Source organism: Triticum aestivum, chromosome 6A, assembly GCF_018294505.1.
Source record: "Triticum aestivum cultivar Chinese Spring chromosome 6A, IWGSC CS RefSeq v2.1, whole genome shotgun sequence".
Taxonomy (NCBI): Eukaryota; Viridiplantae; Streptophyta; class Magnoliopsida; order Poales; family Poaceae; genus Triticum; species Triticum aestivum.
Genome location: NC_057809.1, coordinates 561,024,693 through 561,096,781, shown reverse-complemented (window position 1 = coordinate 561,096,781; position 72,089 = coordinate 561,024,693). Strand labels below are relative to the sequence as shown.

The following is a 72,089-nucleotide window of genomic DNA, read 5'->3' as shown; positions in this document are numbered from 1 at the left end:
TACCTACGCATCAAAACCACAACGATAGTTTGTAAAGTTGGTGCTGTTTTAACCTTCGCAAGGACCGGGCATAGCCACACTTGGTTCAACTAAAGTTGGAGAAACTGACACCCGCCAGCCACCTGTGTGCAAAGCACGTCGGTAGAACCAGTCTCGCGTAAGCGTACGCGTAATGTCGGTCCGGGCCGCTTCATCCAACAATACCGCCGAACCAAAGTATGACATGCTGGTAAGCAGTATGACTTATATCGCCCACAACTCACTTGTGTTCTACTCGTGCATATAACATCAACATATAAAACCTAGGCTCGGATGCCACTATTGGGGAACGTAGTAATTTCAAAAAAAATCCTACCCACACGCAAGATCATGATGATGCATAGCAACGAGAGAGGAGAGTGTTTGTCTACGTACCCTCGTAGACCGGCAACGGAAGTGTTGACACAACGTAGAGGAAGTAGTCGTACGTCTTCCCGATCCGACCGATCCAAGTACCGAACGTACGGCACCTCCGAGTTCTGCACACGTTCAACTCGGTGACGTCCCTCGAGCTCCGATCCAGCAAAGTGTTGAGGGAGAGTTTCATCAGCACGATGGCGTGATGACGGTGATGATGTTCTACCGATGCAGGGCTTCGCCTAAGCACCGCTACGATATGACCGAGGTGGAATATGGTGGAAGGGGGCACCGCACACGACTAAGGAACGATCACGAAGATCAACTTGTGTGTCATGGGGTGCCTCCTTGACCCCGTATATAAAGTAGGGAGAGGGGGAGGTGCGGCCGGCCCAAGGGGTGCGCCTGGAGGAGTCCTACTCCCACCCCCTCTTGCCTTGTTGGAAAAGGAAGGGGGGAGGGAGAAAGAGGAAAGGGCCCCCCCTTCCTTGTCCTATTCTAACTAGGGGGAGGGTGCGCGCGGCCTGCCCTCCTATTCTCCCTTAGGGCCCATGTAGGCCCAATAACCCCCGGGGGGTTCCGGTAACCCCCCGGTACTCCGGTAAAATCCCGATTTCACCCGGAACATTTCTGATATCCAAATATAGGCTTCCAATATATCAATATTTATGTCTCGGCCATTTCGAGACTCCTCGTCATGTCCGTGATCACATCCGGGACACCGAACAACCTTTGGTACATCAAAACACAAAAACCCTAATTACGATCGTCACAGAACTTTAAGCGTGCGGACCCTACAGGTTCGAGAACTATGTAGACATGACCGAGACACGTCTCCTGTCAATAACCAATAGCGGAACCTGGATGCTCATATTGGCTCCTACATATTCTACGAAGATCTTTATCGGTCAGATCGCATAACAATATACGTTGTTCCCTTTGTCATCGGTATGTTACTTGCCCGAGATTTGATCGTCAGTATCTCAATACCTAGTTCAATATCGTTACCGGCAAGTCTCTTTACTCGTTTCGTAATACATCATCCTGCAACTAACTTATTAATTGCAATGCTTGCAAGGCTTGAGTGATGTGCATTACCGAGAGGGCCCAGAGATACCTCTCCGACAATTGGAATGACAAATCCTAATCTCGAAATACACCAACCCAACAAATACCTTCGGAGACACTTGTAGAGCACCTTTATAATCACCCAATTACATTGTGACATTTGGTAGCACACAAAGTGTTCCTCCGGTAAACGGGAGTTGCATAATCTCATAGTCATAGGAACATATATAAGTTATGAAGAAAGCAATAGCAACAAACTAAACGATCAAGTGCTAAGCTAATGGAATGTGTCAAGTCAATCACATCATTCTCCTAATGATGTGATCCCGTTAACCAAATAACAACTCATGTCTATGGTTAGGAAACATAACCATCTTTGATCAACGAGCTAGTCAAGTAGAGGCATACTAGTGACACTCTGTTTGTCTATGTATTCACACATGTATTATGTTTCCGGTTAATACAATTTTAGCATGAATAATAAACATTTATCATGATACAAGGAAATAAATAATAACTTTATTATTGCCTCTAGGGCATATTTCCTTCAAATGCTGCCTTGCTGAATCTTGTCATGAAAGATCCGTTTTCCGGCCTTCCTAGTGAAGATGCCGCTACCCATCTAAATAGCTTCGTTGATTTGTGTGATATGCAAAAGAAGAAAGATGTGGAGAATGATATTGTTAAATTGAAGCTATTTCCTTTTTCGCTTAGAGATCGTGCTAAAGCTTGGTTTTCGCCTTTGCCTAAAAATAGTATTGATTCTTGGAATAAGTGCAAAGATGCTTTTATCTCTAAGTATTTTCCTCCCGCTAAGATCATCTCTCTTAGAAACGATATTATGAATTTTAAGCAACTTGATCATGAACATGTTGCACAAGCTTCAGAGAGGATGAAATTAATGATACGTAATTGCCCAACACATGGTTTGAATTTGTGGATGATTATACAAAATTGTTATGCCGGATTGAATTTTGCTTCTAGAAATCTTTTAGATTCGGCAGTGAGAGGCACTTTTATGGAAATTACTTTAGGAGAAGCTACTAAACTCCTCGATAATATTATGGTTAATTATTCTCAATGGCACACTGAAAGATCTACTAATAAAAAAAGTGCATGCGATAGAAGAAATTAATGTTTTGAGTGGAAAGTTGGATGAACTTATGAAATTATTTGCTACTAAGAGTGTTTCTTCTGATCCTAATGATATGCCTTTGTCTACTTTGATTGAGAATAATAATGAATCTATGGATGTGAATTTTGTTGGTAGGAATAATTTTGGTAACAACGCGTATGGATGAAACTTTAACCCTAGGCCTTATCCTAGTAATTCCTCTAATAATTATGGTAATTCCTACAACAATTCTTATGGAAATTTTAATAAGATGCCCTCTGAATTTGAGACCAGTGTTAAGGAATTTATGAATTCACAAAAGAATTTCAATGCTTTGCTTGAAGAGAAATTGCTTAAAGTTGATGACTTGGCTAGGAACGTTGATAGAATTTCTCTTGAAGTTGATTCTTTAAAACTTAGATCTATTCCTCCTAAACATGATATCAATGAGTATCTCAAAGCCATGAGAATTTCCATTGATGAGTGCAAAGAATGAACCGCTAGGATGCGTGCTAAGAAAGATTCCTTTATAAGAGCGTGTTCTTCTAGTTTCCATGAAAATAAAGATGAAGATCTAAAAGTTATTGATGTGTCCCCCATTAAATATTTGTTTTACAATACGAATCTTTATAATGATGGGACTGAATATGATCCACCTTTACCTAGAAGGCGTTCCAAAAATTCGGAGTTTTTAGATCTTGATGCTAAAATTGATAAAGGTGGGATTGAGGAGATCAAAACTCTAGATGTCAATGAACCTACTATTTTGGATTTCAAGGAATTTAATTATGATAGCTGCCCTTTGATAGATTGTATTTCCTTGTTGCAATCCGTGCTAAATTCTCCTCATGCTTATAGCCAAAATAAAGCTTTTACCAAACATATCGTTGATGCTTTGATGCAATCTTATGAAGAAAAACTTGAGTTGGAAGTTTCTATCCCTAGAAAACTTTATGATGAGTGGGAACCAAATATTAAAATTAAAATTAAAGATCATTAATGCTATGCTTTGTGTGATTTGGGTGCTAGTGTTTCCACGATTCCAAAGACTTTGTGTGATTTGTTAGGTTTCCGTGATTTTGATGATTGCTCTTTAAACTTGCACCTTGCGGATTCCACTATTAGGAAACCTATGGGAAGAATTAATGATGTTCTTATTGTTGCAAATAGGAACTATGTTCCCGTAGGTTTTATTGTTCTTGACATAGATTGCAATCCTTCATGTCCTATTATTCTTGGTAGACCTTTTCTTAGAACGATTGATGCAATTATTGATATGAAGGAAGGAAATATTAGATTCCAATTTACGTTAAGGAAAGGCATGCAACACTTTCCTAGAAATAAAATTAAATTAACTTATAAATCTATTATGAGAGCCACTTATGGATTGCCTACCGAAGATGGCAATACCTAGATCTATCCTTGTTTTTATGCCTAGCTAGGGGCGTTAAACGATAGCGCTTGTTGGGAGGCAACCCAATTTTATTTTTATTCCTTGATTTTTGCTCCTGTTTAGTAATAAATAATTTATCTAGCCTCTGTTTTGGTTGTGTTTTTTGTGTTTAATTAGTGTTTGTGCCAAGTAGAACCGTTGGGAAGACATGGGGGAAGTCTTGTTAATCTTGCTGTAAAAAACAGAAACTTTAGCGCTCACGAGAACTGCTTACATTTTTATTTGGAAAGTGCTATTTAGTTAATTATTTTTGAAGATTATTAATATATAAATTACTCACGTCCAGCAATTTAGTTTATAATTTTTGGGGTTCCAGATCTTGCGATAGCTACAGATTACTACAGACAGTTATGTTTTTGACAGATTCTGTTTTTCGTGTGTTGTTTGCTTATTTTGATGAATCTATGGCTAGTAAAATAGTTTATAAACCATAGAGAAGTTGTAATACAGTAGGTTTAAAACCAATATAAATAGAGAATGAGTTCATTACAGTACCTTGAAGTGGTCTTTTGTTTTCTTTCGCTAACGGAGCTCACGAGATTTTCTACTTTAAGTTTTGTGTTATGAAGTTTTCAAGTTTTGGGTAAGGATTTGATGGATTATGGAATAAGGAGTGGTAAGAGCCTAAGCTTGGGGATGCCCATGGCACCCCCAAGATAATCTAAGGACACCAAAAATCCAAAGCTTGGGGATGCCCCGGAAGGCATCCCCTCTTTCGTCTACTTCCATCGGTAACTTTACTTGGAGCTATATTTTTATTCACCACATGATATGTGTTTTGCTTGGAGTGTCTTGTATGATTTGAGTCTTTGATTTTTAGTTTACCACAATAATCTTTGCTGTACACAACTTTTGAGAGAGACACTCATGATTCAAAAATTATTAGAAATACTCTATGTGCTTCACTTATATCTTTTGAGTTATATAGCTTTGCTCTAGTACTTCACTTATATCTTTTAGAGCACGATGGTGGATTTGTTTTATAGAAACTATTTATCTCTCATGCTTCACTTAGATTATTTTGAGAGTCTTAAATAGCATGGTAATTTGCTTAAATAATCCTAATATCCTAGGTATTCAAGATTAGTAAAAACTTTCTTATGAGTGTTTTGAATACTAAGAGAAGTTTGATGCTTGATGATTGTTTTGAGATATGGAGGTAGTGATATTAAAGTTGTGCTAGTTGAGTAGTTGTGAATTTGAGAAATACTTGTGTTGAAGTTTGCAAGTCCCGTAGCATGCACATATGGTAAACGTTATGTAACAAATTTGAAACATGAGGTGTTCTTTGATTGTCCTCCTTATGAGTGGCGGTCGGGGACGAGCGGTAGTCTTTTCCTACCAATCTATCCCCCTAGGAGCATGCGTGTAGTGCTTGGTTTTTGATGACTTGTAGATTTTTGCAATAAGTATGTGAGTTCTTTATGACTAATGTTAAGTCCATGGATTATACCACTCTCACCTTTCCATCATTGCTAGCCTCTTCGGTATCGTGCATTGCCCTTTCTCACATTGAGAGTTGGTGCAAACTTCGCCAGTGCATCCAAACCCCGTGATATGATACGCTCTTTCACACATAAACCTCCTTATATCTTCCTCAAAACATCCATCATACCTACCTATTATGGCATTTCCATAGCCATTCCGAGATATATTGCCATGCAACTTTCCACCATCCCGTTTATCATGACACGTTCATCATTGTCATATTGTTTAGCATGATCATGTAGTTGACATAGTATTTGTGGCAAAGCCACCATTCATAATTCTTTCATACATGTCACTCTTGGTTCATTGCATATCCCGGTACACCGCCGGAGGCATTCATATAGAGTCATACCTTGTTTTAGTATCGAGTTGTAATCATTGAGTTGTAAATAAATAGAAGTGTGAGGATCATCATTTAATAGAGCATTGTCCCAAAAAAGTCCAAATAAAAAAAGGGAAGGCCCAAAAAAATAGAAAAAAGAGAAAATTAAAGGGACATTGCTACTATTTTTTCCACACTTGTGCTTCAAAGTAGCACCATGATATTCATGATAGAGAGTCTCTTGTTTTGTCGCTTTCATATACTAGTGGGAATTTTTCATTATAGAACTTGGCTTGTATGTTCCAACAATGGGCCTCCTCAAGTGCCCTAGGTCTTCGTGAGCAAGCAAGTTGGATGCACACCCACTAGTTTCTTTTGTTGAGCTTTCATACATTTATAGCTCTAGTGCATCCGTTGCATGGCAATCCCTACTCCTTGCATTAACATCAATCGATGGGCATCTCCATAGCTCATTGATTAGCCTCGTTGATGTGAGACCTTCTCCTTTTTTGTCTTCTCCACATAACCCCCATCATTATACTCTATTCCACCCATAGTGCTATATACATGGCTCGCGCTCATGTATTGCGTGAAGGTTTATGAAGTTTGAGATTACTAAAGTATGAAACAATTGCTTGGCTTGTCATCGGGGTTGTGCATGATGAGAGAATTCTTGTGTGATGAAAATGGAGCATGACTAAACTATATGATTTTGTAGGGATGAACTTTCTTTGGCCATGTTATTTTGAGAAGACATAATTGCTTAGTTAGTATGCTTGAAGTATTATTATTTCTATGTCAATATTAAACTTTTATCTTGAATCTTTCGGGTCTAAATATTCATGCCACAATTAAGAAGAATTACATTGAAATTATGCCTATTAGCATTCCACATCAAAAATTTTGTTTTTATCATTTACCTACTCGAGGATGAGCAGGAATTAAGCTTGGGGATGCTTGATACGTCTCCAACGTATCTATAATTTTTGATTGCTCCATGCTATATTATCTTCTGCTTTGGACATTATTGGGCTTTATTATTCACTTTTATATTATTTTTGGGACTAACCTATTAATCGGAGGCCCAGCCCAGAATTGCAGTTTTTTGCCTATTTTAGAGTTCCACAGAAAAAGAATATCAAACGGAGTCCAAATGGAATGAAACCTTCGGGAACGTGATTTTCGGAACGAACATGATCCAGGAGACTTGGACCCTACATCAAGCAACCAACAGGGAAGCCACGAGGTAGGGGGCGCGCCTCCCCCCAGGCGCGCCCTCCACCCTCGTGGGCCCCATGTTGCTCCACCGACGTACTCCTTCCTCCTATATATACCTACATACCCCCAAACGATCAGATACAGAGCCAAAACCCTAATTACACCGCCGTAACTTTCTGTATCCACGAGATACCATCTTGGGGCCTGTTCCGGAGCTCCGTCGGAGGGGGCATCGATCACGGAGGGCTTCTACATCAACACCATAGCCTCTCCGATGATGTGTGAGTAGTTTACTTCAGACCTTCGGGTCCATAGTTATTAGCTAGATGGCTTCTTCTCTCTTTTTTGATCTCAATACAAAGTTCTCCCCCTCTCTCGTGGAGATCCATTCCATGTAATCTTCTTTTGCAGTGTGTTTGTTGAGACCGATGAATTGTGGGTTTATGATCAAGCTTATCTATGAGCAATATTTGAATCTTCTCTGAATTCTTTTATGTATGATTGGTTATCTTTGCAAGTCTCTTCGAATTATCAGTTTGGTTTGGCCTACTAGATTGATCTTTCTTGCAATAGGAGAAATTCTTAGCTTTGGGTTCAATCTTGCGGTGTGCTTTCCCAGTGATAGTAGGGGCAGCAAGGCACGTATTGTATTGTTGCCATCGAGGGTAACAAGATGGGGTTTTTATCATATTGAATGAATTTATCCCTCTACATCATGTCATCTTGCTTGAAGTGTTACTCTGTTCTTATGAACTTAATACTCTAGATGCATGCTGGATAGCGGTCGATGTGTGGAGTAATAGTAGTAGATGCAGGCAGGAGTCGGTCTACTTGTCTCAGACGTGATGCCTATATACATGATCATACCTAGATATTCTCATAACTATGCTCAATTCTGTCAATTGCTCAACAGTAATTTGTTCACCCACCGTAAAATACTTATGCTCTTGAGAGAAGCCACTAGTGAAACCTATGGCCCCGGGTCTATCTTCATCATATTAATCTTCCAATACTTAGTTATTTTCATTGCCTTTTATTTTACTTTGCATCTTTATCATAAAAATACCAAAAATATTATCTTATCATATCTATCAGATCTCACTCTCGTAAGTGACCGTGTAGGGATTGACAACCCCTTATCACGTTGGTTGCGAGGATTTATTTGTTTCGTGCAGGTGCGAGGGACTCGCGCGTAGCCTCCTACTGGATTGATACCTTGGTTCTAAAAAACCGAGGGAAATACTTATGCTACTTTGCTGCATCACCCTTTCCTCTTCAAGGGAAAATCAACGCAATGCTCAAGAGGTAGCAGGGAGTCCAACTCCCACCAAGAGTAGGATTCCCCCCTTTCCAAGTAGTAGGAGTAGGAGAGAAGGAAGGGGAAGAGAGAAGATAAGGAAGGAGGGGGCGCCGCCTCTCCCCTTAGTCCAATTCGAACTAGGCCTTGGGGGGGCGGCCTGCACTAGGCAGCCCCTATCTCTCTCTCCCCTAAAGCCTAATAAGGCCCATATACTCCCTGGCGAATTCCCGTAACTCTTCGATACTCCGATAAATTCCCAAACCACTCAGAACCTTTCTGATGTACGAATATAGCCTTCCAATATATAGGTCTTTACGTCTCGAACATTTCGAGACTCCTCATCATGTCCCTGATCTCATCCGGGACTCCGAACAACCTTCGATACATCAAAACACATAAACTCATAATACCGATTGTCACCGAACCTTAAGCGTGCGGACCCTACAGGTACGAGAACTATGTAGACATGACCGAGACTCATCTCCGGTCAATAACCAACAACAGAACTTGGATGCTCATATTGGCTCCTACATATTCTACGAAGATCTTTATCGGTCAAACCGCATAACAACATGCATGGTTCCCTTTGTCATCGGTATGTTACTTGCCCGAGATTCGATCGTCGGTATCTCAATACCTAGTTCAATCTCGTTACCGGCAAGTCTCTTTACTCGTTCGGTAATGCATCATCCCGCAACTAACTCATTAGTTTCATTGCCTGCAAGGCTTATAGTGATGTGCATTACCGAGAGGACCCAAAGATACCTCTCCAACAATCAGAGTGACAAATCCAAATCTTGATCTATGCCAACTCAACAAGTACCATTGGAGACACCTGTAGAGCACCTTTATAATCACCCAGTTACGTTGTGACGTTTGGTAGCAAACAAAGTGTTCCTCCGGTATTCGGGAGTTGCATAATCTCATAGTCAAAGGAACATGTATAAGTCATGGAAAAAACAATAGCAATATACTAAACAATCAAATGCTAAGCTAACAGAATGGGTCAAGTCAATCACATCATTCTCTAATGATGTGATCCCGTTATTCAAATGAAAACTCATGTCTATGGCTAGGAAACTTAACCATCTTTGATTCAACGAGCTATTCAAGTGGGGGCATACTAGCGACACTCTGTTTGTCTATGTATCCACACATGTACTAAGTTTCCGGTTAATACAATTCTAGCATGAATAATAAACATTTATCATGATATAAGGAAATATAAATAACAACTTTATTATTGCCTCTAGGGCATATTTCCTTCAGTCTCCCACTTGCACTAGAGTCAATAATATAGTTCACATCGCCATGTGATTTAACATGAATAGTTCACATCACCATGTGATTAACACCCATGCTACCTCTTGAGCACTACGTTGGTTTTCCCTTGAAGAGGAAAGGGTGATGCAGCAAAGTAGCGTAAGTATTTCCCTCAGTTTTTGAGAACCAAGGTATCAATCCAGTAGGAGACTACACGCAAGTCCCTCGTACCTGCACAAACAAATAAGAACCTCGCAGCCAACACAATAAAGGGGTTGTCAATCCCTTCACGGTCACTTACGAGAGTGAGATATGATAGAGATAATAAGATAAATAAACATTTTTGGTATTTTTATGATATAGATTGACAGTAAAGATTGCAAAGTAAAATAGATTGGAAACTTATATGATAAAAGATAGACCCGGGGGCCATAGGTTTCACTAGTGGCTTCTCTCAAGATAGCATAAGTATTGCGGTGGGTGAATGAATTACTGCCGAGCAATTGATAGAAAAGTGCATAGTTATGAGAATATCTAGGCATGATCATGTATATAGGCATCACGTCCGCGACAAGTAGACTGAAACGATTATGCATCTACTACTATTACTCCACACATCGACCGCTATCCAGCATGCATCTAGAGTATTAAGTTCATAAGAACAGAGTAACACATTAGGTAAGATGACATGATGTAGAGGGATAAACTCAAGCAATATGATATAAACCCCATCTTTTTATCCTCGATGGCAACAATACAATACGTGCCTTGCTGCCCCTGCTGTCACTGGGAAAGGACACCGTAAGATTGAACCCAAAGCTAAGCACTTCTCCCATTGCAAAGAAAGATCAATCTAGTAGTCCAAACCAAACTGATAATTCGAAGAGACTTGCATAGATAACCAACCATACATAAAAAAATTCAAAGAAGAATCAAATATTGTTCATAGATAAACTTGATCATAAACCCACAATTCATCGGATCTCGACAAACACGCCGCAAAAAGAGTTACATCAAATAGATCTCCAAGAAGATCGAGGAGAATTTGTATTGAGATCTAAAGAGATAGAAGAAGCCATAATAACTATGGACCCAAAGGTCTGTGGTAAACTACTCACACATCATCGGAGAGGCTATGATGTTGATGTAGAAGCCCTCCATGATCAATTCCCCCTCCGGCGGAGCTCCGGAAAAGGCCCCAAGATGGGATCTCTTGGGTACATATGGTTGCGGCTGTGGAAATAGGGTTTCGTGGTGCTCCTGGATGTTTTTGGGGTATAGGGATATATATGGGAGGAATAAGTAGGTCGGTGGAGCCACGAGGGACCCACGAGGGTGGGGCGCACCCAAAGGGGCAGGTGCGCCTCCCTGCCTCGTGGCCTCCTCGTTGATTTCTTGACATCCACTCCAAGTCCTCTGGATCACGTTTGTTTCAAAAATAACTCTCCCGAAGGTTTCATTCCGTTTGGATTCCGTTTGATATTCCTTTTCTGCGAAACACTGAAATAGGCAAAAAAACAGCAATTTTCACTGGGCCTTGGGTTAGTAGGTTAGTCCCAAAAATAATATAAAAGTGTAAAAATAATCCCATTAACATCCAAAACAGATAATATAATAGCATGGAACAATCAGAAATTATAGATACGTTGGAGACGTATCAACCCATAGTTCACATCGCCATGTGACTAACACTCAAAGGGTTTACTAGAGTCAGTAATCTAGTTCACATTGCCATGCGATTAACACTCAAAGAGTACTACGGTGTGATCATGTTTTGCTTGTGAGAGAAGTTTAGTCAACGGGCCTGTCAAATTCAGATCCGTATGTATTTTGCAAATTTCTATGTCTACAATGCTCTGCACGGAGCTACTTTAGCTAATCGCTCCCACTTTCAATATGCATCTAGATTGTGACTTAGAGTCATCTAGATCGATGTCAAAGCTTGCATCGACGTAACTCTTTACGACGAACTCCTTATCACCTCCATAACCGAGAAATATTTCCTTAGTCCTCTAAGGATAATTTTTGACCGTTGTCCAGTGATCTACTCCTAGATCAAAATTGTACTTCCTTGCCAAACTCAGGGCAGGGTATACAATAGGTCTGGTACATAGCATGTCATACTTTATAGAACCTATGGCTGAGGCATAGGGAATGACTTTCATTCTCTTTCTATTTTCTGTCGTGGTCGGGCTTTGAGTCTTAATCAACTTCACACCTTGCAACACAGGCAAGAACTCTTTCTTTGACTGTTCCATTTTGAACTACTTCAAAAACTTGTCAAGGTATGTACTCATTGAAAAAACTTATCAAGCATCTTGATCTATCTCTATAGATCTTGATGCTCAATATGTAAGCAGCTTCACCGAGGTATTCCTTTGAAAAACTCCTTTCAAACACTCCTTTATGCTTTCTAGAAAATTCTACATCATTTCCGATTGACAATATGTCATTTACATATACTTATAAGAAAGGCTGCAGTGCTCCCACTCACTTTCTTGTAAATACAGACTTCTCCAAAAGTCTGTATAAAACCATATGCTTTGATCACACTATCCAAGCGTATATTCCAACTCTGAGAGGCTTGCGCCAGTCCATAAATGGATTGCTGGAGCTTGCACACTTTGTTAGCACCTTTTGGATCGACAAAACCTTCTTGTTGTATCATATACAATTCTTCTTTAAGATATCCGTTAAGGAATGTAGTTTTGACATCCATTTGCTAGATTTCATAAAATGTGGCAATTGCTAACATGATTCGGACACACTTAAGCATCGCTACGAGTGAGAAAATCTTATCGTAGTCAACACCTTGAACTTGTCGAAAACCTTTTTCGACAATTCGAGCTTTGTAGATAGTAACACTACTATTAGCGTCTGTCTTCATCTTGAAAATCCATTTATTCTAATTGGTGTAGGAATCACTGGAACTGATTTCTATGATTAACTACTTTCTAATTCGGGAGAAGGTACAATTACCTCATCAAGTTCTACTTTCCTCCCACTCACTTCTTTCGAGAGAAACTCCTTCTCTAGAAAGGATCCATTCTTAGCAACGAATATCTTGCCTTCGGATCTGTGATAGAAGGTATACCCAATAGTCTCCTTTCGATATCCTATGAAGACACATCTCTCCGATTTGGGTTCGAGCTTATCAGGTTGAAGCTTTTTCACATAAGCATCGCATCCCCAAACTTTAAGAAATGGCAACTTTGGTTTCTTGCCAAACCACAGTTCATATGGTGTCGTCTCAACGGATTTAGATGGTGCCCTATTTAACGTGAATGCAGTTGTCTCTAATGCATAACCCCAAAACGATAGTGGTAAGTCGGTAACAGACACCATAGATCGCACCATATCTAATAAAGTATGGTTATGACGTTCGGACACACCATTACACTATGGTGTTCCAGGTGGCGTGAGTTACGAAACTATTCCGCATTGTTCCAAATGAAGACCAAACTTGTCACTCAAATATTCGTCTCCGCGATCAGATTGTAGAAACTTTATTTTCTTGTTACGATAATTTTCCACTTCACTCTGAAATTCTTTGAACTTTTCAAATGTTTTAGACTTATGTTTCATCAAGTAGATATACCCATATCTGCTCAAATCATCTGTGAAGGTCAGAAAATAATGATACCCGCCGCGAGCCTCAACACTCATCGAACCGTATACATCTATGTATTATTTCCAATAAGTTAGTTGCTCGCTCCATTGTTCCAGAGAACGGAGTCTTAGTCATCTTGCCCACGAGGCATGGTTCGCAAGCATCAAGTGATTCATAATCAAGTGATTCCAAAAACCCATCAGTATGGAGTTTCTTCATGCGCTTTACACCAATATGACCTAAACGACAGTGCCACAAATAAGTTGCACTATCATTATTAACTTTGCATCTTTTGGCATCAATATTATGAATATGTGTATCACTACGATCGAGATTCAATAAACCATGCACCTTGGGAGTATGACCACAGATGGTTTTATTCACGTAAACAGAATAATAATTATTCTTTGACTTAAATGAATAACCATATTGCAATAAACATGATCAAATCTTATTTATGCTCAATGCAAATACCAAATAACATTTATTTAGGTTCAACACTAATCCCGAAAGTATAGGGAGTGTGCGATGATGATCATATAAATCTTGGAACCACTTCCAACACACATCGTCACTTCACCCTTAACTAGTCTATGTTCATTCTGCAACTCCTGTTTCGAGTTACTAATCTTAGCAACTAAACTAGTATCAAATACTGAGGGGTTGCTATAAACACTAGTAGAGTACACATCAATAAGAAGTATATCAAATATACCTTTGTTCACTTTGCCATCCTTCTTATCCGCCAAATACTTGGGGCAGTTCCGCTTCCAGTGACCAGTCCCTTTGCAGTAGAAGAACTTACTCTCAGGCTTAGGTCCAGACTTGGGCTTCATCACTTGAGCAGCAACTTGCTTGTCGTTCTTTTTGAAGTTCCCCTTCTTCCTTTTGCCTTTTTTCTTGAAACTAGTGGTCTTTTCAACCATCAACACTTGATGCTTTTCTTGATTTCTACCTTCGTCGATTTCAGCATCACGAAGAGCTTGGGAATCGTTTCCGTTATCCCTTGCATATTATAGTTCATCACGAAGTTCTAGTAACTTGGTGATAGTGACTAGAGAACTCTGTCAATCAATATCTTATCTAGAAGATTAACTCCCACTTGATTCAAGTGATTGTAGTACTCAGACATTCTGAGCACATGCTCACTTGCTGAGCTATTCTCCTCCATTTTGTAGGAAAAGTACTTGTCAAAGGTCTCATACCTTTCGACATGGGCATGAGTCTGAAATACTAATGTCAACTCTTGGAACATCTCATATGCTCCGTGGAGTTTCAAAAAACGTCTTTGAAGCCCCAATTCTAAGCCATAAAGCATGGTGCACTAAACTATCAAGTAGTGATCATATCGAGCTTGCCAAACGTTCATAACGTCTGCATCTGCTCCTGCAATCGGTCTGTCACCTAGCGGTGCATCAAGGACATAATTCTTCTATGCAGCAATGAGGATAATCCTCAGATCATGGATCCAATCCGCATCATTGCTACTAACATCTTTCAACTTAGTTTTCTCTAGGAACATATCAAAAATAAAACATGGGAGCTAAACGCGAGCTATTGATCTACAACATAGATATGCTAATACTACCAGGACTAAGTTCATGATAAATTAAAGTTCAATTAATCATATTACTTAAGAACTCCCACTTAGGTAGACATCTCTCCAGTCATCTAAGTGATCATGTGATCCATATCAACTAAACCATGCCCGATCATCACGTGAGATGGAGTAGTTTTCGATGGTGAACATCACTATGTTGATCATATCTTTTATATGATTCACGCTCGACCTTTCGATCTCCAGTGTTCCAAGGCCATATCTGCATATGCTAGGCACGTCAAGTTTAACCCGAGTATTCAACGTGTGCAAAATTGGCTTGCACCCATTGTATGTGAACGTAGAGCTTATCACACCCGATCATCACGTGGTGTCTTGGCACGACGGACTTTCACAACGGTGCATACTCAGGGAGAACACTTGTACCTTGAAATTTAGTGAGAGATCATCTTATAATGCTACCGCCGAACTAAGCAAAATAAGATGCATAAAGGATAAACATCACATACAATCAATATAAGTGATATGATATGGCCATCATCATCTTGTGCCTTTGATCTCCATCTCCAAAGCACCGTCATCATCACCATTGTCACCGGCGCGACACCTTGATCTCCATCGTAGCATCGTTGTCGTCTCGCCAACTATTGCTTCTGAAGGAAATATGCCCTAGAGGCAATAATAAAGTTATTATTTATTTCCTTACATCATGATAAATGTTTATTATTCATGCTAGAATTGTATTAACCGGAAACATAATACATGTGTGAATACATAGACAAATAGAGTGTCACTAGTATGCCTCTACTTGACTAGCTCGTTGATCAAAGATGGTTATGTTTCCTAACCATAGACATGAGTTGTCATTTGATTAGCGGGATCACATCATTAGGAGAATGATGTGATTGACATGACCCATTCCGTTAGCTTAGCACCCGATCGTTTAATATGTTGCTATTGCTTTCTTCATGACTTATACATGTTCCTATGACTATGAGATTATGCAACTCCCGTTTACTGGAGGAACACTTTGTGTGCTACCAAATGTCACAACGTAACTGGGTGATTATAAAGGTGCTCTACAGGTGTCTCTGAAGGTACATGTTGGGTTGGCATATTTCGAGATTAGGATTTGTCACTCCGATTGTCGAAGAGGTATCTCTGGGCCCTCTCGGTAATACACATCACTTAAACCTTGCAAGCATTGCAACTAATGAGTTAGTTGTGGGATGATGTATTACGGAACGAGTAAAGAGACTTGCCGGTAACGAGATTGAACTAGGTATTGAGATACCGATGATCGAATCTCGGGCAAGTAACATACCGATGACAAAGGGAACAACGTATGTTGTTATGCGGTCTGACCGATAAAGATCTTCATAGAATATGTGGGAGCCAATATGAGCATCCAGGTTCCGCTATTGGTTATTGACCGGAGACGTGTCTTGGTCATGTCTACATAGTTCTCGAACCCGTAGGGTCCGCACGCTTAAAGTTTCGATGAGAGTTATATTGTGAGTTTATGAGTTTTGATGTAACGAAGGAGTTTGGAGTCCCGGATGAGATCGGGGACATGACGAGGAGTCTCAAAATGGTTGAGACGTAAAGATCGATATATTGGACGACTATATTCGGACATCGGAAAGGTTCCGAGTGATTCGGGTATTTTTCGGAGTACCAGAGAGTTACGGGAATACGTATTGGGCCTTATTGGGCCATACGGGAAAGAAGGAAAAGGGCCTCAAGGGTGGCCGCACCCCTCCCCTTGGTCTGGTCCGAATTGGACTACGGAAGGGGGGCGCCCCCTTCCTTCCTTCTCCTTTTCCCTTCCTCTTTTCCTATTCCATATGGGAGGTGGAATCCTACTAGGACTAGGGACTCCTAGTAGGACTCCACACTTGCGCGCCCCCTCCTAGGGTCGGCCTCCTCCTCCCTTGCTCCTTTATATACGGGTGCAGGGGGCACCCCAAAGAGACAACAATTGATCATTGATCTCTTAGCCGTGTGCGGTGCCCCCCTCCACCATAATCCACCTCGATAATACTGTAGCGGTGCTTAGACGAAGCCCTGCGTCGGTAGAACATCAACATCGTCACCATGCCGTCGTGCTGACGAAACTCTCCCTCAACACTCGGCTGGATCGGAGTTCGAGGGATGCCATCGGGCTGAACGTGTGCTGAACTCGGAGGTGCCGTGCGTACGGTACTTGATCAGTCGGATCGTGAAGACGTACGACTACATCAACCGCGTTGTGCTAACTCTTCCGCTTTTGGTCTACGAGGGTACGTGGACAACACTCTCCCCTCTCGTTGCTATGCATCACCATGATCTTGTTGGGGAACGTAGTAATTTCAAAAAATTTCCTACGCACACGCAAGATCATGGTGATGCATAGCAATGAGAGGGGAAGAGTGTGATCTACGTACCCTTGTAGATCGACAACGGAAGCGTTAACTTGGTTGATGTAGTCGTACGTCTCCACGGCCCGACCGATTAAGCACCGAAACTACGGCACCTCCGAGTTCTAGCACACGTTCAGCTCGATGACGATCCTCGGACTCCGATCCAGCAAAGTGTCGGGGAAGAGTTCCATCAGCACGATGGCGTGGTGACGATATTGATGTTCTACTGTCGCAGGGCTTCGCCTAAGTACCGCTACAATATTATCGAGGACTATGGTGGAAGGGGGCACGCACACGGCTAAGAATATGATCACGTGGATCAACTTGTGTCTATGGGGTGCCTCTCGCCTCCGTATATAAAGGATCCAAGGGGGGGTGCGGCCGGCCCTAGTAGGAGGCGCGCAGGAGGAGTCCTACTCCTACCGGGAGTAGGACTCCCCTCCTTTTCCTTGTCCAAGTAGGAGAGGGGGAAGGAAGGGAGAGAGGAGAGGGGGGCGCCACCCCTCCCTCCTTGTCCAATTCGAACTAGGGGGAGAGGGGGGGCGCGGCCTGCCCTGGCAGCCCCTCCTCTTCTCCACTTTAGGCCCATGAGGCCCATTAACCCCCTGGGGGGTTCCGGTAACCCCCCGGTGCTTCGGTTTTATCCGAAACTTCCCCGGAACACTTCCGGTGTCCGAATATAGCCGTCCAATATATCAATCTTTATGTCTCGACCATTTCGAGACTCCTCGTCATGTCCGTGATCACATCCGGGACTCCGAACTAACTTCAGTACATCAAAACTCATAAACTCATAATATAACTGTCATCGAAACCTTAAGCGTGCGGACCCTACGGGTTTGAGAACAATGTAGACATGACCGAGACACGTCTCCGGTCAATAACCAATAGCGGAACCTGGATGCTCATATTGGCTCCTACATATTCTATGAAGATCTTTATCGGTCAGACCGCATAACAACATACGTTGTTCCCTTTGTCATCGGTATGTTACTTGCCCGAGATTCGATCGTCGGTATCTCAATACCTAGTTCAATCTCGTTACCAGCAAGTCTCTTTACTCGTTCCGTAATACATCATCTCGCAACTAACTCATTAGTTGCAATGCTTGCAAGGCTTATGTGATGTGTATTACCGAGAGGGCCCAGAGATACCTCTCCGACAATCGGAGTGACAAATCCTAATCTCGAAATACGCCAACCCAACATGTACCTTTGGAGACACCTGTAGAGTACCTTTATAATCACCCATTTACGTTGTGACGTTTGGCAGCACACAAAGTGTTCCTCCGGCAAACGGGAGTTGCATAATCTCATAGTCATAGGAACATGTATAAGTCATGAAGAAAGCAATATCAACATACTAAACGATCGGGTGCTAAGCTAATGGAATGGGTCATGTCAATCAGATCATTCACCTAATGATGTGATCCTGTTAATCAAATAACAACTCTTTGTTCATGGTTAGGAAACATAACCATCTTTGATTAACGAGCTAGTCAAGTAGAGGCATACTAGTGACACTCTGTTTGTCTATGTATCCACACATGTATTATGTTTCCGGTTAATACAATTCTAGCATGAATAATAAACATTTATCATGATATAAGGAAATAAATAATAACTTTATTATTGCCTCTAGGGCATATTTCCTTCAGATCTTGCGTGTGCGTAGGAAATTTTTTGAAATTACTACGTTCCCCAACAGTGGCATCCGAGCCTGGTTTTATGCGTTGATGTAATATGCACGAGTAGAACACAAGTGAGTTGTGGGCGATATGTCATACTGCTTACCAGCATGTCACACTTTGGTTCGGCGGTATTGTTGGATGAAGCGACCCGGACCGACATTACGCGTACGCTTACGCGAGACTGGTTTTACCGCCGTGCTATGCACACAGGTGACTAGCGGGTGTCAGTTTCTCCAACTTTAGTTGAATCGAGTGTGGCTATGCCCGGTCCTTGAGAAGGTTAAAACAACACTAACTTGACAAATTGTAACACCCTCGATGCGACTATATCTCCCACGTGTCGAGGCACGACTTAGAGGCATAATTGCATTGAAGGCATATGTCGCAAGTTAGGCAATCTTCACAACATCCCATGTAATATAAATCATAAAGGGGAGATAACATAGTTGGCTTACACTCGCCACGTCAATCAAGTACATAAACATTACATCATCCAAACACTCATGGCCCAACTACGGCGCCAAAATAAAAGAGAACCCAACAAGCGACACGGTCCCAATCACCCCCAACTGGGCACCACTACTGATCATCAGGAATGGAAACATAGTAACATTGAGAGTCTTCGTCGAACTCCCACTTGAGCTCATACGCGTCTGCTGGAGCGGAGTCATCGGGCCCTGCATCTGGTGTAATAGTAATCTGTGAGCCACAGGGACTCAGCAATCTCGCACCCTCGCATCAAGACTATTTAAGCTTATAGGTAAGGCAAGGTAAAAATAAGTGGAACGGCAGCAAGCGACTAGCATATATGGTGGCTAACTTATTCGCAAAAGAGAGCGAGAAGAGGAGGCAAAGTGCGAGCAAGAAACTAGAGAGCAACCTGCACAAACATTACTTCAACACCGTGTCCACTTCCCGGACTCCGCTGAGAAGAGGCCATCACGGTAACACACTCAGTTGATTCATTTTAATTAAGTTAAGGTTCAAGTTATCTACAACCGGACATTAACAAATTCCCATCTGCCCATAACCGCGGGCACGGCTTTTGAAAGTTCAAATCCCTGCAGGGGAGTCCCAACTTAGCCCATGACAAGCTCTCACGGTCAACGAAGGAATAGACCTCCTCCCAAGACATTCCGATCAGACTCGGTATCTCGGTTCTTCAAGACACTTCGACAGGTTAAAACAAGACCAACAACACCGCCCGAATGTGCCGACAAATCTCGATAGGAGCTGCACATATCTCGTTCTCAGGGCACACTCAGATGAGACTAGCTACGAGTAAAACCAACCCTCAAGTTTCCTCGAGGTGGCCCAGCAGGCAGCTCAGTTCGGACCAACACTCAGAGGAGCACTGGCCCAGGGGGGGAGGGTTAAATAAGATGACCCTCGGGCTCCGGAAACCCAAGGGAAAAATAGGCTAGGTGGCAAATGGTAAAACCAAGGTTGGGCATTGCTGGAAAAGCTTTAATCAAGGCGAACTATCAAGGGGTTCCCATTATAACCCAACCGCGTAAGGAACGCAAAATCCGGGAACATAACATCGATATGACGGGAACTAGGGCGGCAAGAGTGGAACAGAACACTAGGCGTGAGGCCGAGCCTTCCACCCTTTACCAAGTGTATAGATGCATTAAGATAACATAGCAATATAATGATATCCCAACAAGTAAATAAATGTTCCAACAAGGAACGGCCTCCAATCTTCACCTGCAACTAGCAACGCTATAAGAGGGGTTGAGCAAAGCGGTAACATGGCCAATCAACGGTTTGCTAGGACATGGTGGGTTAGAGGTTTGACATGGCAATTTGGGAGGCTTGAAAGCAAGTGGTAGGCATCGTAGCATTGGCATAGCAAAAGAGCGAGCAAACTAGCATAGCAAAGATAGTAGTGATTTCGAGGGTATGATCATCTTGCCTGCACAGTTGTCAGAGTTGACTGGATCCTCAAAAGCAAACTCAACGGGCTCCTCGTTAGCGAACTCGTCTCCCGGCTCTACCCAAACAAGACAAACAAGCAACAAGGACACAATCAACCACGTGCAAGGATCAAGCAAGAAGATGCAAAGATGATATGCTATGCGGGATGCGATGCGGGATGCAAAAATGCAAGATATGACGGGAGATGCAAGAATCTGGCCTCAACTTGGAAATCCAAGTGTGCCACTGGAAAGATGAGATGAAATCGCTTGAAAACGATATAAAGATCATCGGAATCGGAGTTACGGTTTGGAAATGGCAAGTGTTTCAAAAATGATACCGGTCGGCGATTTACAGCAAGTAGGCATCTAAATGCAATGAGATGAACATGCTACAGCACCCAAACATGACAACAAAATACATGGCAGGGATGCATTCAAGAAGCTTAACAAAAGTCTAGCACTGAGCTACGGCCAATTCATCCATTAACAGGTTCAAACAAGCATCGCAAAAATGCATATGACAAACAGATCTCGGACTTAGTGAAATTAACACTTGTCTGGAATTTTCAGATCAGGTAGCACTCTTCGGAGCAACAAAACTACATGCAACAGGACCTGAACATGGCAAAGTAAAGCATGGCATGGAGCTACTCAAAGAGCTTAACAAAAGTCCCTTAGTGACCTTGAGCCAAAAGGGATCAGAAAATACAATTGCAAGCATGTGAACATAGCAAAAACATAATCAGTTTTCAGACTTAGTGAAAACTGGCACATGCTGAAACATAACTCAAGTAGGCATGTTTACGAGCTCGATGCACTCACTATGGTGCAAGTCATGGCAAGACAAGCATACACCCACCACGAAGGCACAAAATGCAAGCTAGACATGGCAAGAACAATAGCATAGCATGCACGGATCAACTACAACATCATCGGCAAAATTGCAAACAAGTTGACAATCTGCCCAGATTCACAAAGTAGCAAAAGTAGAGCTCGATTGTCTCAAGCTAGGGTGCTCCATAAATGCAAACAAAGACATGGATGGATAGATCACTACAAGATTAACAAAACATCCTTACTGATCATCCTCAAAAGAGGCACGGAACATTAGGAAACAACATGAACATATGGCCATATGAGATAAACAGATCAAGGACTTAGTGGAATTGCTAAGTCTCTGAAAACAGAATTAGCAAGTCACCACACACATCACAAAAATACATGGGTTGCACCTCTGGAAAGATGACAAAACCCTTAACAAAACATATGTAGAGCATCAGGGCATAGCATGCACACATTAATCATGGCAAAAAATGACAAAAGCTAAACGGAGTAGCAGATCTGACAATTATCTCAAGTAGCCCTCTTCTAACAGCATTTCGGGCATGAAGATGAACTCAAATGAAAATGATGCAATGTAATGAAATGATGTACTCTCTGAGATGAACATTTTGATATGCTATATGCATGAATCGGAGCTACGGATGCAAAGTTACGGGGCTAGGAAGAAAGGCACATGGATCTGAGAATTTCGGGACTTAGAGAAAATTCAACCTCCAGATTAGGGTTCACTGTTCATCCCGATCTAGATCTCGCGCACACACTGTTCACGGCGGCGGATCCGAGGTCGGCGAGGACGGAGGAGGCGGCGGCCGGCGCGGCCTGGCGGGAGGAGGCCGGAGCGGCGCGGCCTGGGGCCGGCGATGGCCGGGGCGGCTCGCGGCGAGCGGAGGAGGCGTGCGGCCCGTGGCGGCCGAGGCGGCGGCGGCGGCTCGTCGGCGGGCGGAGGCGAGCTCGGCCGCTGGAGTTGGAGCGGGGCGGCGGCGGTGGAGGACCTCGCCGGCGCGGGCGGCGCGGTGCGGAGGCGAGGGAGAGGCGCGGGCAGCGCTGGGTCTGGGCCTCGGGGGCCGGGGACGGGCCTCCCGGGCCGCGGCGGCGGGGTGGAATGGCAGCGCCACGTGGCAGGACGTGGTTGGCGTGGACGGCGGCGGCGGCTTTGTCCGCCCAAGACGGACGCGTCCGGCGGCGGCGCGAGGGAATTTTAGGGTTTCGGAGAGGGAGATCTGGATTTCGGGGAAGGGGTCTAGTTTTATAGGTAGAGGGAGCTAGGAGAGTCCAAATGAGGTGCAGTTTTCGGCCACGCGATCGTGATCGAACGATCTAGATGATGGAGAAGGCTTAGGTGGGTTTTGGGCCAAATTGGAGGGGTGTTGGGCTGCAACACACACGAGGCCTTTTCGGTCCCTCGGTTAACCGTTGGAGTATCAAACGAAGTCCAAATGATACGAAACTTGACAGGCGGTCTATCGGTAGTAAACCAAGGCCGCTTGGCAAGTCTCGGTCCAATCCGGAAATGTTTAATCCCCACACACGAAAGAAAGCTAGAAATGACCACCGGAGGAGAACGAAGCACCGGAATGCAAAACGGACAACGGGGAAAATGCCCGAATGCATGAGATGAACACGTATGCAAATGCAATGCACATGATGACATGATATGAGATGCATGACAACGACAACAACACACGGAGACAAAGACCCGAACCCGAGAAAATAAATAACTTAACGCCGGAAATGGCAAGAGTTGGAGTACAAATTGGGAAAGTTACATCTGGGGTGTTACACAAACTATCGTTGTGGTTTTGATGTGTAGGTAAGAACGGTTCTTGCTCAGCCCGTAGCAGCCACGTAAAACTTGCAACAACAAAGTAGAGGACGTCTAACTTATTTTTGCAGGGCATGTTGTGATGTGATATGGTCAAGACGTGATGAGATATAAGTTGTTGTATAAGATGATCATGTTTTGTTGAAGTTATCGGCAACTGGCAGAAGCCTTATGGTTGTTTCTTTATTGCATAAGATGCAAGAGCCAAATAATTGCTTTACTTTATCGCTATGCGATAGCAATAGTTGCAAGAGCAATAGTTGGCGAGACGACCATGTGATGACACATTAATATAGATCAAGATGATGGAGATCATGGTGTCATGCCGGTGACGATGGAAATCATGACGATGCTTTGGAGATGGAGATCAAAGGCACAAGATGATGATGGCCATATCATGTCACATATTTTGATTGCATGTGATGTTTATCTTTTATACATCTTATTTTGATTAGTTCGGCGGTAGCATTATAAGATGATCTCTCACTATATTTCAAGATAAAAGTGTTCTCCCTGAGTATGCACCGTTGCCAAAGTTCGTCGTGCCCAGACACCACGTGATGATCGGGTGTGATAAGCTCTACGTCCATCTACAACGGGTGCAAGCCTGTTTTGCACACGCAGAATACTCAGGTTAAACTTGACGAGCCTAGCATATGCAGATATGGCCTCGGAACACTGGAAACCGAAAGGTCGAGCGTGAATCATATAGTAGATATGATCAACATAATGATCTTCACCATTGAAAACTACTCCATTTCACGTGGTGATCGGTTATGGTTTAGTTGATATGGATCACGTGATCACTTAGATGATTAGAGGGATGTCTATCTAAGTGGGAGTTCTTAAGTAATATGATTAATTGAACTTTAATTTATCATGAACTTAGTCCTGATAGTATTAGCATATCTATGTTGTAGATCAATAGCTCGCGTTTGGCTCCTCTATTTTATTTTTGATATGTTCCTAGAGAAAACTAAGTTGAAAGATGTTAGTAGCAATGATGCGGATTGGATCCGCGATCTGAGGATTTTCCTCATTGCTGCACAGAAGAATTATGTCTTTGATGCACCACTAGGTGACAGACCTATTGCAGGAGTAGAGGCAGACGTTATGAACGTTTGTCTAGTTCAATATGATGACTACTTGATAGTTTAGTGCACCATGCTTAACGGCTTAGAATCAGGACTTCAAAGACGTTTTGAATGTCATGGACCATATGAGATGTTCCAGGAGTTGAAGTTAATATTTCAAGCAAATACCCGAGTTGAGAGATATGAAGTCTCCAACAAGTTCTATAGCTAAAAAGATGGAGGGGAATAGCTCAAGCAGTGAGCATGTGCTCAGATTGTCTGGGTACTATAATCGCTTGAATCAAGTGGGAGTTAATCTTCCAGATAAAATAGTGATTGACAAAATTCTCTAGTCACCATCACCAAGTTAGTAGAACTTCGTGATGAACTATAATATGCAAGGGATAACGGAAACGATTCCCAAGCTCTTTGTGATGCTGAAATCGATGAAGGTAGAAATCAAGAAAAGCATCAAGTGTTGATGGTAAACAAAACCAGTAGTTTCAAGTAAAGGGACAAAGGGAAGAAAGGGGAACTTCAAGAAGAACGGCAAGCAAGTTGCTGCTCAAGTGAAAAACCCAAGTCTGGACCTAAGCCTGAAACTGAGTGCTTCTACTGCAAAGGGACTGGTCACTGGAAGAGGAACTACCCCAAGTAATTGGCGGATAAGAAGGATGGCAAAGTAAACAATGGTATATTTGATATACAGATTATTGATGTGTATTTTACTAGTGTTCGTAGCAACCCCTCGGTATTTGATATTGGTTCAGTTGCTAAGAGTAGTAACTCGAAACGGGAGTTGCAGAATGAACAAAAACTAGTTAAGGGTGAAGTGACGATGTGTGTTGGAAGTGGTTCCAAGATTGATATGATCATCATCGCACACTCCCTATACTTTCGGGATTAGTGTTGAAACTAAATAAGTGTTATTTGGTATTTGCGTTGAGCATGAATATGATTTGATCATGTTTGTTGCAATACGGTTATTCATTTAAATTAGAGAATAATTGTTGTTCTGTTTACATGAATAAAACCTTCTATGGTCATACACCCAATAAAATGGTTTGTTGGATCTCGATCGTAGTGATACACATATTCATAATAATGAAGCCAAAAGATGCAAAGTTGATAATGATAGTGCAACTTATTTGTGGCACTGCCGTTTAGGTCATATTGGTGTAAAGCGCATGAAGAAACTCCATGCTGATGGGATTTTGGAATCACTTGATTATGAATCACTTGATGCTTGCGAACCATGCCTTATGGGCAAGATGACTAAAGACTCCGTTCTTCGGAACAATGGAGTGAGCAACTGACTTATCGGAAATTATACATATTGATGTATGCAATCCGATGAGTGTTGAGACTCGCGGCGGGTATCGTTATTTTCTGATCTTCACAGATGATTTGAGCAGATATGGGTATATCTACTTGATGAAACATAAGTCTGAAACACTTGAAAAGTTCAAAGAATTTTAGAGTGAAGTGGAAAATCATCGTGACAAGAAAATAAGGTTTCTACGATCTGATCGCGGAGACAAATATTTGAGTTACGAGTTTGGTCTTCAATTAAAACAATGTGGAATAGTTTCACAAATTCGTGCCACCTGGAACACCACAGCATAATGGTGTGTCCGAACGTCATAACCGTACTTTATTGGATATTGTACAATCTATGATGTTTCTTACCGATTTACCACTATCGTTTTGGGGTTATGAATTAGAGACAGCTGCATTCACGTTAAAAAGGGGCACCATCAAAGTCCGTTGAGACGACACAATATGAATTGTGGTTTGGCAAGAAACCAAAGTTGTCGTTTCTTAAAGTTTGGGGTTGCGATGCTTATGTGAAAAAGTTTCATCCTGATAAGCACAAACCCAAATCGGAGAAATGTGTCTTCATAGGATACCCAAAGGAGAAAGTTGGGTACACCTTCTATCACAGATCCGAAGGCAAGACATTCGTTGCTAAGAATGGATCCTTTCTAGAGAAGGAGTTTCTCTCGAAAGAAGTGAGTGGGAGGAAAGTAGAACTTGATAAGGTAATTGTACCTTCTCCCTTATTGGAAAGTAGTTCATCACAGAAATCTATTCCTGTGACTACTACACCAATTAGTGAGGAAGCTAATGATGATGATCATGTAACTTCAAATCAAGTTACTACCGAATATCATAGGTAAACCAGAGTGAGATCCGCACCAGAATGGTACGGTAATCCTGTTCTGGAAGTCATGTTACTAGACCATGATGAACTTGCGAACTATGAGGAAGCGATGATGAGCCCAGATTCCGCAAAATGGTTTGAGGCCATGAAATCTGAGATGGGATCCATGTATGAGAACAAAGTGTAGACTTTGGTTGACTTGCCGATGATCGGCAAGCCATAGAAAATAAATGGATCTTCAAGAGGAAGACGGACGCTGATAGTAGTGTTACTATCTACAAAGCTAGACTTGTCGAAAAAGGTTTTTTACAAAGTTCAAGGTGTTGACTATGATGAAATTTTCTCACTCGTAGCGATGCTTAAGTCTGTCCAAATCATGTTAGCAATTGCCGCATTTTATGAAATCTGACAAATGGATAAACAAAACTACATTCCTTAATGGATTTAAAGAAGAGTTGTATATGATACAACCAGAAGGTTTTGTCAATCCTAAAGGTGCTAACAAAATATGCAAGCATCTCGGAGTTGGAATATACGCTTTGATAAGTTGATCAAAGCATATAGTTTTGTACAGACTTGCGATGAAGCATGTATTTACAAGAAAGTGAGTGGGAGCACTATAGCATTTTTGATAAGTATATGTGAATGACATATTGTTGATCAGAAATAATGTAAAATTATTCTGCAAAGCATAAAGGAGTGTTTGAAAGGAGTTTTTCAAAGAAAGACCTCGGTGAAGCTGCTTACATATTGAGTATCAAGATCTAGAGATAGATCAAGACGCTTGATAAGTTTTTTCAATGAGTACATACCATGACAAGATTTTGAAGTAGTTCAAAATGAAACAGTCAAAGAAAGAGTTCTTGCCTGTGTTATAAGGTGTGAAATTGAGTAAGACTCAAAACCCGACCATGGCAGAAGATAGAAAGAGAATGAAAGTCATTCCCTATGCCTTGGCCATAGGTTCTATAAAGTATGCCATGCTGTGTACCAAATCTATTGTATACCCTACACTGCTTTTGGCAAGGGAGAACAATAGTGATCTAGGAGTAGATCACTAGACAGCGGTCAAAATTATCCTTAGTGGAATAAGGATATGTTTCTCGATTATGGAGGTGACAAAAAGGTTCGTCGTAAAGGGTTACGTCGATGCAAATTTTGACACTGATCTAGATGACTATAAGTCTCAATCTGGATACATATTGAAAGTGGGAGCAATTAGCTAGAGTAGCTCCGTGCAGAGCATTGTTGACATAGAAATTTGCAAAATACATACGGATCTGAATGTGGCAGACCCGTTGACTAAACTTCTCTCACAAGCAAAACATGATCACACCTTAGTACTCTTTGGGTGTTAATCACATAGCGATGTGAACTAGATTATTTACTCTAGTAAACCCTTTGGGTGTTGATCACATGACGATGTGAACTATGGGTGTTAATCACATGGTGATGTGAACTATTGGTATTAAATCACATGGTGATGTGAACTAGATTATTGACTCTAGTGCAAGTGGGAGACTGAAGGAAATATGCCCTAGAGGCAATAATAAAGTTATTATTTATTTCCTTATATCATGATAAATGTTAATTATTCATGCTGGAATTGTATTAACCGAAAACATAATACATGTGTGAATATATAGACAAACAGAGTGTCACTAGTATGCCTCTACTTGACTAGCTCGTTGATCAAAGATGGTTATGTTTCCTAACCATAGACATGAGTTGTCATTTGATTAGCGGGATCACATCATTAGGAGAATGATGTGATTGACATGACCCATTCCGTTATCTTAGCACCCGATTGTTTAGTATGTTGCTATTGCTTTCTTCATGACTTATACATGTTCCTATGACTATGAGATTATGCAACTCTCGTTTATCGGAGGAACACTTTGTGTGCTACCAAACGTCACAACGTAACTGGGTGATTATAAAGGTGCTCTACAGGTGTCTCCGACAGTACATGTTGGGTTGGCGTATTTCGAGATTAGGATTTGTCACTCCGATTGTCGGAGAGGTATCTCTGGGCCCTCTCAGTAATACACATCACTTAAGCCTTGCAAGCATTGCAACTAATGAGTTAGTTGCGGGATGATGTATTACGGAACGAGTAAAGAGACTTGCCGGTAACGAGATTGAACTAGGTATTGATATACCGGCGATCGAATCTCGGGCAAGTAACATACCGATGACAAAGGGAACAACGTATGTTGTTATGCGGTCTGACCGATAAAGATCTTCGTAGAATATGTGGGAGCCAATATGAGCATCCAGGTTCCGTTATTGGTTATTGACCGGAGACGTGTCTCAGTCATGTCTACATAGTTCTCGAACCCGTAGGGTCCGCCCGCTTAAAGTTTTGATGACAGTTATATTATGAGTTTATGAGTTTTGATGTACCGAAGGAGTTCGGAGTCCCGGATGAGATCGGGGACATGACGAGGAGTCTTGAAATTGTCGAGACGTAAAGATCGATATATTGGACGACTATATTCGGACATCGAAAAGGTTCCGAGTGATTCGGGTATTTTTCGGAGTACCAGAGAGTTACGGGAATATGTATTGGGCCTTATTGGGCCGTACGAGAAAGAAGGAAAAGGGCCTCAAGGGTGGCCGCACCCCTCCCCTTGGTCTGGTCCGAATTGGACTAGGGAAGGGGGGCGCCCCCTTCCTTCCTTCTCCTTTTCCCTTCCTCTTTTCCTATTCCATATGGGAGGTGGAATTCTACTAGGACTAGGGAGTCCTAGTAGGACTCCACACTTGGTGCGCCCCCTCCTAGGGCCGGCCTCCTCCTCCCTTGCTCCTTTATATACGGGTGCAGGGGGCACCCCAAAGAGACAACAATTGATCATTGATCTCTTAGCCGTGTGCGGTGCCCCCCTCCATCATAATCCACCTCAATAATACTGTAGCGGTGCTTAGGCGAAGCCCTGCGTCGATAGAACATCAACATCGTCACCACGCCGTCATGCCGACGAAACTCTCCCTCAACACTCGGCTGGATCAGAGTTCGAGGGATGTCATCAGGCTGAACGTGTGCTGAACTCGGAGGTGCCGTGCGTTCGGTACTTGATCAGTCGGATCGTGAAGACGTACGACTACATCAACCGCGTTGTGCTAACGCTTCCGCTTTCGGTCTACGAGGGTACGTGGACAACACTCTTCCCTCTTGTTGCTATGCATCACCATGATCTTGCATGTGCGTAGGAAATTTTTAAAATTACTACGTTCCCCAACAGCTTCTACGACTACCACTACCGCTTAGTGATAAAGTAAAGCAATTACATGGCGATTGCATTTCATACAATAAAGCGACAACCATATGGCTCCTGCCAGTTGCCGATAACTCCGTTACAAAACATGATCATCTCATACAATAAAATATAGCATCATGTCTTGACCATATCACATCACAACATGCCCTGCAAAAACAAGTTAGACGTCCTCTACTTTGTTGTTGCAAGTTTTACGTGACTGCTATGGGCTGAGCAAGAACCGTTCTTACCTATGCATCAAAACAGTAATGATTTTTCGTCAAGTATGTGTTGTTTTAATCTTCAACAAGGACCGGGTGTAGCCACACTCGATTCAACTAAAGTTGGAGCAACTGACACCCGCCAGCCACCTGTGTGCGAAGCACGTCGGTAGAACCAGTCTCGTGTAAGCGTACGCGTAATGTCGGTCCGGGCCGCTTCATCCAACAATACCGCTGAATCAAAGTATGACATGCTGGTAAGCAGTATGACTATTATCGCCCACAACTCACTTGAGTTCTACTCATGCATATAACATCTACGCATAAACCTGGCTCTGACACCACTGTTGGAGAATGTAGTAATTTTAAAAAAAATCCTACGCACATGCAAGATTATGGTGATGCATAGCAACGAGAGGGGAGAGTGTTGTCCATGTACCCTCGTAGACTGAAAGCGGAAGCGTTATGACAACGCGGTTGATGTAGTCGTACGTCTTCACAATCGACCGATCCTAGTACCGAACGTACGACACCTCCGTGATCTGCACACGTTCAGCTCGGCGACATCCCGCGAATTCACGATCCAGTAGAGCTTCAAGGGAGAGCTTCTTCAGCATGACGGCGTGATGATGGTGATGATGAAGCTACCGGCGCAAGGCTTCGCCTAAGCACTACTACGATATGACCGAGGTGGATTATGGTGGAGGGGGACACCGCACACGACTAAGAGATCAATGATCAACTTGTGTGTCTATGGGGTGCCCTCCTCCCCTGTATATAAAGGAGTGGAGGAGGGGGAGGGCCGGCCCTCTACTATGGCGCGCCCTGGGGAGTCCTACTCCCACCGGGAGTAGGATTCCCCCCTTTCCAAGTAGTAGGAGTAGGAAAGAAGGAAGGGGGAGAAAGAAGAGAAGGAAAGAGGGGGCGCCGCCCCTCCCCTTAGTCCAATTCGGACTAGGCCTTGGGGGCGCGCGGCCTACCCTAGGCAGCCCCTCTCTCTCTCCCCTAAAGCCCAATAAGGTCCATATACTCCCCGGTGAATTCCCGTAACTCTCAGGTACTTCGATAAATACCCGAACCACTCAAAACCTTTCCAATGTCCGAATATAGCCTTCCAATATATCGATCTTTATGTCTCGAACATTTTGAGACTCCTCGTCATGTCCCTGATCTCATCTGGGACTCCGAACAACCTTCGGTACATCAAAACACATGAACTCATAATACCGATCGTCACCGAATGTTAAGCGTGCGAACCCTACGGGTTCGAGAACTTTGTAGACATGACCGAGATTCATCTCCGGTCAATAACCAACAGCGGAACCTGGATACTCATATTGGCTCCTACATATTCTACAAAGATCTTTATTGGTCAAACCGCATAACAACATACGTTGTTCCCTTTGTCATCGGTATGTTACCTGCCCGATATTCGATCGTTGGTATCTCAATACCTAGTTCAATCTCGTTACCGGCAAGTCTCTTTGCTCGTTTCGTAATGCATCATCCTGCAACTAACTCATTAGTTACATTGCTTGCAAGGCTTATAGTGATGTGCATTACCGAGAGGGCCCAGAGATACCTCTCCGACAATCGGAGTGACAAATCCTAATCTTGACCTATGCCAACTCAACAAGTACCATCGGAGACACCTGTAGAGCACCTTTATAATCACCCAGTTACGTCGTGACGTTTGGTAGCACACAAAGTGTTCCTCCTATATTCGGGAGTTGCATAATCTCATAGTCATAGGAACATGTATAAGTCATGAAGAAAGCAATAGCAATATACTAAACGATCAAATGCTAAGCTAACAGAATGGGTCAAGTCAATCACATCATTCTATAATGATGTGATCCCGTTAATCAAATGACAACTCATGTCTATGGCTAGGAAACTTAACCATCTTTGATTCAATGAGCTAGTCAAGTAGAGGCATACTAGTGACACTCTGTTTGTCTATGTATCCACACATGTACTAAGTTCCGGTTAATACAATTCTAGCATGAATAATAAACATTTATCATGATATAAGGAAATATAAATAACAACTTTATTATTGCCTCTAGGGCATATTTCCTTCAGTATTGAGATACCGACTCGGGCAAGTAACATACCGATGACAAAAGGGAACAACGTATGTTGTTATGCAGTTTGACCGATAAAAATCTTCGCAGAATATATAGGAACCAATATGAGCATCCAGGTTCCGCTATTGGTTATTGAACGGAAGTGAGTCTCGGTCATGTCTACATAGTTCTCGAACCCGTAGGGTTCGCACGCTTAACGTTCGATGACGATCGGTATTATGAGTTTATGTGTTTTGATGTACCTAAGGTAGTTAGGAGTCCTAAATGTGATCACAGACATGATGAGGAATCTCGAAATGGTCGAGACATGAAGATCGATATATTGGAAGGCTATGTTTGGACATCGGAATGGTTCCGGATGAGTTCGGGCATTTACCGGAGTACCGGAATCCCCGGGGAGTCAATGGGCCTTATTGGGCCTTAGTGGGAGAGAGGAGGAGGCGGCCAGGTGGAGGCCCCCCAAGCCCAATCCGAATTGGGTGGGGGGCCGGGCCCCCTTTCCTTCCCTCTCTCTCTATCTCTTCCTTCTTCTCCTACTCCTACTAGGAAGGGGGGAAACCTACTCCTACTAGGAGTAGGACTGCCCCCTTGGGCGCGCCCTATGAGGGCCGGCCCTCTCCTCCTCCACTCCTTGATATACGGGGGAGGGGGCACCCCATAGACACACACGTTGATTGTTTAGCCGTGTGCGGTGCCCCCCTCCACAGAATTCCACCTCGGTCATATCGTTGTAGTGGTTAGGCGATGCCCTGTGTCGGTAACTTCATCATCACCGTCATCATGTCGTCATGCTGACGAAACTCTCCCTCGGCCTCAGCTGGATCAAGAGTACGAGGGACGTCACCGAGTTGAACGTGTGCAGATCGCGGAGGTGTCGTGCGTTCGGTACTTGATCGGTTGGATCACGAAGACATTCGACTACATCAACCACGTTTCATAACGCTTCCGCTTTCGGTCTACGAGGGTACGTAGACATACTCTCCCCCTCTCGTTGCTATGCATCTCTTAGATAGATCTTTCGTGATCGTAGGAAATTTTTTGAAATACTGCGTTCCCCAACATGTTCCCTGAGAACCATTATGTGGAATGGGATTCTGATGTTCCAGCCCAGGTGGCTGCGTGTGTTCTGGGCGTTCTGCCTGAGCACTGTTAAGGTATAAAAGCTATGCTTTAACTAAAAAAACTAGTACAAGTTACTGAAAGGCATCTTTAAGTTATAGTACTAAAATGGTTCTTTAGAGGAATTCTTTCATGGCGCGATTTTGTTGATTAAGAACAATAATTATGACACTCATAAGTTTGCTCAAAAATAAAGATAAAGCTAGGGGTTCAGTATGGCTATTAATATAAACTTTATCAAGAAAGCGAGACATAACTAATGCGTGGGTTACCTCGTTCGTCGATCTTGGACAATGCATCTAGGTGTTTGCACCTGATCACTCTTGCACATCGCCATTTCCTCAACCACCGGAATCACTAGGTACATAAGGCTGCAGCAGAGGCACCCACACCATCATAAGGATAAAAGGCACCATAGGAGTTTGTTTTACTTGTCAAGGCTTTGGGGCAATTGATCGAACCACATGTCCGACTAGCTCTTGCATTATTTTCAATGATGGTGCTAGCTCATTTTTTGTGTTCTCCTGGGATGGATCCACCACAAGTACCAAAATAGAGGTAATAACTTTGTTAAACTTTGCAAAAAAGTAGCCCTCTATGAGCATGAGGCATCTGAACAAACACGCGACAACATAAGGTGCATGACACAAATAGCGGTTTAGCCATCATAGGCTTGTCTAAATTTACTTGATTATAAATTTAAACAAGTTTGACTTAAAACAAAATAATATGGCTATGTATTTTGGGAAAGCCTATTTCGTGCCTCTGCTAAGGCCCAATTCAGTTGGCAACTTGAAAAACAAGGAGCCCCCATATCTTGCGTTCAGTGAGAGGGGAGGAACCCTCGCTGAACGGGAGACCGAGATGGGCCAACCCAGAAGAGCAGGAGGCCCTAGCCTCCTTTTTCTGATTTTTTTGTTTTTTGTTTTTGTTTTTGCTTTAATTTTGCACTGTTGTTTACACTTTAAGATTATATATATATATATATATATATATATATATATATATATATATACACACACAAAAAAAAACACTCTGCACAAAACATTTCAAAATTGTTGAACAAGTATTTGAATAATTTTGAACAAGTATTAGAAAAATGTTGAACAAGTATTGGAAAAATGTTAACCAAGAATTCAAAAAATGTTGAACAACTATTTGAATTTTTGTAGTCAAGCATTCGGAAAATATTTAATGTGTATAAAAAAGTTATTAATCGCGTATTAAAAAATGATTTTTTTATCATCTATAAAAATCTTAATCAAGAATTTGAAAAAAAAATGTTGAAGAAGCATTCAAAAAATGTTAATCAAGCAACTGGAAAATGTTGAATATGTATAGAAAAAATATGGGCCATGTATTAAAAAATGATAAATTTTTTGATCATGTATATAAAAATATAAATCAAGCATTTCAAAAATGTTAAACAAATATTTAATAATGTTAATCAAGCATTTGGAAAAAGTTAAATGTGTATAAAAATGTTGACCATGTATTAAACTAATGTTAATCTTTTCATTCGAAAACTTTTAAACAAACATTTGAAAAAGTTAACAAAATGTTTATAGAAAAATGTTGACCAAGTATTAAAAAATATTAATCTTCTATGTGAAGTTTTTTAATCAAGCAATTGACAAATGTGTATTAGAAAAAATATTGACCATTTATTAAGAAAAAAATAAATTTACATTTAAAAATGTAGACATTTATTATAAAAATATTGTTGACATATACAAGAAATGTAGAATGAAAACCAAAAGAAACAAAGAAAACCAAAAAAGAAAGAAAAACAAATAAAAAGGAAATGGAAAAAAACGAAATTAAAAAATGCAAAAGAATAAAAAAGGAATTGATGAAAACCAAGAAAGAAATAAATAAAAATCAAAGAAAGAAAGAAAAGAAAAAACAATAAAACTTATGCAAAGAAACAAGTAAAAACAAGAAAAACGGTGGAAGCCGAGAAAGAAAGGAAGAAAACTGATAACAACCAAGAAAGAATAAATAAAAACCAAAGAAAAAAGGAAAACAAAAAACCAATGTAAATCGAGAAAATAAACAAATAAACAACAAAAACCGTGAAAACAGGAAAAAAAAAGGAAGAAAACAGATGAAAAAGCAAAGAAAACAAAAAGAATCAAAAAACAATGGGGAAACGAAGAAAAAGAAATTAAAACAAAAAAGAAAGCGATCTCTATTTTTATTTTCTATCTACCACCTAAAAGAAACAGAGCATTCCGTTTCCCGTCATACATCAATTTTTCGTCCAACCTCTTCGTTCGCCCCTCCCCACCCCTCCTGTGGTTTTCCTCCCCGTCCCGATTTTCTATTTCACAAGATTTTATTTGACCGGCAGGATCGCATTAGTCTTTTGATGGTAACCTAACAAATATTCTTTGGTAACCCAATAAATTCGGATCAGTCTCCTGTAATCAAGGGCCAATCTCCCTCACATAACCAATCTCCTAATCATTCAGTTGGAAAATAAATCCCAGACAATAGTTATGGAAAATATATCTTTCCCTGAATGTACTCCCGCAATCTCTCAAGCGTAAATATCTCTCTCCAGAGAAATTATCTGTCTCCTGATTTTGCCGCATCTCTTCCTCTCCCAGGCTATCGAACCTCTCTCTCTCGGCCGACCCTCTCTCCAAGAAAAACAACGCGATCCAGAAAATCTCACGTGGTGCCCTCTCGCTTCCAAGCCATGGATGAGTTCAAGCAAAAGAGTTGGAGGTGCAACGCAAAAATCAATATGCATGCCATCCTTCTTCGGGGATGCCTTGCATGGCCCATGTAAGAGATCATGTACGCCCTTGTAATTCCTATCTTGCGGGCTAGCGAATCAACTTGCTTCCCGTTGGACCGGGTTCCAGCATGGGTTTTCGTTTTTCTATTCTTGCTCTATTTTTGTGTGTGATGAAGGTCCATAAAATGAAATGCAAGAAACGGAGCATGGTTGATTTGTTTGTTTCTTCTAAGGCAGGCAATCCATGTTTTGTTAGTGAAGGAAGTACATTTTCCTCTTTCTTAAGCATGAGTTTCAGGTTATTCTAAGTTAATTTAGTACATAGAATGTGTGCTATATATAAAAGGTCCACACAGGCTTGTACTAGATAGTTTACGATTACGAGAATAGACACAATGGGTTTTTGGTACATCTTGTAAAAGACATAGCTGCTCGAACTATTTTTAAACGGTGGAGTTATATAGCATCTTGAGTTTAATTGATATTATGGCAATGTCATCACCGGCAGCACCGACAGCAACAATGAGGGCCAGCTCATGAAGCGAAGAAGAAGAAAAACAACAACAAAAGTTATTTATCGGCTAAAAAAAGTTGACAGTATTTATGTCCTAAGGGTAAATGTTATACATAATATTAGAGTTTTTATGACCCCGCTGCAACGCATGGGCAATTACCTAGAACATAAGATTCCTGTTTCACCTTAATTCCCACCATCCTTTCGTCCAACCTTCCCCATATAATAACCGATCACCTTGATTTACTTACCTTCTGGACTAATGACACTATAATTTAATTGCCAAATTTTTGATTAAAATATAATGTAAATCACGAGCAGAATTTGATGAATATTTATATGCACAATCGCATACTATGAGCAGGTAAATCACTTTTGATCAAAATATAAGGTAAATCACGAACAAAATTTAATGAACATTTATTTACACAATCGCATATTATGGCAGGTAAATCACAAGTTAATGTACTAGAATATTTACATCCCATTGCAACGCATGTACATTGTTCTAATAAGGAAAAACACTATGCGATTGAACCAACAAACTTACTTTTTTTTTCGAAAGACCAGCGAACTCACTCGATCTAACGGACCCAGCGAAGAAATAAATCAGACGAAAATGGGCTAGCGTCACTTAATGCGAGATATCGGCCTCGCGTGAAAAATGAGGGGCACCCCTATTTCTCGCGTTAAGCGAGACAAGATCAACCCTTCGCTGAAGGGAACGGCAGTTGGGCCGGCCCACGTGCGCGGGAAACACCATCTTGTTTTCTGTTTTTGTATTTTTCATACTTTTTGTTTTGTTTTTTTGCTTTCTTTGTTTTACTTTTGTATATATATATATATATATATATATATATATATATATATATATATATATATATATAGAAAGTCTATTAGTGACCCAGGGTGAAGAATAAGTAATTCCTCACCCTGGTCAATCCAGCGAACCCGCCCCCGGTGGCACCCCGTATGGTGAGCCGTAACCTTACGGCTGACCGCCAGGCTCCACCGCTTACACGATGTAATTTTTATGTACACAAACGTAAACTTTCACCTCTTTTGCACATCGGCTACAAACCGTTTCCCAATTGTGGCCTTGTGGGGACTGGGATAGCTAGCCCACGCCACGACCCGTCTCCCACGTTCCTATTCAATCGAGATGAGCGGCAGTTTTGACGGAGAGTGGCGGTGGCGGTGGCTGGTTTGCTGGACGACGGCATGGTGCTCAGCGGGTTAGTTCTGCGGGAAAGTCAATGACGTCAGCGACGTCGTGATCAGGCGTGTGGCCGCGTTGTCCGGCAGCGCGGCGGCCGACGGGTGGTTGTCGCGGCAGCTCTGGCTCGAGGCTGGAGCACGGTTGCCAAGACTGTACAAGGACAAGCATCCATCACGGCCTCCGGATGTAAGGTTTGTGCGCTTCCCTATTTTTTTGCACACGCATGGACATAGTGAGCACGCTGCCCTTGTTCTTCATGCGGCTGTGATCTCCTCCTCTCACACTACATCACATGTTCTGTTGCTAGCCCCTTCCTCCTAGCAGGTAACCATCATGTTTTTGATCTGATTGTTTCCATAATTTCAAGGCTTGTGTGAACCTTAGTAATCCATCTTTGGATCTCATTCTGAGTGCCCATGGGGTGTTTGTGTTAATGCCCAATTGGGAATTGAAGCTGTAACAGTCGTATATTTTGTGAGGAATCTTGGATAAATGAAGGCGCAGGTTCTGAATTTCATTCACTATTGATTCTGAAAAGATTTATTGCATGAGCCTGACGGGTAGAATCCTTATTTGTGCCTGGCTACTTGGTAGTATAGTAAATAAAATTTGCCAAGGGTCAAGGGTAATTCCAAGTGTCCTGACTCTATGGATTCATTATGAACTAGTGTGCATTAGAGCCAAGAAGATGAATCTGTCATTGAATTTAATAATGTAAGATGAAAGTCACAATTCTGAAGTTGACATTCAGAGCAAAAAAGCATGATGCGATTTTTTTCAGTGTGTTCAGCAAGAGGCCCTAGTGACGGGTGACCTCTCTGGCTGGCGACAGTGGGCGCCTTTGGGGGCGAATGCATACGGTGAGCGTGTGGCCTTGGTGACGGGGTTAAGTGTTTTTAACTTTCCTTAGAGCAGGTAGGCTCGACGACGTGGTGCTTGGTTTGCATGGTGGTCACATCAACTCTGCTAATGGTGTTCTGCGTCGCTGGTTTGACCATTACCCCTTCATGCTCTCTGCCAGCCACGGTTGGATGCTCTAGTACGCGCTGCATGCTACAGTTTTTTGAACAATTTCCCTGGCCCAATACCTCTCGGATGTGCAGGTAACTTATGCCCAACAAATAGTGTGGTTGATCTTGATTCGTGGCGAGTTAGCTGTTTTGGTCATAGCTAAACCGGGTGTGTTCTCGTCTAAATTTGATTGCAATATACAAATATTTTTCAGAGCTAACAGGCTATGTAAAGTTGAAAGTGTGTTATCCTGTAAAATTCATGCTTGGGCTAGCTAAATATTTTGCAGAGGTAACGATGCTACTCTGGTTTGTGCTTCCGTTGAAATATAAACAAGGTGTTTAGATGGTTTGCTTGCAAATATGAACAAGGTGTTCAGTTGTAATTCGTTAGATAGAAGAATCCACTTGTGAATTTTCTGCAGAATAAATTGCTTCCACGTTGGACTTTTTCTCTTATTATAAAATAATATCTCTTAGATTCCATGCTTGATTTATAGTGCATTAAAATGTGGCTCTCTTGCAGCTGTCAGAAGTCTACGGACAGTCAAGTAATAGATACGAACCCTTGATTGAAGGAGAACTCTGTGCACTTCTGATAGCATCTGGACCGTAAATCTGTAGCAGGTCCTCAACGTATCATTCCAAGGCATACATGTAGCAGGTCCTGAACATATCATCCAGACCATGTTTCACACGTCGTGTGCTTATGTAATTCGGTTTTTACAATACATCTTTTTTGATCAATAAGCATCTACATTGTTCTTGTAATCTAATTAAAGGCCAACTATTTCTCTGGCATATGGTGAATTGACCATGGAAGGATTTGTCTTGCTAAGCATAATAATGTCGTTATTTGAGTGTAAAACTCATATGCATGGTGCTACTAAAAATGTTATAATATAATACAGAAAAAACCAAAACTCCGAAGAGAATGGGCGCCTCACTTCTTCAATCCAAACCTAGACATGATCATCCTGTGTGATGCCACCTGTTCTCAGTCACCGTAAGCTATTAGCAACATTACACAGTACCAGGGCATGTATTTTAAGAAACATCAATTGGTGAGATTTGCCTTGTTACTTCATTGGATCTTCCAAGAAGGCAAGTGTGATCGCTTTATTATTGTAATTATTGATCCTACTCAGTACAAAATATTCTAAGTGAACATTAGATGTTTGGTTGCTCAAGTACATGATGCATAAGCAAAAGATGACATGATGGGAACCAATAACCAGCATAGAAATATGAAGATCTCTCACAGGACTGACCCTTCTCTTTGTTGTTGCCTCATGTAACCCGTCCTTAGAGATTTTGCTATACAGGTTGGTCATACTAGGTGATTAACCGAGTCTATTGTTGTAAATAATTAAATATTCATTACCTCCATTACATAATTTTCCTTTGCTTGTATGATCAAACAGCATTTCAGAACCAAGACTTCATGGACTGATCAGTATAAAATAAATTATGATTTACACATGTAGTTTGCTAGAGCTAGACGGAAGTATATGGATTGATTCACAAAGACTAGCACTGGCATTATAAGGTGAAAGAAACCAAATGTGTTGTCTATATAACAAAATTCAGTTACATGCGTTCGATACTGAAGCTGAGAGAGTGCGTACAATGTTTGTCATAAACACAGTTTTGGTGACATTTCTACAGCCGGAAATTTCAGTCAACATTCAGAAAGAAGATAGAATATTTTTGGGATAACTGAGGATGCAATTCCAGAAATGATACTTCCAAATTTTTTCTTCCAAAATGAGCTTTTCAGTGCATCAAATCCATGGTTCCTCATGAACAACTCCACTATAAATAGAGAGGGAAAAGACTAAAAAAATCAGGATGCATGCATTATCCGTGACCTAAATCAGTTTTAAGAAGAATCATGGCTGCTCGTCCATACGTGGCGCTCCCACCACGACCTTCTCGCGTGTGACGGGTACTCCAGTCCAGAGGGAGGCGCCTGCATCTCGCCGGAGTGAGCTCTCTGGCCGCCGCCGCGTCTACTTGCGCCTAACAGGATCTTCCATGGCAGTCCACACCCTTGCCGGACTGGGACTACCATAGAGGCGCTTCCTCACGTCGGATCGGCCGGCCGAGCGACGACCCTACAGTAATTATGGCGCAAACTTTTTTAAGACGTAATATTACTTTACATGCAACCAAATCTTACCTCACATCCCTTCCCTCACCGTGGCGCAAGACCAATTGTAAAGACCGTAAGTTTATCTCACTAACCTTCTGTTCTTGCCGTGGATGCAGACTGTTACGCTGGGTACATGGGCAGGCTAGGGTGAGAAATAACTATTCCTCACTCAGGGTGACGAATAGCGCAACCCTATATATATATATATATATATATATATATAACCAAAAACACTCTTCAAAAAACATTTGAAAAAAATATTGAACAAGTATTTGAAAAGAATGTTGAACAATTATTTGAAAGTTTATCATATATATAAAAATGTTGAAAAAGTATTTAAAAATTATTGAACGAGTATTTGAAAAATGTTAAAAAAGTATTGGAAAAATGTTGAATAAGTATTTTTTAAATGTGAACAAGTATTTCAAAAAATGTTGATCATGTACATAATTTTTTTGAAAATGTATTTGAAAAATGCTGACCAAGTATGTAAAAAATGTTGAAATAAGTATGAAAATGTTGATCAAGCATTGAAAAAAATGTTGAATGAGCGTTCGGACAATGTTGAATGTATACGCAAAGTGTTGATCACTTATTAAAAAAATGTTTTTGACATATATGAAAATGTGGAGTGAAAACGAAAATAACATAAGGAAAAAAACAAGATGAAAAAAAATGAAAGAACGGAGAAGTAAAAAATTAAAGAATTGATAGAAAAGAAAACAAAAAAACCTGCTCAAATGGCCTCAAATAGGTCGCGTCACCTAGTATTAACAACCAATGGGACGTGACGGATTGGCTAGCAGCGTGCCTCGTCTCTCTGTAGATCAGGGATAGATCCCGGATCTCTGGTACTTGCGTTTCATGATCTCCTTTTATTTTACTTTAATGCGTGAACGAATGGGCCGGGCCAAATACTTAGAACCTTCAGCGACACTTCTCTACCGCCTCGCTTAAAGCGAGAAATAGTCACTGCGGAAAATAAGTCCTAACTCCTCTCTTAGAAAATACAGTATGAATTGGGCCGACGATGAAAAGAAAAGAACTCTCAACTTCTCAAGGCCATGTTTGGTTGGCCCGACAAACCCCGTCAGCGGCCAGAACTTTCTTGCTCTCCATCGCCCAACACTAATCTCGATTCTCGCAACGCCGTCATGGAGCCATCGCCGGAGCGTTCGCCGCCGACCACCACCGCCACCGCCGCTGGAGGAGGACACGAGCCCTCCAACTCCTCCTCTCTCTTCCCCCTCTTCCCGCTCTCTGCCCCCACCGAGGTTTCCCAGTGTCTCCCGAACCCTAGCTTCTCCTTCGACGCCTCCTCCCTCAACATCCCACCCACTGCCTCCTCGTCCCTCCCGCCGCTGAGCCCCTCTTCGGACGAGGAGGAGGCGGCCCCGAAGCCCGCTCCCGCGAAGTACAACCTGCTGCCGTCCTCGCCGTCCGACGAGGAGAGGGGGTCGAGGCGGGACGACAGGAAGAGGAGGAAGCGGAGGAGGGAGCAGGAGCGGTATGAGGGGGCCGCCTCTTCGCGGAAGCCGGGGGTTCGTGCCTGGGCTGGGTCGGAGACCAAGCTGGTCAAGGATTACTACGTCGACGCCAAGGGCGACCAGGATAACTTGGCATTTGGATCAATCTACAGGTCAGTGTTTGCTTATGTTTATGCACGGATTGTTGCATAGCGAAGCTGTTGTGTTAAATTCATGCTTACGCCATACTGAAATATGCTGAACAGACTGTTTATGCTTTCACATGTGAAGTTATTGGTGTCAAAGCTACATTTCACCGATTCCATTGTTGCGGTGTTTGTTCTAGTAGGAAACGATTAGAGTGTCTTGTTCATTTATGCAATTGGATGCAGGTGTGGTAGATCACATGCCAAAGGCCTGTGTAAGAGGTTGTGTATAGTTGCTTATGTTTAGCGTCTTATCAAAGTTATTAGCACCAAGTTTGATTTCCTAGATGCATAAACTATATGGTTAAACTCGTGTATTGGTAATTTCCAGAGCGCTAACTACGCAGTCTGGAATTAAGTTGCAAAAAATCGTGAGGTGGAGTTAATGATACCAATGGACATGGACTGATAGTTTAAGCTTTAAACCCAGTGTAGATACTTATAGTTTCACATGTTTAATCCCGTGCTGACTTAGAAGCTGGGTTGGAACAATTTTATTTTTAGAATAATCAGATCAGTTTGTTAAACAGGAAATTCTTATATTCTGTCAGTTTTTTTATAACTAAAGCTCAACTCTCTGTTATTGTCTAGTTAGCCATTTATCTTCTGGGACTTGCTGCAAAGTTACTAATATCAGTCTGTTTCAAAACATTGTAGAATATATCTACGCGGTTACTGTGAAGATTTTTTTTTATCAACTGCAACATTATGTAGCTTAGTATTCTGTGGTGTCTTGTGATTGCCAGTTCAGTATTTTACTTGTGTACAATGTCAGAGAACAACATAGGCTTAGGCGGGCCTGTAGCTGCTATCCAAATGGTACACCCGACCCTTTGTTAGACGTTAGTTTAGTACTCCCTCCATCCGGAATTAGTTGACGCTCTAGATACATCCGTTTGAGCGTCAACTAATTCCGAACGGAGGAAGTATTTGTTTTCTGTTCTTTCAACAATTTCTTCTTCAAGTAGATGCGTCCAAACTTGGGCTGCTACATCAAAATTAACGTATAAACAATATATGTGCCAATGGAAGCTTGCACAGGGGAGCAATTCGGCTGATATTGTCAATGGTAACAATGTAAACAATACATGGAATTAGTATATCATCAAGCTGGAAAAGTTAAATGTAGTCACTTTGTTCAGAATATCAATGCTTAATAACATGTTGAAGTTTTCCAGTTTTTACCTGCTGCAGAGACTTCATTCTGTAAGCCGAACTTATTCAGGTAACTGATTTTATTCTAATCAAGTCTAACACCACATGGTAATATGCAGAATGGACATTGCACGTTACAAGCCTCAAAACGCACTGGAGACACGTGGGCTTAATCGACGTTTCTATAATTATGGACATGCTTCATCGCAGATGGATCTAGATTCAGATTTGGATGGACTGGATAACAAAGTAAAAGTGGGAGGGCGTTACTTTTCAGCAAAACATGCCGTTTTAGAAAGAAACAAGGGTTTCAAGCACCTGAAAGTGTTGAAAAGTGATATGATTGCAATTCTCCCTGAAGATTTTATCCCTGTAGAGACATCATCCCTTCCTGTGAAAAGCACAACCGTGCAACAGGAGCTTGAGGAATCTTGGGAAGATGAAATACTTCGGAGGACAAAAGAATTCAATAAGATGACACGAGAATGTCCTCATGATGAAAAAATCTGGTTGGCCTTCGCTCAGTTTCAGGTATCACAGTTTTAGAAGAATATTTCTTTCACCAGGCTATCACATTGTGTAGTGCACAGTTGATTTTTTTTTACAGCATACAGTTAAGTCACAAACAGAATCTTAAGCTATGAAACTGTTGACTAGAGTTTTACTTCAGCTAACCTTTCCCCCTTCCACCTTATAGTTGTTAAGAAATCTAGTGAAGTGATTTCCTCTGCTTCTGCATTGCAGGACAAAGTTGCCAGTAGTCAGCCACAAAAAGCAGCACGTTTGCAAACAACTGAAAGAAAAATTAGTATATTGGAGAAGGCTGTGGAGCTCAATCCAGATAACGAGGAATTGTTGCTTTGCCTTCTGAAGTCATATGGTGAGAGGGATAGCTCTGAGAGTCTCTTTGGTAAATGGGAGAAAATACTTATGGAACACCCTGACAGTTGTAAGTTGTGGAAACAGTATCTACTTCTGTGCCAAGGGGAATTCTCCAGATTCAAAGTATCTGATACACGGAAGTCTTACTCATATGCAGTACAGGCTCTATCTGCAGCTTGCACAAAGCTATGTAGGCAGGTTTAGTGCCTCATTGAACATATTTCAGCATAACTGTTCTCCCTTCTCTCCCTCTCTTTGCATGAATTTGCTATAGTCATTAAAATGTTTTGTTCTGGAATTTTCCGCAGGATTGTGAAAATGCTGATCTCAAAGCACATCCTTCCTTAGTTCAGGTTGAACTTGGTTTAGTGGATATATTTGTGAATCTTTGCCGGTTTGAATGGCAAACAGGACATCGAGAATTAGCAACTGGGTTATTTCAAGCTCAAATTGAGTTTAGCCTATTCTCGCCTCCCCTTTCCCTGTCCTCAAGCAGTAAGCAAAGACTCTTTGAGCACTTCTGGAATAGTGGTGGTGCCAGAATTGGAGAAGATGGGGCTCTTGGATGGTCTACATGGTTAGCAAAGGATGAGGAGAGTCGACAAAACATGGTTATGCAAGAAAATCCTCAAGAGCCTGAAGGGGGAGGCTGGAGTGGTTGGTTTAATCCCTCTGTAGCAAATGCTGAAACGAATGATGTGTCTAACCAATCAATAGAAGAATTGGCTGCTGATGGAATTGATCCAGAAGACCCTGATACTGAGGACACACCTGCACAAGATGATGTTGAATCTTTACTAAAAAAGCTCGGCATTGATGTAGAGACTGAGTACAGTAGTGAAGTTAAGGATGCAAAAACATGGAATAGATGGTCCACAATGGAGCTGTCGAGGGAGAATGAACAATGGATGCCCCTTCGTGAAAATTCTGGTACTTCCCTTTCCCCCTTTGTTGGTAAGATTGAGAAGTGACTTTGAGATTTGTTTAGGTAACTCAATTCTAACACTGGGATGCAATTTCCAGGAGCAGGACCAAATCATTCTAATGATGCCTCATCTGGAGAAGTCAATGATCAGCTTTCCAGAGTAATCTTGTTTGAGGACGTAACTGAGTTTCTGTTCTCTTTATCGTCAGAAGAGGCTCGTTTTTCCTTGATATGCCAATTTATTGATTTCTATGGTGGCAAAATTTCTAGATGGTAAATTCTTGCACTTCTATCCTGTTAAGCTTTGGTCATCCTCCTCATGTGAACAGAACTAAATACTCCCTCTGATCCAAATTAATTGTCGCAGCTCTAGACTTTACTAGAGCGGCGACAATTAATTTGGACCAGTGGGAGTAGTATATTTTTATTGCCTTGTAACTTGTTTCAATTTTTGTTGCTCAGTGTGCAACTCCTTATAACTAAGCCTGACAAGAAAACTGGATAGTATAATTTGATCAAATCTGTTACCATATAATGGGAATTATGAGATTTATGGCTATACCTGCAGCTACCCAGCTGGGTTTCCTCATTATTTTGGTCATGTAGCACGTTAGTCTTTTAGTTTAATTCATCACGAACATTTCAGCATCCTAGAGTGGATTCTGAGTCGACAGCTGGGGGATTCGAAATTTATCCTGGTTAAACAGAGCTTACACCAACTTGTTCGTCCTGAAAACCTACTGAGAAGTTGTGCACTGGGTTGCACGATGGAAAGTTGGTTGCGGTTATCCTAAATTCCAGGACTCATCCTTCAGTTTTAATCAATGTTCTTAAATTCCAGGACATCCAGCAACAGTTCAAGTTGGCTTGATAGAATTATGAGCCTTGAGATGATTTCAAATGATATTTCGGAAGATCTTATCGCCATATCTGACCTTGCAAACAAGACACAAAATTCAAGTCATTGTAGTTTGGAGTCTTTATTAGGAAGTATGCATGATCTTTCTCAAAGACCTGGCCTGGTGAAATTTCTGAAAAATGCAATATTGCTTTCCCTTGATATATTCCCTCGTAATCATATCTTGGAGGAAGCTGTCCTTGTTACCACCCAAATGTATACGGCACAAGAGAACACTTTGTCTACTCCAGCTAATGCATCGCGGGCTTTGGCCAAAAACCTGCTGAAGAAAGACAGACAGGTATGCTTTATCCTCTTTCCCTTTTCTTTGTTTTCACATTAATTTTTCGTGGGCCATAAAAGTTATAAGCAACTAGCTAGTTGTGCAATAAACCACACAGAAGTATGCTCATGTATTTCTAGCCAGTAGCCACCTAGTTCACACGATAGAGTTTTGCCGAGTGATATCACCCAGCGTAATCTGCATCAGTTAGCAAACTAAACACACCATGCAGTTATGGGACCAAAATTAAGCCAAGGCAATCCGTAAATATAGCAGAAGTCCTCAGTTCAATAGCGGTTACTCATATTTTGCATTAACCAAGTTGATGCTCCATCCATTATCTTGTTTTAAATGGTGTTCTTCTGAGAATTCTCCGTGTCTATGTTTCGTTTTTATGTATGAGTGCATTTTATTTAGCCTAAGTTACTTGTAACAGTTATCAGTCTTAATCATATGTAGCTTGGAGTATTGCGTATTGAAGAAATGTAAACCATGACCTTTCTTGTGGCCAGGATCTTCTGCTTTGTGGTATATATGGCCGAATTGAGGCTAGGCATGGGAACATTGACCAAGCAAGGAAGATATTTGACATGGCACTGTTATCTACAGAAGGAGCTACACAGGTATTATAGAACCGTAAAATAAATATATTTTATGGAAGCTTGTATATCCATTCATTCCAATCAGTATTAGTCGCTACTGGTATTGGTTGTATAATGCATAATGCTGCTGTTCTAGCATCTTTGGTGTGTGCATAAACATAGATCTGCCTCTCGAATGCATGCTACCATCTCCAGTCTAAATTCTAAAATAGATGCCTTTAGACATTGACATTATCTCCCATGTACAAGTTTGCCCAATATTTTTTCTAATTGTATGTTAGTCAGCAATTATATTAGAAAATAACGATTTGGAAATAAGTTATGACACAATCATCCTTATGCGATCATTTCCATGTGAAAATTTTAAATACTTATTTGTGGCCAAGCTTTTAGAGTTTTATTGCATGCGTTTCGTGATGACTTCTATTCTTTTAACGGATGTAGTAAGAAATAAGAGACCGGCTTTCTGTTTTTAAGGTTCTTCTGGTTGTTGCTGTTGTTGACAGGATCTCGTCAGGAAGGTTCCTATTCTTTATTTTTGGTATGCTGAGATGGAAATATCAATATCTACTTCTAGAAACAATTCTGACTCGGCACATCGTGCAATATACATTCTTTCCTGCTTGGGTAGCAATATCAAGTATTCTTCTTTTGGCGGTCCTATATCACGCCCGCTGGTATTAAGGGCTCGTCAAGGATTTAAAGAGCAGATTAGAAGCCTGCGGTCTGCATTTGCAAGTGGTTGTTTGAGAGAAGAATCAGTTGCTCTGATTTGCTGTGCTTCCTTGTTCGAGAGTATGACTTCTGGTTATTCTTCTGGTCTTGAAGTGATAGAGGAGGCCTGTCCATTTTCAGGTTCTTCATCCTCTCTTTTTTGTTCTGGATCTATATGGATGATATCGTTTCAAACCATTATGTTTTTCTGCTCCTGTGTGAAGTGGCTTTACTTTATCATTCTATCATTTTACAAAATGGCAATTATTCTTGTTATTCTTTTGCTTGCCACCTCTATTTGTCAATGTCAGTTACTGTTGGTCGAAACTGCTGCTGAAGCAACAACTTGATAACTGCCACCTTGGTCCTATGTCATGCATACTAATTTCTATTCCTTCTGCTGATGTATATTGGCTATCCTCCCTTGTTAACTATTGAGTATTCGCAACGAAATATGCACTTAACTTTAGGGTTCTGTTAGTGCAATTTCACTTTTGTTATCAATTGTTATTTACTACTCCCTCCGATCCGTATCTAGACAAATCTAAGACAAGTAATATGGATCGGAGGGAGTACTAAATTATAGTAGATGTATTTGTCTAAGCTATAAGATATTTTATTTATTCATTTATCTTGCATAAACAAATTATACTGTTGTTATACCTGACGTAACAGCCTATTTTTGACTGCTCTCAAGGGTCAAGATGGATGGATCCTTTTGACTGTTCTCAAGGGTCTTTTTCAGTTTTCACTAGAAGTTAAAATCACCTTGTTGTATTTTACTGTTGAACTTACCTTTATGTTTAACCTCTTCATTTGTTGTCCTGCTGTTATTTTGAATCGGATAAAGACTTAAATATTTTTCTGCATGCTTATAATTATAATTATTTTTTTGTCAAATTTGCATTCAACAAAGCATTCTCTTATTATGTGAACTTGATTTTTTCAGAGAGCCATACCTTGGAATTTGAAGAGTTGTGGATGTATTACATCAAACTGCTTCAGAAGAATCTGAACCAGTTGAGTCTCTCAAGGGTTTGGCCGAGCATATTGAAAGGAGTACAAACATATCCGTACAATCCAAAATCATATGCATCCATGTTAACTCTGAGCTGTCTTTACAGTGTTCCCAACAATCTGCGTCTTACACTTGACAAATGCAGTCAAAGGTAAGGGTGCTTTGTTTCCATGAAAACACTCTGTGTTGTATATCTAGTATAGTGTGATATGAATATAACTTCTAAAGGATATGCCCGTCTAGTTCTCCTTTAATGTGGATCCTCTTGTCATATTTTTTTGTCTGCACTCATATATGGTGTTTAAAGATGGAAATAATATAAACAAGCTTTTATTGTCTTCATGCAATTTTGTTGCGTGCATGTATGACTGTAGATGGCCGTGCTGCTTTCTATTGACTGATTATTTTTTCAACAGGGACCCTTCCATAGTTGCCTTGCTGTTCGCTTTGTCCTTTGAATGGAGTAAAGCAGGATCTTACAATAGAATCCACAGTCTGTTTGAGAGAGCTCTAGCTGATGATAAGTTACAGAAGTCTGTTCTGTTGTGGCGCTGTTATCTAGCTTATGAGGCAGAGATAGCCTGTAATACTTCTGCGGCACGACGTGTGTTCTTCAGAGCTATACATGCTTGCCCATGGTACGCGAGTCACATAAACATGGATATCAGAGCTTAATTCTGTCGTTTTACTTATTGCAATCCACTCAATCACTTGTATGTTAATATGTAAGAATAATGAGCATGTATTCTAAATAAAGTGCATCTAAGAGAAGCAGTGTTTCCAAGTTTGGTTGGTGATGTCACAAAATTTTAGTTTATGAAATATTAGCAGCTTCTGCTTTCTTTTCTTTGCTTTCTCATGTGAATACGTAAGTGGTTTTTATTCCATGTGTATTTTCTCATATTTATCTTAGCAGCCACTATTTAAACTGTATATTTTATTATTATTACCTCTTGGGCTTAGAATTTTGGTGGTTTAATTTTGTTGTTATGGATGATTGTGTTTGGCATCTCAGATCTAACACTCTTTCGCAGGTCTAAACGATTATGGCTTGATGGGTTCCAAAAATTGAGCTCAGTTCTGACTATGAAAGAGTTATCAGATCTCCAGGAAGTTATGCATGGCAAGGAATTGTTCATTCGCACTGATATCTATGAGATACTGTTACAAGATGAAGATGACATATGATCAGATGTGTATTCAAAATTCCAAATCTGTCCCAGATGGCAATCATTTGAGCTGGTAGTTTCCAAGATCACAGCCGTCAACCAAATTCAGTTCTACAGCCGTCATAATACACATCCAATGAGATCTGGATGCATCTTATAAACGGCTACGTCTTTGGATTGTCAATATTGCTGATTTTAACTGCCCCTTACTTTCTGTTCCTTCCAAGACATTTTTGCCAGGTTTGTTGCCACTTAGTTCTCCCATTTGATCCTTGGTTATTGTAATTACACAATAGCTTCACTAGGCTATTTTAAACCACAGGACATAATCAATCTGAAAATGTCTTATGGCAACTGCTGAAGGCAATTACAAAGCACAGTGAATACAAATTTGGTGTTCAGATTGTTTTGCAAGAATGGAGCAACAAAAATATGCTAGAGATTCATGTTCACAAAGTGCAAAATTACTGCAACCTCAGGCAAGTGAGTCGTGTTTTGCAGGGGGCATGGTTTCCTGTTTTTTCTTTGCCCAGCTACATTTTACTTTTTTCTCATAGTTTTGGTGGTGAATCAGGTTAAGCGGGCCTCATGAGGTATCCCAGGATCTTGGCTGTCGAAAGAAAATCTTAGTTTGCCGAAGACCTGGTTTCTCTACAAATTTGTAAAATCACTCGCTTGTAACATCACTAGTTTTGCGCTAACCTGAACTGGTCATTGTGTTCTTCGCGCAACTGATGAAATAATAGAATGTCACTCCATATTACAATGATTGAACTGATCCACTTAATTAGACCTTTAGAGACAAAGAAATTAGAAAGAAAAGGAAAAGCCGTGGCTAGACGACGAGTGTGCGCTACCTCGTGAGTCGTGACTGTTAACCGGGCTGTTTCAGTAAGTGAATGTGTGCTGTGACTTCAAAAAAAAGTAGGAATATGTGCTGCGACTTCATGGGGTTGTTGCATGCAATGAGTTGTATGTACCACACCATGTGGTACCGCTGTTTCACCTGTACGTATACGGTAGCCAGGTATAGTACTATTTGCTGGTCCCGGTTGGCCCCAATTTGAAGTGATACTGTAAGTTCAGTTCAGTGCGCAGGGTTGTTGGCTTATTACTACTCACCTGTGCCTGCACAGTTCAATCATGCTCGTCAGAGCGTAGGTGTCGACCAAAGGTTGCAGGATTCTACAAACTCAAATTCATGTCAGGTTGGTGCTCGGCAGTCGGCACAAGCTGATGCACTCCCCAGATGCCAAATCGTGAGCTTCTGAGGGTGGAAGCTCCAATCACGTCGACCACCAATGCCGAGAGGTAAGCTCATGGAAAAAAAATGAATAAAAAGGACAAGGAGAAGCCATGGTTAGGCGACGTGTGTGCGTTCCTTCACGACTGTTAATTGGGTTCCTAATTCGGACTAGTAGAATGCCCGTGCGTTGCTACGGGCAAAAGCTGAATACCCATGCGTTGCCACGGAATAATAAAAATATGGACACATTGATTAAATTATTCTTCTAATTTAGAAATATGGGTTAAGCATGGTTACATCGAGTTTTCATTATGCAACAACAAATATAAATTCTCTTTCATTTTTTTCCTTCTCTGCAATCTTCCTATCTCCTTAAGTAGCCAAATTGCTCGTCACCTGAGAACTTATAACTGGATATATATCATCCATTTATAAATAGTATTAGTATTCTCACTGTAAATACTCTTATATTTCTTTACAGAGGGAGTATCACTCAACTTCATGCATCCACGTGTCACTATTACATGGTACACAAAGATTGACAGTCAGTATTACAAGATACGCAATAATTGACAGTCACTATTACAAGGTACGCAAAGATTGACAAATATATAAGCCTCTTATTTCAGCAATAATAGCATAATTGATGCAACCTTCAATAATAAGCTCATTGTATATAGGAAATGTTCCATTTATCTTGAATCAAGATTTTCAATGATAAGTTGGATAAGCTAATGTTTTCAAAGCTGGGGGATTTGTATACAATTAGTATCTTTATTACCAACTCAATCGTCATGGACGTGGTCATGGCAGCAGGCGTCGAGGTCTTCACGGCACCACTGCTCTCCTTCTGTGTCTCCACCAAGTTCAAAGACGGTGCGACAGCGACTAACCTATCACCAGTATTTAGGTCTGTCAGCTTCACGCTGGCCACGATGGCCAATTTCGCCCCGGGCTTTGACTTCTTCAGCTGCGTGATGGCGGTTGCTGCGCTCTCCCTCGAAAACAACATGATGGCCACGGTCGCCCCTGTCCTGCCCGCCGGCTTGGTCGCCATCGCAGGCATCACCTTCCCGTCTAGCCCGCGCTCACCAACCGTTTCTCTCACGACCCGCTCCACAACTACTCGGCTCCTGCTTCCATGAAAACGCAATATATTTCATATTCACCAAGAAGCAACAGAAGTTAGATCACTAATTAAATCCTATTATGATGAACCATTTATGCTGAAATAGCTACAGAGCAACTCTCATAGACTAAAGTTAAATCTAGCAATATGGTACACTTGGCACCGGAGTAAACCCCAGATTAAACAATATACTATGACTTCAGAAGAATATACATTAATTTACCATATTGTAGGGAAAACAAGTCTGGAGCACAAAGTAGAGAGAAACACCTGTAACATACGTGCAGGATATAACATGACCTGAATGTAACAAAATATAGTTGTATTTTCTAATGGAACAAAATATGTATCCGGGCATGGTACTCAAGATGTTTTTTTTTTTGCCTCACATTATTATTTTTGTTGGAGAAGAAGTTACATTTGTTACGTACTAAAAGGCACCAGGTAGCATATCAGGTCATCAGATAATCTTCTGGACTGAGTTTCTACTTCCTACTGCTTTACTGATTTCTTATAGTTGCTAGAAAAATGAGATGTGTCAAACAGAAGCTTCCTTCCGCCGGCCACTGACATGCCACCGATGATGTGTGAATATTACATGAGCAGCTACAACCTTTTTTCAAGGATGAGACGATGAGCAGCTACAAACTTGATACTGTTCCTGGTAGTCTCATTCTTCCAAAGAAAATAGGAAAACAAACTCATACATTTCAACACAGTCCCTTCTTCACATAAACTTCCAGTTTAAATGAAAATACTATTATTTTTCGATGAATGACACTTTATTACTTTAAAGGTTTAAGCATTACGCCCGGTCTCTGCATAAATGAAATACTAATAGCAACAAAAAAAACTTAACAAGAAAACTCCGACAATATGGACCAAGATTGACTTGGTAGTAGATCAAATCACATGCGTCCAAGCATGAAATCAATATTTCTCTTACAGAACTAAATTTCGACAACCACGTAAGCTCTAAACATTGTTCTTGATTAAAAGGACAAAGGATAAAGGAATGGAAAGTCTCACCATCAGTACTCAATAATGTTTGCACGCAATATTTTTGTCCGAACAACCACAATCAATATACATCCACACTTGCCTCAAGAGGCAAAGTAGAACCCCCCCTGCAAATTGGGTCCGAGAAGAAGAAATAAATGCAAGAACATAAATAGGGAAAAGGAAAAGGAAAATGAAGTGTATTGATGCCTCGAGAACATACGACCTTGGCTCCTTCGCACCTAAGGAATGAAGAAACAATTTGCAATCCCAAGACTGATGGTGGTTTCTACACTGTTGAATCTTTAGATGCATTGGCAAATGGATATATAATGAAACTGCAACGATACAAAGCTACATAGATTCTTATAAAAGAATTAACTACTCAACTCAAGGCATGTCAGAAGATGAAAATTATTTGCATCAGACCCATCAGAATTAGCTTTTGCCATGTAGTGTATGAGCTAAAACTGAGCATTTACTTATCGATAAAAAAGCATCGAGCATCATCAGCTATAAAACAAACTATATTTTCCTAATAGATGGTACAGGCATGAAATACCCAAGAAGCAGTCATGAGAAATCTGAACCTTTCTCGGGTTTTCTTTGTGTAAATAGGAGGCATTTCTGTCTATGTAACCCTCAGAGCACAGAACCAAGCATGAGAAATCTGAACCTTTCTCGAGTTTCCTTTGTGTAAATAGGAAAATTGAAATCCTTTGCCACACATCTGAACCTTCCAAGAAGCTGCTATCAGGGTTACACAAAGCCAACAAAAACTACTCTGAAAATTTCATTTATAGCTAGAGAGCTTGATCCTGACAAGCAAAATAGACAGTCATGTTTTTATTTGACAAAAGATTTTGGCATATTTACCTCAGTTTAATTAAACCTCCAACGGGGATGATGCAGCCATCGTTGCAAAAGCTTCACCAGCATCAGAAGTTGGAGCACCCCGCTGAAAGGGATAAGGTACTCTTATCCTGTCATTGTAGTAGAAGAAACAGAGACGTTCATGTTACTAAACAGCAAGGTTGGTGCAAATGAAATAAGCATATCTTTAGAAAAACAGCAGCAGCGGTCGAGGATACCTAGCGCGGCAGTCGCCTGCATATGGTGTCTGGCCATCCAGGTGGCCATGGTGCGTAGGATACAGCGCGGCCGTTGAAGTCAATGTTGTCGATGTCCATCCCTTCCCCAGAGAAGCTCCTAACCCCTGCACACTGCTAACAATAGCTCTCTATCGTGGGTTAGTTCTCTCGCATGATCAACAGCACACCCATCGGTAGCTCGCATTAGATTTAGAGTATCAAATATAGTAAAGTTTCAAACAATATGAGCACTGTCCTAACCAGCCCCAAGATACTTATGTGGTTTTAGAATTCTTTCCCTGACATAAAATATTTTGAATTTCCTTTGCCCATATTAATATATACTCCCTCCGTCCTAAAATTCTTGTCTTAGATTTGTCTAAATACGGATGTATCAAGTCACGAGTATGTATCAGTGCCAAGCAGAGAATGCAAGTTTAGTCAGATAACCCACAACAGGGATATAGTTTTCAGCAAATAAACATCGTACTGGCCAAATTATATTAAGAAGTGAAATGTACAAGATTCACCTTATGCTTGGAAAGAGCCTTTCCAGCCATCTTTATCGGTCACCAAACACCATCATAAGTCTTGATGCTTGATGCTTGTTCTAAAAAAGCATAAATGGTTTATCAGTGATGCTTGATGCTTGTTCTAAAAAAGCATAAATGATTTATCAGTGCAATTGATTGAACATGTAAAAAATCATAATATACCTATTATTACTACGGGGAGGTAGCACTGTAGTGTTTTTAAGATATGCACAAATTTAGGAGCTTAGAGCTGATTCAGTTCAACCAAGTTGCCATTTTCCGGTGCTCATGTGGAGAACCTGAAAAAAAGGAAAACTGCACAATAGAGGCTATAGAACTTTCACAGGAAGTGCTCAACAATGCAATACCAAAATTTAATATAATGAGCGCGCTTATCTTTGAACCTAAAAAGGATAAGAATAGACACCCAGGACATACATATATATATACATAAAAAACAGCCACCTCATACCAACAAATCAGAAGAGAAATTTCTTCAAACAGGTTGTGGGCAAGGTGAGTAAATATACTAATATACTCCATATATCTACTGAAGTCCAAATGGACAGCTTGGCTGGTGAGCTTATAGATCAGGTACGAGCTTCTCGTAAAAAGTAGCAATCTAGGATTTTAAGTCTTTTTTCTAGTTGCCAACGCAAACAAGCTAAAAAAATTTAACAAGAAAAAATGCAAAGAGGAAAAAGAGGGCACAACCATCCACGCAGATGAACCGCCTTAAAGTTTTCTAGACTCATACGATCTATGGTCATGCCATCACCATTAGAACATGTACGCATCCAAGGAAAGGCCAGCCAGCGAGCCGCCCCGTCGATCCAGATGCATCAGCGCCGCGATCGGACCAAGGAGCCGCAGCGCCGTCGATGCCATGGTAGGGACGCCCGCGCCTGACGCCACCGAGATGAGCGGCGGGTGGCCTGCCTCCAAGAGGGGGGGGGGGGGGGTTGAGGGCGTCAAGCTTGGAGGGAAGATAGGGGCAAGGCGGCAGAAGCTGGGGCTGGTCGAGGAGGGCGGCGGCTTTGATGTGCGGCGCGACGGCGAAGGGATGGAACGGCGGCGGCGAATGCATCGGCGGCGGCAGAGGGATAGATTTGGGGCGAAGGGATGGATCGGCACGGGCATTGCAGCGGGGAAGAGGGCGGCTCTGGGTGGAGCGGCGGCGGCGGCGAAGGGATGAAGGGCGGCGGCGAAGGGAGACCTCGCTCGAGGGCAGGAGTCGTCGATCGCACGTGCGGGCGATAGGTTTAGGTTTTTTTTTGTCGCTGGTTAGTTTTCGTAGGTCTTTTTTCGTTGGTTAACCATCGTAGGTCTTTTTTCGGTCGTAGGTGCATGGGTGCGGGTTGGGTCTCAACACGAGGTTTTTTCGGTTCGTGGTGGCTAAGTCGGAGGTGGGAGAAGGTACCAAAAAAACCATGAAAGATGGAACGAAAAAAAACTGGAAGCAAGACTACCAACTGCTTCATTAGAAGTAGAGATTCTGCCTAGCTTTTGCTCCATTCATTACTGTAGGACACCACATATATTAAGCACTGGGAGATGGGCAAAAGAAATGGGAAGCAATCTGCTTCATCAAAAGTGCCGCGTTTCTGGGGTTTTATAGCATGAAATCTCGAAATATACGTACTATTTTGAGAGGGTAAAGTTGTATGCACCACACCATGTGGTATCGTACCAACGCTTCACCTGTGCGTATACGGTAGGCAGATATCGCCCTACTTGATGGTCCCGATTTTCAGTGATACCAGCAGTTCAGCACACACACACACACGGTTGTTGGCTTGTTATTGCTCGCCTGGGCGTGCACAGTTCAATCAGCCTCGTCAGAGCTTTGGTTCTAGGTACAGAACAGTGGTTGTATTTTACGAACGCACAATTCATGTCAGGCTGGTACTCGGACACGATACCGAGATAGGGACATTGATACACTGACAGGCAACGCAAATGCAGTTCCCAGATGCCAAATTGTAAGGCTCTAATCATGTTTGATTGCATGAGGCATTAGACATGGGAAATACTCCCTCTCATCCATAATAATAGATGGCGCAGTTTTAAACTAAGGTCAAAGGGAGTAGATTTTTAGTCCCACTCTTACTTCGTACACCGTGGAAATTAATCCGGGATGGAAACCTGCTCATGGAAGAAATTGGCAGTAGTAGTTCCAAATTGAGAGGCCATGGCAGACATCGGCGAGGCGGAGTCGCACTCTCCGACATTGAGACGGACGGCCTGCAACCCCGAGCACCAAAGGCCGCGTCGTGATGGATGTGTCGGCCTTCGACCACGACGGATCCATCGAGTCATGTGAGCCGGTGTGCGTCTCATGTTCTACTCTACCTCGTCGGCGATGGCATCAACACTGCGAGGAGTGCAACCAACCACCGGACATGGGCACGACAGAGCCGGACATGCTCTACTTGATATTAGATTTCACGTGCATGTAATTGTATGGATGTAAGGATTCGTAATCGTAATTGAGGTATCCGTTTGTGGAAACAAGTGTGACCGGTCATTGTCCGTTGAAGGAGTATTTAACAAAAAACTACCACAATTCGTGAAACCGTGTCTAGAAACTACCACTTTACAAATTTGTGCCCAAAACTACCATTTTTTCACTAATCCTTGACAAAAAACTACCAAGTCTGAAAAGAGCCCGATTCGGCTTTTTTAAACGCGTTTCTGACTAGTTGGGCCCGCACGTCAGTGTCTATCTTCTTGCTCCTCCTATATCTCTTTTAGGCATTTCAACAAACACCTCGTCTTCGTGCCTCGCGGCAGGGAGCTCGCCGGCGAGGCCCAGCACGGCGGTGCACCCCTCGGCGCACGCGTTTCCCTTCGGGCTCGAGTCGCCGGAGCGAAGGATGGGGGAGCTGTACTTGACGGATTCGCCGCGCCGCGTGAGGGCGGACGCGTCCCACGGCTCCAGCCTTCGCGCCATCGGAGCGACGCGTCCACCACGATGAGACGACCCGCGGCGGCGCCTCGTCTTCGAGACAAGAGCAGCCATGACCGATCCCGCCGCCGCACCCGTAGTTTGTGCCGCAGCAGAGGTACGCGGCGCAGACCTGGCCGCACCCGCCACACTACAAGCTGCAGTTTTTGCCGCAGCCGCCACAATGCTATGCCGGGGGCGAGGCCTCGAGCTCTCGCTCGGAAGAGCCAAAGCCACGGATTCACGAAGACCCGAGGCTGGAGGAGTTCAAATCGGAGTTGCTCTGTTCCCCGACGAAGCTGGAGCAGCTGGTGATGTCCCGCTCGGGGCCCTCGGCGCCAGCCCGCAAGGCAAGGAACATAAGGGAGCAGCCGGCGCGGGCGGCAAGGAGTAGCAGGAGCAGCAAGCGCGGTCGGGCACGACCATGGCTGAGCTCGAGCCCGGGCACGGCGGCGGCCATGACTAGCTCCTCCCCGGGACGGCAATGTGCCACGTCAACGCTTATGTGTGGGCCCAACCAGTCAGAAACGCGTTTAAAAGAGGCAAATCAGGCTCTTTTCAGACATGGTAGTTTTTAGTCAAGGATTAGTGAGAAAATGATAGTTTTCTGTACAAATTTGTAAAGTGATAGTTTGTAGGAACGTTTCTATGAAATGTGGTAGTGTTTTGTTAAGTACTCTCCGTTGAAGCGTCCAGACGCGTTCACGAGCTTTTAAGAAGTCGGATTTGGTGTATCCAACTGTAGATGCTTTAACTCCCGTTTCCTATCTCTAATTTTCACGAACCAAACACACTGCAATGCTAGGTTGCTTCTTATTCTCAAAGAGGTTAGGGAAAGACCTATGTATTTACAAGGAGAACTAACTCTCACGACGATCTTGGTCACAAGAATATAGAATATCTGTCCGATTCATCTAACCCATCCGCTTCATCCTCAGTCAGCCTAGCCTCTTGTTCTGATGATGGTAATGGTGCCCTTCCCTCCGGTCCTGATCTTGGTGAGGCTGACGACCGCCTTCCCGGACAGGCCCGGCCGGTTAGTCGACGACACGACGGGGCCGCACGCGAACTGGCCGACGGGGTGCCGCACCGGCCTCGCCGGCCGCTTGAGGATCCTCCGGTTAACATCGTTCAGCGTGTCGCCGTCCAGCACCAGCGGCTTCACCACGGCAAACGGGTACAGCACCCCCTCCTTCCTCCTCCCTGCGCCAGAAAGAAAGAACGAAAAAAAAAACCCGTCGTCAGCCTGCCACCCACGTCAAACAAAAAGATGGCGGCCCATCCTAGAAGCCGGCCACCCCCTGGCGCCGCAGGGCCAGTTCAGCGGCTCAGCTGCACACATGCGCGGGTGCTAATTGCTCGCCGGTCGGCCACACCCACACCCACCTGCCAGCGAGGAGCAGGACGAGGAGGACGCCGGGCCGCAGTTATTGCCGCTGCCGCTGCCGCGCCCTGCAGTAGCCTTTTGCAGCGGTGGCCGGGGAGCAGCAGCAGCCGTGGCGGAGGAGGGTGGCGGGGGCCCTGCCGCCGCTCCACAAGCTTCTCCCTGCCCCGCTGCCGCTGCCGCTGCCGCGCTCCGGCCCCCCTCCCCCTGCCGCTGCCCCCTGCCCGATGCAGCGCCCTCCTCTGCAAAGACAACGCCGCTCCATTTAGCAGTTATTGAACACAGTGTCATCACAGTAGAGCGCGCGCTGCCATCGTCTCAAACTGTATTGGTTGATCATCGGAACATGGCGCTTCCAGTGAATCATGAATGCTCTCATTGGATTTTTGCTGTGCGGTGGTACTACGTAGTGCTAGCTTAAGCTCTGTGCGTGTGTGTGTGCGACGAAATGAGCTGAAAGAAAAAAGAGGGCGTGCGATCATCACCTGAGACAAAGCCGCTGGTCTCCGGGGCCGGGGCCATGGTGCTGAGGTCATGGAGGAGCGCTCCCTCGCCGCTGCTGGGATCCCAGAAGCTCTGCGTTTTTGCGCCGTGCCGAGCAAGAGACAAGCACAAGACGACGGGTTAGAGAAAGGGTGGAGCAGGACAGCATGCCGCTCTCTGCGAGGAGACACGGACACGACTGAACCAGTAGTACTTTCTTTTTCGTGTCCATTAGCGTGACAGTGACGGTGAGGTTACAACCTTTAATTACTGTGTTTGTTGTCTAAAGTAGTTACCCAGGATTAGTAATTAGAGAATATGTGTACTCTAGACGACGTGACAGCAGACACCTAATAATAATAAAGCAAGCAGAATAGCTACTCCGGGTTCGGGTTAAAATTTCAATGTTCGTCGCACGGCCAATGTTGCTGATGAGGTGATGATGCAGCAAAATTTTCAGTAGTGATTAGCGAATACTCGAGCATCTAGCTCCAGCGCCGAGCCATGGCGAGTGGACAATCCTACTACTGCGTCGCTAGAGATCATCATCGGCCATGGGGAGTGGGGCGAGAGCTCACCTGAAGAAGGCACTGCAGGTCCTCGCTCGCCATGGCCGGGCACCGCGGCGGACCCTCCCCCGCAGCCGTCCTCTGCCGCTTGCTCCGGTCGCCCCACTGCGCGATGGCGTCCTCCAGGTAGCCGCCCCCGCCGCCGCCGGTCGACGCCTCCGACGACGACACCGGCGACTCCTCCCCCCCGCCACCTACTGCGCCGCAAACATCCAAGGCTCAGTAAATACCGCCACACCCCACAGCCAATGCCTCTAGAGTTGGTCTAGACTAGACCAGCCACAGTGCCACACGCGCAAGGTCAGCACCATCACGGGCACGCACGCACGCACGTACCGACGTGCGTATGCGTGTGGCGGTAGACTAGACCAGTCTCGCGCGCGTGGCATGGCACGCAGTGAAGGAGTAGGTTTCTTACACGAGGGCAAGCCCGGGAGCGCGCCATGAGTGCCGTCGCCGAGCTGGCACCGCACCAGCTCCTCCCAGTCCCACTCCCACTCCCAGCCCCGGTCCGGGAGAGCGGGCGGGGCTACTACGCGGCGGCCGTCGTGGTGGTGGTGGCGGCTCTGGAGCGCCATGGGCGGCGTCCGGGTGAGGTGGCCGGGAGTGGAGTCGTGGAGTGGAGTGAGTGATGTGGCCTCGCCCTCGCCACTCCTCCCTCCCACGCGGCCGGCGCCGGGGCTTAAATAGGCCGGGCTTTCTCCCTGGGCCGCTGCTTTCGTGGCATGCGCCAAACCGAAAGCCGCGTCCATTTCAACTTGGGCGACGGCGCCTCCATGCAAAGCGGTTTGGATCGTGTTTTTGCTCGGAAGAAGCGGGCAAGCGGTCAATGGGAAAAGAAGGAATAATGATAATAAACGGGCGAGCAAAAGAGTAAAGGGGAAAAGGGTTGATGCATGTTGGCCCGTTCCTCGTGATTCGTTGCGTTTGATTGGCCTTTTCCATCGTCATCGGTGGACGGATGTTTACGGACCCATCGGGTGCGTGCAAAAGTTTTCGAGCTGATCGAAAGCGGAAAGCGAGTTCGATTAAAAATCATGCAAATACGAAACGATTTCCTCTCGCAAAGAAGCTACTAGACTGTTTTTCTTTACACTCAACCCTACGAACGCATGCACATGCATTTCGTAGACAATGAGAGGCCGTCTCCCACGGAATGAACATCGCCAAAAATTGTAAAGTGAATCTGAAATATTTTGAAACGCAAGATCTACAGTGTATATATAGGTTGTGTGATGGGTCATTTTAGAGGGATTTTGCGGCAGGCCACGTTCAGCTCGTCCTTTGTGACGCCGCGGCCGACACTGTTCACGTGAGGGTGGAGTTAAATGTTCCGGGCAGGGTTAAATGTGCCAGGGATATTTGTTTCGTTACATTTTTTTCTTTCCCCCCCCCCCCCCCCCCCCCCCCTCTCTTATTTGCTTGAGGATAAGTTTTGGGCAGCAGCAGTCTGCTGCTGCGACTGCGATCCTAGTACAGCCACTGCGACGATCTCATCATGGATCCATGTACTCCGGAGTACTCGGCGGCCCAGCTACTTTGTTGTTGCTGGGGTTCACATATACATATCCATCGCCAATAATGATCGTCGGATCGGACGGACCACAAGCTTGCTTGGATTGTTTGAAACGTTGCAGAAGTGGTGCTAGTAGTAGGAGTGCTATGGCTATCAACATGCATGCTACGAAATTTTCCTGAATCTAGTCCAGAGAGCAAAACGGGCCGAAGATTTTTTGGTCTTTCGGTGGAGATTGCTTCTGAAAAATGTGTTTTACGGTGGTGCCAAAGGGTTCGGATTTAAGGGAGATCTAGGATTTTTCTTTTCTTTTCTGTTGTGACATAGAAAGATTGGCCTTCTGCCATTGTAGATTTTGTTACCACTTTAAAGATGGATGATGGATTGATTGTACTATCCATGATCAGTCAATCTATCGAAGCGAGGGAAGGATCAAAAGAAGAGCGCTCTGAACTCTCAAGTCTGAATTACTCGTACATCTTAACTTGCATCGAGATGAATGGATCGGCAAAGCGCGGTCCAAAGGAAAAGAGTGACCAAACCATCCTGGGACAGAACGAGCCACCTAAAGGAGGTCAAAAAACGGGACCGAAACAGTATATATAGTACTTAGCACTGACGCGCATCCATAAGCCGACCGATCCCGCTTTTCCCCCGTGTCGAGGCCGCAGAGAGCTCGTCGATATCCCTTTTCCACCCCCTAATATTTACTCACTCACTCACACAATCATCGATTCTTTTCGCGCAAAAAGGAGCTAAATTTCACCGCTCGCCGGTCATCTCCATATCGATCTGCTCCTATCGATCTAGCTCGGCTGCCGTGACCACTCGGGCTCTTCGCTGCGCTGGCTCCTGCAAAGCTGCTGCGCATACGCGTCTCGGTGAAAACGTTGGCGCAGTGGAGTAGGAGTATCTATCTTGCTGCCTTGCCATGGGGAAGCCTTTACCTGCCCAGTTGATGATTGGGCGATGCGTCGGCGCTAGAGGACTGACTAGTAACAACTAGTGGTGGCGACCTATGTGGAGGAGGGGCAGCGGTAGCGCGGCCGGGGGGAAAGGCCTTCTTGCGCGCTGTGCGGTGCTCTAGATTATCTAGGTGCGTTGTGCCCCCATGTGCTCCGTGCATGGGTGGTGACCGGTGACGGGTGAGCCGGCGATCGTGTCATTTACAAATGGCTACCTACACCGGGCTGTACATGTAGTGCCTTTTGCTGTTGTTTCTGGGGAGCCGCTCACAGTTGTTCTTGGAGTCACTCGCGAATCCCGATTTTTGGAAGGATGTTGGGCACCGGGGAGAGTCAGTCCAGCGGAGGCAAATTTTCGTGTTTTGATCCTTTTTTAAAATTTATTTGAGATTTGACCTTAGTTTCAAAAAAATTTAAGATCTCACCCTTTTGCTACCGTCAGAGTCCATGGCGATAGGGTCTAACAGCCTACCGCCAGGAACTTTGGCGGTAGAAAACATCGCTACCGCCAACCGGGCTGGCGGCGGTGCTTGGCGGTAGGCACGAGCATGCACGCACTGTTTTAATACTTAGGAGGTTTTTGACGGTAGGGCATGCAACCCTACCGCCAGGAACCTTGGCGGCAGGCTGTCATGGTCCTTGGCGATAGCAAAAAAATCAGATCTCAAAATTTTTTCAAACTAGGATCAAATCTCAAATACATTTCAGAAAAAGACCAAAACACAAAATTTAGCCTTCAGCGGAGAAGGTTAATGCATTGTTGCCTGGGGTACGACGTAGGAGGCCGACGGGGTAGAGCATTCTTTACCGCTCGCCGAGATGTCCGGAGATTCTTCTTTTCAGAGGATGTTTGTGGGAATTGGCACGAGATTATTGACAACTTTCACCACGCAATGCCTTTTGCGATGAGCAGTACTAGCTGTAGAACGCACGACTTTTCACACTCGCACAGTCACGCTATATCAGCCGAAAGAACGGTGTCGCCTTATGGTCTTAACCCAAGCCTGTAGCGCTCATCATCTCCACCGATGGCCACTAGTAACTCGAGTAATTAGGCATCCCCTGCCGCCACTGTTGTACCGAGCTTTGTACATTAGTTTCAACCTTTCATATCTGTCTCAAACGTTCGGACAGACCGTTCAATTAGTGACGGTCACAAAAACGCGATTCAATCGGACCTCTTATAACCATCTCAAACGCCCGGACTGATCGGCGCCACTCATATCCATCTTAAATATGAGGACGATATGAGGGTTCGCGGACCCGTCAGGCACGCCCGGTCAGTCCGTCACGTATGACGCGACCCTAACCCCGACCACCTTTCTCTTTCTTTATTTATTCTTTTCTTTCTCTCTCCTCTTCTCCACCAATCACGTGCAATCGACTGGACATACTCTTATATGAGAAGTGTGGCGAGTGGATGAAAAAATAGGGGCTCAAAACGGATCCGCCCGGTCACTGGCCGGGCGCGTTCGCGGACATTTAAGAGGTTGAATTAGAGGTACGTAGCTGAAGATGATCTTATAATCTATGTCTGCTTTGTTTCTGAAGTGATAAATGAATTGTATTGATTGCTAATATCGAAACAGGCTCTTGCTTCGTTTCACCCATCGCTAATCTTTTTATTAAAATGAAGGTAAAAGAATTGCATCATATATTGCTGAAGAGGAGAAAAGGGTTTCGTTACAAGTCCCCGGAAACAAAAGGAATTACTCTCCTAATACAATTATTCCCAGTTTATTTTGCGCCAGCGGTGATCCATAGTTTGACCTCGTCCTCAATTTTGCTTAAGCAGACCTTCGAGTGCCTGCTCTTGTGGCGAAAGATCTGGACGTTCCTTTCATTCTAAATAGTCCTTCCAACTAATTATCATTGTGAGAGGTGACATGGCCTTTCTATTGGGGATTTGGCTTGCCTGTTCTCTCTTCATGCTTTTATCCGTGCTTCCACCTCATCCTGCGGCTATCTTTTTTCCTTTTTCCTTTCTAATCTAATCATGCCCCCCCCCTCCCCCCTCTGATTTTAAGGGGATGGGGCCGGGTCTTAATTTGTTCAAATCAAATCAAGCCACGTATGCGGGAGCACGGATGGGCGCACAAGCGAGGAGCAGGCAAGTCTCATCCTTCTATTGGGGTTGCTTCGATCAGACCACTTGATCCTTCTGTCGTTGACGGATCTTTCGAGATGCTCAGTGGTAGTGTCAACACTCTCGAGATACCATCTTCTTTTGCTCCAATGCACGAAAAAGAAGTTGGAATTTTCATTTTTCAAGTCCAGCTCATCATCAGCAACAAAATGTTGTGTCCGGACAGATTTCGTAAGGGCATCGTGATCGTATGGCGATATTTTCTTTTTGTTTTCTACCATGTTTTCCAACAAAGACATTTTTGCAAGCTAACATAGCTTGCAAAAATGTCTTATATTGTGGGACGGAGGGAGTACTACAGAGTAGTGTTAGCTGAATTGATAAAAGTGGGGTCCCAAACTCGTGGGGCCCTGTGTAACCGTGCATCCTATACATGCGCAGGATACATGCCTGCCTACCTATTATGGCATATCCGTAGCTATTCCAAGATATATTGCCTTGCAACTTCCATTTTTTTTACTTTACATGACTTATGTTTCCATTGTCATTTGTTTTACATGATCATATATGCTGACATGATATTTGTGACTTGACCATTGTTCATCATTGTTTTACATGTTACACTAGATCATTGGTTATGTTCGGATGCCTCCCATTGGGTCTTGGCGTCGGTGTCTATCTAGGCTCTAGGGTGAGCCTTCCCATCGTTTGACGGTGCACTGCCCTTCGAGCCATGGCGAGGGAGCAGAGGGGGTCCCTTCAGCGATGGAACTGGATGGTGCTGTTGTGCCGGACGCCCAGGTGATGGCAAAGGCATGGCCTTCATTGATTTCTAGTATCCTCCCCGAGTTGGCTTCCTTCTCTGCATCGGTCCTCCGATCATGTTGGAAGGCCTCAGTGACTCTTTGTTTTTGTCTTTTAGGATTTGTTGTTGCTCCTGAGCACCCTTATATCATGTCAATGCTTTTCTTTCTTTACTGTGATAGTGTTGTGTTGTACTGTTAGTTGTAAGGGCTTCTCTAATTTAAAGCTGGGCGCAGACATTTTTTCGAGAATATTAGTTATTCTCCTTCACTAAATACTTCCTCTGTTCCAAATAATTAATGTTCTAGGTTTGTCTTAAGTCATTTTATTTAGGTTTGACCAAGTCTATAAAAGAATATTCCGACATATACAACCCAAATTACTTTCACATTACATTCATCATAAATTATATATTCATACAATATATATTTGATGTTGTGGATATTAGTATGTTTTTCTACAAACTTGATCAAAGCAAACAGAGTGTGGCTTAGGATAAATCTAGAAATTCATTTTTTTCCGAAAGGAGGATGTATTAACAACGAAATATGTACTTGTATTCAAGGTTTCCAAAAAGAAATAATTTTAAGTAATAATGTATGATACCACTGTAAATATTAGGGCATCTCACGAATCATTTTCCTTCTCCCCACGAGCGACTCTAGCAACTATGGTTTCCACACCTCCCGAGGGCGCTGCCGCCGATCTTCCTTGCTTCCTCCAGCCTTACAGCCATGGAGGCATGGTGGTCGGTGGGTCCCAACCCTCGCCGGTGGGAGGGCTCCAACTCTATTTTTAGGTGTTTTTTCCTGAGTATGTTTGGGGTTTATGTCCTGCTCAGAGGCTGGGGCGGTGGGGGCTCCCTGAAGATGGAATAAGGTTCTCCTCGCCTAGCCCTTGTCCAACGGTGCGTTTAGCGTCATCGAAGGGCGTATGGAGGTGTGCCTCCAGCGAATCTTGCGGGACTCGGCCGGTGTTTGTCTTCGGTGGGTCTAAATGGATTCCGTATTCGTTCGTTTGTGCTTGTGTAATCGGATGCTTCGCATCATCGGTGACAGTTGCTATTCGTGCGCGATGGTCATTTGGGGTCTTAGCAGGATGCCTTTTTAACTGTTTACTACAACATACATCAAGAATTGCCCGGCTTCGATGAGGAGGAACGATTTTTTTTTATTTTAGAAAAGGGGGATTACCCCGGCCTCTGCATCAGAAAGATGCATACGGCCTATAATTAAAAACAAAAATAGTCACAAAAATGTCGAAAATCTGAAGGTACGAAAATAAAACAAGCTGCTCCAGCGAGCCTAATCAAGAAAGCCACAACCGGCTGGCAAATAAAATAGGAGCATTACATGCCTATCCTATTACATGACCGCCATCCAAACCGGTTGAAAATACCCTGAGCTGCCATCTCCCATCGGGTAGACGCAGTAGCCAAACGCCCCCTGGCCTCCGTCGGAGTGAGTAACGACCACATACGGATTAATGCTGTGGCCCTGAAGATAACCTGCAAAAAGTGAAAGTTCGTTTTTCTGTTAAAAACCAAATCATTTCTGCAGTTCCATACTGCCCATAACAAGGCACACACTCCGACACGAATGTGTCTTGCTACATCCAAGTTAACCCCGTCAAGCCATGTTCCAAATAACATATTGATAGAGGTAGGTGGAGTAATATTAAAAGCAATATGAATCGAACGCCAAAGAATCTTAGCCAGCGGACAATCTAGAAAGAGGTGCCTTATAGTTTCGTTACAATCACAAAAGCTACACCTAGCAGAACCCACCCAATTGCGTTTTGCCAGGTTATCTTTTGTCAAAATCACTTGTTTATGCACAAACCACATAAACACTTTGATTCGCAAAGGTACCTTAACTTTCCAGACGTGCTTCGAGCAAGGAATGACACTAGTGTTTATGACATCCAGATACATGAATTTGACCGAGAACCTGCCGTCCTTAGTCAGTTTCCAAAACAGTCTATCTGGCTACTGAGACAGCTGGACATCCATCAACCTTCGTACAAGATGAAGCCAAGCCTCCCACTGATGGCCTACTAGCGTCCTCCGGAAGCTAATATTGAGAGGCGTGGACTGTAAGACAGTTGCAACATAGGCTTCTCGACGTTGAACAATGTTATACAGAGTAGGATATTGAAGTGCCAGAGGCGTCTCCCCAAGCCACGTATCCTCCCAGAACCTCGTATTAGCCCCATCACCGACTAAGATTTTCGTCCTGTTAAAGAATAGGGGCTTGACTCTCATCAACCCCTTCCAAAACGAAGAATCATTCGGGCGCACAGTCACCTGAGCCAAAGTTTTAGCCTGAAGATACTTATTCCGCAGAATCTGAGCCCATGTAGCCTCTGTCTCGGACGAGAGTTTAAATAGCCACTTGCTAAGGAGACATCTATTCTTGATCTCTAGATTTTCAATGCCTAGACCGCCTTGGTCCTTCGGCCTACAAATGATATCCCATTTTGCAAGCCTATACTTTCGTTTCAACTCATCATTCCGCCAAAAGAAACGAGATCGATAAAAGTCTAACCTCTTCCTGACCCCCACCGGGACCTCAAAAAAGGATAAAAGAAACATGGGCATACTGGTTAAGACCGAATTAATCAGAATTAATCGACCTCCATATGACATGAGCTTCCCTTTCCAACAGCTCAGTTTCTTTTCAAAACGATCCTCGATGCATTTCCACTCCTTGTTCGTCAGCTTACGATGGTGAATGGGTATACCTAGGTATGTAAATGGTAGCGAACCCAACTCACATCCAAACAATTGCTTATACGCCTCCTGGTCCTCATTAGCTCTTCCAAAGCAAAACAGTTCGCTCTTATGGAAGTTAATCTTGAGACCAGACAATTGTTCAAATAAGCACAACACAAGCTTCATGTTCCTTGCTTTCACCAAGTCATGCTCCATAAAGATGATTGTATCATCGGCATACTGCAGAATGGAGATACCACCAACAACTAGGTGCGGAACCAAGCCCGAAACCTGCCCCGCATCCTTAGCCCGACCTATTAAAATGGATAACATATCAACCACTATGTTAAATAGAATCGGTGACATGGGATCTCCTTGCCTTAGTCCTTTATGTGTTTGGAAATAGTGACCTATATCATCATTCACTTTAATCCCTACACTCCCTTTTTGCGTAAAGGACTCAATCTGGTCTCGCCAGGCCTTGTCAAATCCTTTCATACGCAACGCCTGTTGAAGGAACGGCCATTTAACTTTATCGTATGCTTTTTCAAAATCTACTTTAAAAACCACACCATCTAGTTTTTTTGAGTGAATCTCATGGAGCGTTTCATGCAAGACGACCACCCCTTCAAGGATATTTCTGTCTGGCATGAAAGCGGTCTGGGACGGTTGCACAACTGAATGCGCAATCTGCGTGAGTCTGTTCGTCCCAACCTTGGTGAAAATTTTGAAACTGACATTAAGCAAACAGATAGGCCTGAACTGCTCAATGCGAATAGCCTCCGTCTTCTTAGGAAGAAGAGTTATCATTCCAAAATTGAGCTTGAACAAATGAAGCTGACCATTGAACAAATCATGAAACATCGGCAACAGGTCACCCTTAATAAAATGCCAGCACTTTTTGTAGAACTCCGCCGGAAACCCATCTGGTCCTGGCGCTTTATTGTTCTTCATTTGTGAAATAGCCTCAAACACCTCTTTCTCCGTGAAAGGAGCAGTCAAAATCTCATTCTCTTCCGTCTCAAGTTGGGAAACATCCTCAACTCTTGACTCATCCAGAGACACAAAACTCTCTTCCGGAGAGCCAAACAACTGCTTATAATAGTTGGTAATGTAAACTTTCAGGTTTTTCTGACCAACTATCGTCCCTTCATCTTGTTCTAATTGAAAAATTCTCTTCTTACGATGCTTTCCATTAGCAATCATATGAAAGAATTGAGTGTTGTCCTCTCCTTGGACAACCTTACGAACCTTAGCTCTCAAAGCCCATTTCAATTCCTCCTCGCGGAGAAGTGCTTTCAACCTCAACTTGGCCTCCACTTTAGACTCCAGCTCGGAAGTATCTAAAATAGAGGTTTCAGCTTTTAACTCAAGGGAATGAATAAGCATAAAGAGTCTTTCCTTCTCAGCCTTATATATCCCATTCATGTGCTTAGCCCATCCACGTAGGAACCTTCAAAGATGACGAATCTTGCACTGCCATCGCTCAATGGGTGACCTTCCCCCCGAGTCTTTAGCCCACTCTCTAGCTAACAACTCAATAAACCCTTCTCTTTCAAACCAGGCAAGTTCGAAGGAAAAAATATTCTTATTACCCATATGAGTTTGAGCTCCAGAGTCGACTAGTAACGGTGTGTGATCCGAGATACCTCGTGTCAATGCCTGCACCGTTACCAGAGGAAACTTCTGTTCCCAATCGACGCTCGCCAAAACACGATCGAGCTTCTCAAAAGTCGGAACCGGTAGCGAGTTTGCCCAAGTGAATTTCCTACCTGAAAGCTCTATCTCTCTGAGATCCAAGCTTTCTATGATAGTATTGAACATAAACGACCATCTGCCGTCAAAGTTGTCATTATTCTTTTCCTCCTTTCTTCGAATAATGTTAAAATCCCCACCCACTAAGACGGGTAGTTGCTCTTTACCGCAAACACGGACCAAATCAGCCAAGAAATCTGGCTTGAGATCTGGTTGCGCAGCCCCATAGACTGCCACCAAAACCCAATCAAACCCATCCGCTTTAGTTCTGACCCGAAACTTTACCGCAAACTCACCCAGCACTACACTCCGAACCTCCAACGTTTCACACTTAACCCCAAGTAAAACCCCACCGGATCTTCCTCGAGGTGGGAGACAGTGCCAGTCAAAATCAACCCCCCAGATAAGGTACTAAGAAATTGTGGAGAAAAATTACCTCGTCCAGTCTCGGACAAAGCAATAAAGTCTAAATGATGTTCAAGAGAAGCCTCTGCTAGAAACCGTCTTTTAGCCAAGTCCTTAAGACCTCTGCTGTTCCAAAAGATGCCTCTCATATTTCATCATGAAATTTTTTAGAGGTATGGATCCTAGCACTTCTACGCACAGTCGACACCGGATAAACCTTCCGTTTCCAGGTCCGTTTCGGCTTAACGCGAACATCAGAGGGTTCGGCACGTTCGGAATGATCCTCAATCACCAAAGACTCATCCTCAAGGTTAGAAGTTTCAGGGAGGCCATACCCGTCCTCCTCCTCCGCCTCCTGTACCGCAGGATCAAGATCAGCACACAAACCATCTAGAACTCTAACCCCAAGCGCATCAATCTCCGATTCATTCATCGGCCTAACCGCCGCCATGTTACGAATCAAATCTAACGCTCGTTCAGCTTTCAAATCTAGCATATCATTAACAGATTTAGAAATCTCTAGATCATTATTACCAAGAGATACTCCTAATTGGTTCGCATTTTGCACAATCTCATCATTGGTAAAATGCATAATAGAATTAGACTTGTTAACAGACATACTAGTAGAATGCTCGACGTCATGCAGCTTGGCCGCCCTCAGCGCGCACCTGAACTGCATGTCATCAACATCCGGCTGCTCCTGCAGTCTCCCGCTGACTCGTCTCCCTGCAGAGACAGGATCCGGGATCCCACCGAAAGCGATGACCTCCTCGCGAGAAGCTGCGCTGGGGGAAGAGCCTCCTGCCCGTCCCCCAACAGCGGTGACCAGCGCCGGGGCCACCGGAGCCACATCCAACGGCGATGAGAGCTCGCAGGGCCCATGGACTGCCACCCCGCCGACGCCCGCGACCGGTGAACTCGGCTTAGCGCGGTCCAGGGAGTCCGGTGCCGCAGCCACCAAACCACCCAGCCCGCCCTCCAGAGCAACCGAAGTGGAAACGACGGCCTCCTGCGCGCCCGCTCCCCCGCAAACCGGCGACCTCACCAAGGGGGCCGCGCCGACCCTTGGGACCGCCAGCGTCAAAGGCCCAGAGGGCCGAGCCTCC

General features: G+C 43.2%; 2 protein-coding genes and 1 long non-coding RNA gene across 3 annotated transcripts; 2 read left to right on the top strand and 1 right to left on the bottom strand.

Moving 5' to 3' along the window:
• Positions 1-37,755: 37,755 nt before the first annotated feature.
• LOC123131040 (uncharacterized) lies at positions 37,756-39,726 on the top strand. The gene is made up of 2 exons (XR_006464053.1): positions 37,756-38,066; positions 39,412-39,726. It is a non-coding gene; the product is annotated as an uncharacterized lncRNA (long non-coding RNA).
• A 2,398-nt stretch (positions 39,727-42,124) lies between these two features.
• Positions 42,125-51,124, top strand: LOC123128516 (nuclear exosome regulator NRDE2). Its single transcript, XM_044548543.1, has 13 exons — positions 42,125-42,679; positions 43,987-44,398; positions 44,612-44,947; positions 45,058-45,679; positions 45,773-45,947; positions 46,516-46,873; positions 47,368-47,478; positions 47,964-48,312; positions 49,121-49,340; positions 49,606-49,827; positions 50,224-50,598; positions 50,681-50,841; positions 50,933-51,124. Exons 1-11 carry the CDS (start codon positions 42,195-42,197, stop codon positions 50,375-50,377), a joined length of 3,444 nt encoding a protein of 1,147 aa, XP_044404478.1. The 5' UTR covers positions 42,125-42,194; the 3' UTR covers positions 50,378-50,598; positions 50,681-50,841; positions 50,933-51,124.
• A 7,975-nt stretch (positions 51,125-59,099) lies between these two features.
• Positions 59,100-61,491, bottom strand: LOC123129696 (uncharacterized). The gene is made up of 5 exons (XM_044549758.1): positions 61,158-61,491; positions 60,749-60,936; positions 60,173-60,263; positions 59,690-59,929; positions 59,100-59,506 (listed from the first exon to the last, which is right to left on the bottom strand). The coding sequence occupies exons 1-5, from the start codon at positions 61,489-61,491 to the stop codon at positions 59,247-59,249; spliced, it is 1,113 nt and encodes a 370-aa protein (XP_044405693.1). The 3' UTR covers positions 59,100-59,246.
• Positions 61,492-72,089: the final 10,598 nt, after the last annotated feature.

Excerpts from the sequence above, each read along its gene's own strand:
- LOC123128516 (XM_044548543.1), top strand. The coding sequence starts at position 42,195 with ATGGAGCCATCGCCGGAGCGTTCGCCGCCGACCACCACCGCCACCGCC. Across the intron at positions 44,399-44,611 it reads TGGCCTTCGCTCAGTTTCAG|GACAAAGTTGCCAGTAGTCA; the intron begins GTATCACAGTTT and ends TCTGCATTGCAG. Across the intron at positions 45,948-46,515 it reads GGTGGCAAAATTTCTAGATG|GACATCCAGCAACAGTTCAA; the intron begins GTAAATTCTTGC and ends CTTAAATTCCAG.
- LOC123129696 (XM_044549758.1), bottom strand. The coding sequence starts at position 61,491 with ATGGACGCGGCTTTCGGTTTGGCGCATGCCACGAAAGCAGCGGCCCAG. Across the intron at positions 60,937-61,157 it reads GCTCCCGGGCTTGCCCTCGT|TAGGTGGCGGGGGGGAGGAG; the intron begins GTAAGAAACCTA and ends TTTGCGGCGCAG. Across the intron at positions 59,507-59,689 it reads GTCCTGCTCCTCGCTGGCAG|GGAGGAGGAAGGAGGGGGTG; the intron begins GTGGGTGTGGGT and ends TTTCTGGCGCAG.